At 36.6% G+C, this 72,089-nt stretch overlaps 3 protein-coding genes and 2 pseudogenes across 3 annotated transcripts; 1 reads left to right on the plus strand and 4 right to left on the minus strand.

Moving 5' to 3' along the window:
• The first annotated feature begins 2,638 nt into the window (after nt 1-2,638).
• Nucleotides 2,639-12,413, plus strand: LOC122728750 (annotated as a pseudogene).
• Nucleotides 12,414-14,587: 2,174 nt separating this feature from the next.
• Nucleotides 14,588-15,471, minus strand: LOC122729704 (annotated as a pseudogene).
• Nucleotides 15,472-24,072: 8,601 nt separating this feature from the next.
• On the minus strand, nt 24,073-25,041 carry LOC122729244 (olfactory receptor 2A5-like). The gene has a single exon (XM_043967990.1). The coding sequence runs from the start codon at nt 25,039-25,041 to the stop codon at nt 24,073-24,075; it is 969 nt and encodes a 322-aa protein (XP_043823925.1).
• A 23,533-nt stretch (nt 25,042-48,574) lies between these two features.
• LOC122729229 (olfactory receptor 13-like) lies at nt 48,575-58,264 on the minus strand. Its single transcript, XM_043967968.1, has 2 exons — nt 58,245-58,264; nt 48,575-49,529 (listed from the first exon to the last, which is right to left on the minus strand). The coding sequence occupies exon 2, from the start codon at nt 49,505-49,507 to the stop codon at nt 48,575-48,577; it is 933 nt and encodes a 310-aa protein (XP_043823903.1). The 5' UTR covers nt 49,508-49,529; nt 58,245-58,264.
• An 11,588-nt stretch (nt 58,265-69,852) lies between these two features.
• On the minus strand, nt 69,853-70,815 carry LOC122729239 (olfactory receptor 2A12-like). The gene has a single exon (XM_043967984.1). The coding sequence runs from the start codon at nt 70,792-70,794 to the stop codon at nt 69,853-69,855; it is 942 nt and encodes a 313-aa protein (XP_043823919.1). The 5' UTR covers nt 70,795-70,815.
• Nucleotides 70,816-72,089: the final 1,274 nt, after the last annotated feature.

The following is a 72,089-nucleotide window of genomic DNA, read 5'->3' on the forward strand; positions in this document are numbered from 1 at the left end:
GAGTCATTTTGCTTAGTTTCTAGGCCTCAAGAAGTTAATAGCTAACACATTACATACAGTTTGTAGGTAAAAGCTTTTCCAACCAATACAGATTTGCTCCAGGACTAATCCTAGATTATATACTTCCTTTCTAACACTAAAAATGTGATTGAAAAGAGAACTATGATTTTTAGGGTCTTTGTCCAAGTTAATCCACATCTAAACAAGAAACCAGGAAAAACTTCTGGAACAAAGGAACATTATGGTATAGCTGGCCTTCATCAGTAAATGAAAAAATGCATGTTGAGTGAAATTAAATAAAAAAAACCCTTTTACAATAATATTCAAAGTTTTATGAAGCTGTTGGCATAGGTTCATTTGATAAATCTGTGGTAAAAGCTCTTATATTTTAGTTTAGAGTGACTAAAACAAAGATTAGAATTATCCAGAGCAATTCTTGGCTTTGCAATATTAATTAGACAAGAAAAAATGCCCCCTCTTATTCCCACAGAACTCAGTTATATTGAGTTTCAGGGTATTGAACACTATGTGATGAAGCTCAGAGCATATTGACAATACAGGAACATGGATAATCTTAATTATTAATTAAATGCATGTATATTTTACCCAATTTTCTTACTGTATGGCTCCTCAGAACACAATGTCCCACTTAAAGAGGAGAGATTTTTTAGTGTACTGGCATCATGACTGCTTTGAAGAGCAGTCACTAGCTGCCTTTGGCTGTGCCACAGCTGACCCAAGGTTTTTCCAAATCCTGAAAATCAGCACAATGAAAAACCAAATCTATGAATGCAGGGTGAAATCATGGCCAACCCATCACAGGTGTTTGGTGTGAAATAAATCTCCAACAGTCCTGGAAGATACAGTTTCACATCCCTGCCCTTCCCCCACCCCCCTCTACCACCCACCCCTCATTACATACACAGATTTCAATTTACTTCCCTCTGCAGATAAAAAACAAAAACAAAAGCAAACCTCCTATATATGCATATAAAATAGTGAATTGAGCTACTAGGTTTGCATTTATTTAAAGTTTTTTTTAAATGCTAGTCAGCATTTTTCTACATTTAATACACCTGGGTGTGGGCATATTCTAAAACATTTTGATTTTGCACTTGATAAGACTCCTCAACAAGAAAACTGCTTTGAATTATTGGGGTTATGTCACAGAGGAGACTTTTTATAGTTGTGTTTTAAATTATTATTAAAATCTTTTGAGGAATATTTTAGTTTCTTATTTTAGAGAAGCAATGCGGATAAATTTTAATTACTTACATGACTCTTCATCTCTGAACATGATGGAATTGGGTCATATTTGTTTGGGCAAGTGATAAACCAGTGGCTCTGGTGACTGTGGAAAAGATAATTTTCATAATCATAATCTGCTACGAATGGTGATTTATGCATTCATGGGAGTCTGGAAGATGCATCTTAAACATTAATTATAAACAGATAAAGAACATCAGAGGAATGTGATTTGATCTCAAAGCAGATCAGATTTTCATCATTTCCACAGTGATGCAACTGCGAGAACTATTGGCATGGAGAGAGACATAAACATCTATCCAAACACATAAAGTTAAGATTAAACAAGCCTGGAAGATTACGATCATGGAGTCTCTTAATCAAGACATTGTCAAGACCAAACTTGAAAACTTCATTTTGACAGATGGATAAACAACTGAGTTCCAGGATAAGTAAAGATGACAGTAACATCTTGTTTTAACCCAAATTGTGCTCAATAAACCTGATATTACAATGTGACTTTGCACTGTAAAATATTACCAATTTACCTGAACATCTGTACTAGATGTTAGGCTAAGGAGGTCAGCAAAACTAAAGACTAAGTGTCATACAGTCCTGGTGACTACATCAGTTTCTCTTTCTTTCAGCCTGTCTTGAGGTTGCCTGTTAGAACTCTAAGGAAGCTCTCAGTGTTTCAGAATTGACCATGCATGTGCCACTAACATTGGAGAAAGAATTTTGAGAGGGTAGAGTAAGGAGTAGGAGCCAGGTAAGACTCATATCATAATATAGAGTGGAAGGGGCAGGAATCGGAGAGGAATTAGGGAGGGTAGCTAACTAGGAAGTGGATGTAGCACAGACACAAACAGACACACACGTGCGCGCGCACACACACAGAGTGCCCAACCTGGAGGGCCTGCCCAGTCTTGTTACTTCTTCCTTCTCAAATTGAGTACTTTGATCCAGTCAATCACTGTTACATAGATGCTGGGGGCTATGGTTGATGCAAATGCTTTGTTTTTCCCTTTCATTCCTCTACTCTGCCCTAGGTCTTCTCTGTTCTCAGATAGTAAAGATTTAGGCAGGACAGTGTGTTTGGTAAAATGAGCAATACTGAATACTTCATTATATTAGGGTGCTATGGAAGAAAAGAAAAATCAGATCTTCTTGGCTCCACCTACCTACTGAGATCTTTGGGGCCCACTGAGTCATTTCTCTCACTTGTTTTTCTCACCAATAAAATATGATTTCCAAAAGGTCAAGGAGATGACTTTGAACCAAATAAAGAGATGATGTTTTGTTTCATTCCTAGGGTCTGCTGGAAGGTTGGGGCTCTTTCTATATCACTAAATTGAACCTTTGCATCTCTGTAGTAGGTGAAAGTGCCTCAATGATGACTCTGACTCAGGTGAATGGGCTGCAAATCTGGGACCTCCCCAGGGGTCCAGTCCCTTGTGAACTTCTGCTTGTTAGTGAATCTGCCTTTCCAGTGATGGTGAATAAGGGCCAAGTCCTCATTGCTGCCTCCTATTGTGGCCAAGGCTACATGATGGTCTTCTCTCATGAAGACTACCTAGAGCACTCTGGGTTGGCTCTTTTTCTCTATGGTGAGATGGCTTCATTACTCCAAAGGGGGTGCCATTGGGGTGCACAAATCTGTAGAAGCTTTGGCTAATATCCTTTGTGATTATGAAGTGGAGGTACAGATCATGGATGGCCTTAAAGTTTCCTTGGGAGCATACTGCATCAATGCATGAAGGCCAAGCTTGGTATTGGGCAAGTAAACCTGGCCATGACAAAGTTTTAACTAACTTCCACAGGAACCAGGTGACCAGTGTGGCTATTGTGTATTTCACTGGAAACGGTGCAGATACAGATTTCCTCAAGGTCATTAAGGTACCTCAAATCCCACTTACAGTCATGTGAGTATTACCTTTCTGCTATGGGTCTCTGTACCAGGTATCAATTAGTTGTACAGCAGTGACATCACTAAGGAGCAGACATAAACCCTACCATCAAGGATCTTTTCATCTAATTGAGGAGCAAGGCATGAAACAAATATACTTCAAATGTATCCTCATAACAGTGTTCTGAGGGAAGCATATTGCCAAAGATCATTTTGCCAAGCTGGAAGAATAGATTGAGAGAGTCAAGGAAGGCTAACTGGAGAATTGTTTTATCTGTGATTTAAAAAAGGTGATAAATGAGCTTCATAACCTTGGATGGAGTCATCCTTTAATCTTCCTTCTCTTTAATCTTGCCATATCTGATTATTTGCCAAGGCTTATTGATTTGGCCTCCAAAACATCTCTCACAACTGCCCCCTTATTTTCATTCATATAGCTATTAACTTAGTTCTGACTTTCATTACCCATGACTGGATTATAGTAATAATGAAATGCAATCAATTAATAAATGAGTGAAAGAATACATTAATGAAAAAAGTATTTATTAAGTGCTTATTACATGCAAGGCTTATTACATCTAAGCCCTGGGATACAAATACAGAAGTGAAGCAATCCCTGCCCAAAAGGATCTTATATTTGAATAGAGGGATGTTGTCTGCCTGCCACCATTCTCTTCCCTGTCCAATTCAACTTTCACATTAGGGCCAAAATAATCATCATAAGGTATAAATCTGATTGTATTACTTAGCTCAAGAAGGTTTAGTAGTTCCCTATTGCAAAATACATACACTTTATGTTGGTATTTTATTTTTTGCACAATCTAGTTCTAGCTTGCCATTCCAGTCTTATTTCATACTTTTCTTCTTGCTCTTTATGTCCCAACCAAATGGGACAACTTACTATTCTCCAACTTTGACATTCTACATCCTGCCCGGATGAGTTTTTGTTGGATGACAGTAGCAAAGTATTAGAAGTGGGAGAATAGGGGCAGCTAGGTGGCGCAATGGATAAAGCACCGGCCCTGGATTCAGGAGTATCTGAGTTCAAATCCGACCTCAGACACTTGACACTTACTAGCTGTGTGACCCTGGGCAAGTCACTTAACTCCCATTGCCCCCCAAAAATAGAAAAAGAAAAAGAAGTGGGAGAATGAGTACTGGTTTGGGGGGTATTGAGAAGATCAGCTTGATAGGAATGTCAGGTGTGGTTAGAGTACAGGGAAGTTCTGAGGAGACAGAAGTGAATAACTGGGGAAGAGTTTGAAAAGCACAATTCCTGGGACATAGTAGACACTTAATAATTGTTTATTGAAACTGAAATGAAAAGGAGGAATGGGTGAATGGGTCCACAGGAGCTTGGAAAGATCATCCCTATTTATGGCAGCACCATGGAACCTCTACATTCCAAAATATCTGTGTGTCTTTACACATTCTCCCTCATCACCCCCCACCCTCCCCGACTCAAAGGAAAAAGTTCTCCAGCTTACAAGCAGTCATTTTTGATTCCTTGTGGCCCACACCCACAATTCAATTACTTGCCAAGTCCTGATGATTCTATTGCCAATATCTCTCAGACCCTTTTCCATCCCTTTATTTCATTCCCACTTGTCCTCACACTATGTAATTAAAATCCTCATTATATTTTCCTTGGAATATTGTAAGAGCTACATAGCAGGTTTCCCTGATGCAATCCAACTTACTGAGACTTACATTCTTTCTTAGACCCCAAAATGAAGAATCCAGCAGCATTTTTGGACTGAAATGAGAAAGGGGTATGGCTCAGGGACAAAACTGGAACCCAGATTTTTTCTGATTTCAAGGCTGGATTCAATAATGATTACAAGTTTATGAACCTCATTTCTCCCCTTATTTGAATCATAGTTAAAATAAATTTCTCTAGGTATGTTTCTTGGGTTCACCTAACTTATTCTTTCATTTGTTAAAATGATCATTGGCTCCTTTTTTCCCTCAGGGCACTCATAAAATATATAACAGAAGCATTTTGCTTTCACAGCTGTGTTCAATTCTTTCCTGTTATATACTAGAATCTCTGAGATGGTAAGGACTATGTTTGCTTTTTCAGGTAGGTGGGCTGATCAATGCTACCATTTCCTTCAGAAGTTCCTTTTAAGAGTCTTACTCCCTGGACCATCCTTGAATTAAAAGGCTCATTCCATGTGTTATGTTAACCTATGGGAGAGCTTCTTTCTAGAATCTATATTTAGAACTGGAAGGGATCTTGAATGTCATCTAACTCAACTCTGTCATTTTATTGCAATCTTGAACATGATTGTATCCCTGAATAACCCAATCACCAGTTATTGAATGATGTAGGTGTTCAGACCTTTTAAAAGACTGAGGTCAAGGACCTCTTCACCAACTGGCTCTCTTAGCCATCACTATCAATTTCACTTTCATTTTCCATACTGGCTATCATGAAAATCAGCAAAAATAGTATCCACAATTTTCAACATTACCCAAACCCAAAAGGTAATGGCCACTCTTATTGGTTTTAGGGAAAACATGTCTTTGCTATCACCAGTACCCTAACATGGTCCTGGAACTCATCAGGTATATAGGGATGAAGGGAAGAAAAGTGAAGTCTGCTCTTGCAATATGTTGTTGCCCAGAATCCATTATCCTTTCAATTCTATTAACAGCCCTCCAGACCCCAGAATTAGTTCCTCTAGCATGTAGTGAGGGTTTATTAAATGTTTGTTGAATGAAGGGATGAATAAGGATGAAGTCTGGTGAGTTGACCTAATTTGTAGAAGAATCACCTTCTAAAATTCACAAGCAGTACTCCTTGTCCAGAGAGATAACAGTAGGAATTTTTATGTTCCTCAAACAAATGCAAAATATATCACAATTTTTACAAAGAATTAATTAAACACTGGGTCTTAGAAAGAAGTTTTACAGACACTAGATTATGGCAAGGTTCATCAGGAGCTTTTTGGCATGAATTTCAAGCTGTAAATAATGAACACCAGAGTGCTTTGTATTTAGATCTGAAGTAGCAAGCACTGAAGGGAGTAAAATGCAATTAGTCTATCAAGTCTCGTGTGATATACAGGAAAGCTAATGTAATAATATGATCCTTTTTCTTTTTTTTTCATAGATATATAGATAAGAGGTACCAGAACTTGGATTCAAAATCACATATCTCTTGAATTTGCAAATATCTTTGCATTGCACCATAGTCCCCTTTTATCTAGGTTTGAGGATAAGTTTTCAGAAAGGACATTGATAGGTTGCATGACATTCAGAGAAGGTTGATGATCACTTGAAATAAAAAAGGATGATGTTTAAGTTAGAAAAGAGAAGACTAACTGGGAAGATGACAGCTGTTTCCCAATGGAAGAGGAATCAAATTTATTTGTTTGGCTTCAAAGGGAAGAACTAGGATGAATAGAAGGAAGTAGAGCCAGATTTCAATTCAATGCAAGGAAAAACTTCCTAATAACTGGCTCATTACAAAGATGGGATGGAATGGACTGCCTTTTAAGATAGTGAATTCTTAATCACTGGAGAACTTGCGAAAATTGTGCAACTATTCATTGGGAATGTTATATAGAAGATTTATACTTCTGCTGGGATTGGAATAGATGATCCTTGTGATACCTTTCTACTCTCAGGTTCTATGACTCAGTAGGAGTCTTTGCACACAGTGAGCTCAGTGAATAGAATTCCAGGTTAACTGACTGATCCCCTGAGTGTTATTTCTCACTTCTGCCCACTATCCCTTAGGCACTAAAAGGAAAAAAATGCCACTTTTTCAGGGAGGAAGGACCAGGAACAGCTTCTGAATGGAATCTCCCAGTTGGACGCTGTGATGAATGGAGTGCCCTCTAAACTACTGGTTCATGGAGCCTTGGCTTTTTTTTCTGGGACTTCATTCCTCCCTTGGCTTCTTTCTAATAGGCACTCACTAGTAGGCTAGGGCCAAGTGGTGCTTGCTACCCATGAGAATATGCTTTCTGCTCCCATGCTAGGCTCTTTTCTGAACAATGCAATTCAGTGGCTGCCTGGGGGCCAGACAAACAGGGTAGGAGTAGATTCTGATTTGAAAAATCTGTGTCCTCTGCTGGCAGGGAATTTAGCCCAGAAACTCAATTGACCTCTGACTTGGGTGTCTACTGCTGTAAAATCTATCATGACCTAGAAGCAAAACAGTTGCAGGGGTTTGTGGCAGAAGGTGAAGGGTTACTGATTGGGGGTCAGGCATGGTTCTGGGCCTTCTAGAATCCAAGCAAATCCATTGTGGCTAATTTTCCTGGCAATTACATGGTCAATCCCTTTGGCCAAAGTATCCCAGGCTATACCCTAGAAAATGGCTCTTTCCCTATCCCTAAACCCAGGACAAAGATCTATCACTTATAAAGGGCTCTGTCTCAATTTTATGATGAGTTAAAAGGGCAGGGAGGGAAGCAGGAAAATAGCTAGTGTGCAAAGCCAGGGCATGACTGTAGGGCCTTCTTGAAGATCCCTCCAGAGGGTGTCCCTCTTTATTCTTTTATGTATATATTTTTGTGGGAGGCACCAAGAGTTACTGGTGTTCCCCTTTTCAGCCAGAACCACCCTGTGGACAGGGACTCCGATGAAGCTATCCTGCTCTATGTGGCTACTGAGGTGGCCTACACGGAGACCAAATGCACATCACTGGACAGCAGACCTGGGGAAGGAATTTGCTCCTCTCAGTTGAACCCTCTTTCACCATGGAGGTCAATGGCATCAAATTATGTAAGGATGGGTAAGTCATTGTATCATGGGTGCTGGAGAAAGGATGGAATTAAATGACACTCACTAGAGTCCCAGGTGCTTTAGCAAGAACTCCCATCTCCCTAATCTTTTTGTACCTAAAATGTGATAGGGATTTGGAATTTATTAGTTAAGGTGTGACTAGGAAAAACATGGTGAGTTCTGAAGTTTAGAGCTCTGGGAAGACAAATGAAGGTTCAGGGAGGGAATGATGGCAGATGGGAAATCAGGGTGGAAGAATATCAGCCCTTATCATGGTCTCTCTGGGAGAGTACTGGACTCTACCTTCCTGAAGGTTGTATGATGAACATCATGATGCCATTGACAGCTGCCATTGCTGTTCTACAGGTAATTCCCTCAGTACATGCTGTCACCTCTTCCACAGGCTTCTGCTCCCCAACTTCCTTCCTAGGGGATATTTCCTTTCATAATCAATTTTTTTCTTTCTCTGAGTCTATTCTGCATATGGTTAATCTTTTATAGAAAAGTAATTTAGTCAATAAGCATTTATTAAGCACATACTATATCCTTGTCACTGTACTAAGTGTTAGAGATACAAAAAAGGCAAAAGATAGTTTCTGCTTTCAAGGAGCTCACAGTCTAATGGGAGAAACACCATATAAGCAAATATATACAAGACAAATTAGAAGTAATCAACAGAGGGAAGACAATAGAATTAAGAGAGATTAGGAAAGACTAATTGTAGAAGAATGGATTTTACTTATCACTTGGAGGGATCCAGGGAGGAAGAACATTTTAGGTATTGGGGACAGTCAGTGAAGATGCTTAGAGTCAGGAAACGGAATATCTTGTTTGAGACAAAGCAGGAAGAAGAAAAAATTTTTAAAAAATGAGGAACAGGGGCCAGCTAGGTGGTGCAGTGCATAAAGCACCGGCCCTGGATTCAGGAGTACCTGAGTTCAAATCTGGCCTCAGACACTTGACACTTACCAGCTGTGTGACCCTGGGCAAGTCACTTAACCCCCATTGCCCCACGGGGAAAAAAAAATGAGGAACAGCAAGGAGGCGAGTGTCACTTGATCTTGATTGCAGCGTATATAGGAATAAGATACAAGGAGACTGGAAATGTAGAAAGGGGGAGTGATGAAGGGGTTTAAAAGCTGAACACGGAATTTTATTTTTTATACTAGAGGTAATAGGGAGCCACTGGAGTTTATTGAATTGGAAGAGGGGAATGACATGGTCACACCTATGCTTTAAGAAGACCATTTTTATAACCAAGAAGAGAATTGACTAGGGTGGGGAAAGACTTGTAGCAGGGAGACCAACCTTTAGCCATATTGCATTAATTCAAGTGTGATGTGATAAGGGCTTAGATCAGGATGATGACAATGTCAGAGGAGAGAAGGGAGTATATAGAAGAGATGTTATGAAGGTAAAACTTATAGAACTTGGCAATAAATTCGATATGAGGGATGAATGAGAGTGAGGAGTTGAGGATGACACCTAAATTGTAAGGAGAGTATGTGGGACAATCCATCTTATCATAGGAGAGGACATGGGAAAGAGAGTAAGAAGGAACAAGGATTTATTTATTTAAAATCACTCTTTCTCTCTTGTTCTCCCCATGCAATGCTGCCTCCTGAAAAATACCTAAGGGAATAATTGTCAAACTGCATCTCTGTTCCAAGTAGCCCGGGGCTAGCTGCCTAATAGTGACTCCCCCCAGCAACCCTCTGGGAGTTCTTGATATCAACATCAAAAGTTAGGAGCACATTCCAAAACATTCCAGTTTCCCATAATACCTCCGCCACCTTTGAATTCTCAAAATCCCTGTTGAACCTATTTAAATATATTTTAACTTAGGTTCTTTGGGGTGATAAATCATTACCTATCTACTTATGGTGGTTATGCTGGTTATACATTTTGGTCACTGATACTCTTGCTTGTCCTTCCCTATGGTATCACCTTAATGCTATCCCTTCCCCACCCCCAGGTACAAATTGGCTGCCACTCAGATGACCTGACTGGGGCCCCAAAGCTGTATAGAGAACCCATGGTCATTTGAAGAAAACTGGCAAATAAAACCAAGTGTTGATCTCCTCCCTGGAGGAGTGGGGCTGGAGCTAATCTATGCAATTGTGCCCAAGGGGCAAGGTAGTTATGTTGATGGGAAGATGGATTCACTATTTTAAATTAGTCTTCATAGTTTGCAGAACTCCAAGATTTGGTTTTTAAGTTATATGGTAATGGTAACTTGATAGCTCACTAAGAGTGATCAGTCCTTAAGAACAACAAATAGACCAGAGCATCCATGTTGGCTAGATGCTCTGTCCTCTTCTCCGTAGGGTAAATTGCCTAAGAAACACATTGGTGGCTGCACTGATTGAATAACTGGTTGAATAATCAGAGAAAAAGAAAATGGAGGTTTTTAAGGAAAGATTATTATTATTTAAAATACTAATAAACATTTTTATTTAAAATTTTGTTTCAAATTCTATTACTCCTTCCCTCCCTTTCTTCCCCCTTCCCCGAGGTGGTAAACAATCATATATAAATTACACATGTGCAATTATGTGAAACATTAACATATTATTCATTTTGTATAATAAAAGTTGAATAAAAATGAAAGAAAGAGAAAAATAGCATGCTTCAGTCTGTGTTCAATCAATATCAGTTCTTTCTGTGGAGGTGGATAGTATGCTTCATCATTAGCCCTTTGGGATTGTCTTGGATCCATTGTGTTGCTGGGAATAGTTGTCATTTACAGTTCATCAAATAATATTGCTGTCACTGTGCACAACATTCCCTTGGTTCTGCTCACTTCACTATACATCAATTCATATGTCTTTCCAGCCCTTTCTGAAATCATCCTGCTTGTTATTTCTTATACCACAACAATATTCCATCACAATCATATACCACAGCTTGTTTAGCCATTCCCCAACTGATGGGCATTCCTTTGATTTCCAATTCTTAGCCACTACAAAAAAGAGCTCCTAGGAATATTTTTTGTACAAATAAGTCTTTTTTCTGTTTTTTTGGGATATCATTGGGATATAAACCTAGCAGTGGTATTACTGGATCAAAGGGTATGTATAGTTTTATAGCCCTTTAGGCATAAGGAATTATTATCATCAACAACTTCCAACTCCTGACCATTGAGACATGAGGGTAGATTGGAGGGAATGGGAAGGAAGTCCTATTCCTGTTTTAGGAAGAGTGATCTCACCCAAATTATCTATGTGGCTGGCTTTGTTCCCTGTAATCTCTCTCAGGGGTGTCTCTGGCTAAGACTTCCTTGAGAAGTACCCAGGCATTACTCTCTGGCATGGTACCATCAAGCAACCTAGTCCCTTGAATTTTTAACTGTTCTGCTTAGTGAAACAATTTTACTAACATTTCTTTACTCTCACATTTCTGGATGCTTTATCTCAATCCCCGTTTCTCTGGAATACAAGGTCTAGGTGGAAAATACAGGGGCATATTGTGGAAAGAGCAAGTTTGCCTTGATGTTACATTTGTGTCTTCCAAATGTGCCATATATTCAAGATGTCAGGTCAGGAATATTTTTCCCATTAGAGTAGGGGTTTTTAACTTTTTTTTGTGTCACCTACCCCTTTGGCAATCTGGTAGAACCTATGAATCCCTTCTAAGAATAATACTTTAAAATACATATGAAAAAACACACAGGATTGAAGAGGAACCTAATTATGTTGGAATACAGTTATCAAAATTTTAAAAACAAGTTCTTGGACACCAGTGCAAGAATTCCAGTATTTGATAATCCTGTATCTATCTATCTATATCTATATCTATATCTATATCTATATCTATATCTATATCTATATCTATATCTATATCTATATCTATATCTATATCTATATCTATACCTATACCTATACCTATACCTATACCTATACCTATACCTATATCTATATCTATATCTATATCTATATCTATATCTATATCTATATCTATATCTATATCTATATCTATATCTATATCTATATCTATATCTATATCTATATCTATATCTATATCTATATCTATATATCTCCTTCCAGAGTCATCTTTTTAAGAAGTCCAAGATCATCCCTCAAATCTTTTACCTATGTTATTTTTCCCTCCTATATTTACTACAGCTTTACAGTTAGAAACTCCTTTTTCCCCATAAGAGGAAGGTACTAATCAGTTGTGGTGATGATATTCAAGATACTGGTATTCAAAAGTTAGTGTGTTTCTATACTGTAAGGTAAACTCATCAATGTGCATATGTTGGGCTGCATCCAAGTCTCTCCCTCACCTTTCTCTTCTCATTTCTCTCCTGTTAGCTACAGGAGTCCTTTGGCTGGGAGCCTTATATTTAAGTCTTCAAGGAGTCCCAGACATTATCTTCAATGTCCGGGGACAAAACTGTCAAGATGAATCTATGGTTGAAGAAATCCTCTCAACAAGTCCAGAGAAATCTGGCTCCTTTTTTCCAGTTGTGGGGCTGTCCTTTTCAAAAGGAAGTAGCTGCTTCCTTGGCTTCTTTTCCTGAATGGCAGGAAAATCTTATGAATGTGTATATATATATATATATATATATCTATATATATATATATCTATCTATATATATCTATAGATATATATAGATAGATAAGGAATTAGGGAAAATCAAAAAGGGTTGGGGAGTGTCTATGGGGAAGACTTACCTCCTAAGCTTCTTTCTAGGGCATTTTAGCCACTTTTAAAATGCCAAAGATGCATTGGTTAGGGACATTTATTGTCAATTTGTGTTTAGGAAGAGGCTTCAGGAGCTAGTACACAGTGATACCAAGTTATCTATATATGAGAAACTATATTGGGCTTCAAATTCTTTCCTCATGCGTAAGGAAAACAAAACAAAATAAAAATCTCTTTATTATGATTGGGGACCATCAGGCTTTTTTCACTTCTAGGGGTCATTTTCAGAAAGGTTTTCAGAGATCCAACAGCAATATATCTGGGCTTTTCCATAACTTCAACACAGATTTTCTTTTTGTTTTGTTTTGTTGTTGTTGTTGTTGTTGTTTTTTTTTTGCATTTCACTAGCTTTATTGAAAGGTCACTTTTTTTTTGATGAGGCAATTGGGGTTAAGTGACTTATCCAGGGTCACACAGCTAGTAAGTGTCAAGGGTCTGAGGCCGGATTTGAACTCAGATTCTCCTGAATCCAGGGCCAGTGCTTTATCCCCTTTCTTAGTACCAGAACATAATGGTACTTTGTTAGGTTACTTCAGCTAACTTAAGTTTGCATTGATGAATTAGAAAGGAAATTCTTCAGTGAATCAGGTGTTTAGGTATAACTGAAGAATGGATCTGCAAAACACTTTACAAAATGAAGCATAAGACATATGAGACATACGGTGGTTCTTTGGTTTATCTTTAAAGGGAAGTTTTTTCCCCCCTTACAACATGATATCAAAGGGAAATTTAAACTAATTATAGCTATTGTGGAAGTTAAGCTATATAATGCACTGATTAACTATATGATTTCCCAACACAATATGTCAGTTTAGACTCATTAACCTACATCTAGCCTTGAGTGCTCCAACTACCACATAATTAGTCAGTTAAATTGCTGCTTACTTGAATCTGGATAGATAACTCACTTTAGTCCAAGTAGAATTGTTACAGGACCATTATGACATTAGCATATCCCATATGTATTGCTTTTAAATACAAAGCTTTATACTAACAGTCCAGTTTCATACCAACAGTAATCCTCATTTAAAAGCTCTGTTGTTAGCATTAACATATATTGCTTTAGAAGGGCAAAGCTGAGGTTTCACATTGGCAGACTATGAGTTACTTAATACAATAGAAATTAATTTTTCCTAAGGGGCTAGATATTGAAATAAAAATTATTCTGTATAAAATTTAGTATACCATATCACTTCTTCCCCAGGATAATGTGGAAGATCACTTAAACTTAACATGTTTGTTTACAACTTTAGTAGAATTTTTTTGTTTTGCTTTTGGTTTTGGGGTTTTTTTGCAGGGCAATGGGGGTTAAGTGACTTGCCCAGGGTCACACAGCTAGCAAGTGTCAAGTGTCTGAGGTCAGATTTGAACTTAAGTCCTCCTGAATCCAGGGCCAGTGCTTTATCCACTTCGCCACCTAGCCACCCCCATTAATAGAATTTTATAATCAAATTTGAATGAAAAATATACCAAACAAAAATAAATCTTTAGAATTATTGGATTACTTAGTTGTATAAGGCTTTAATAAGGTTGTCTATATTGCCTTAAAGACTAGTAACCCTGATTATACTAAAGTGTATCATACCATTTTCAGAAGTTGATCTGATGAGAACTTGTATCACAATTCAAATAACATCAATTAAAGTCAATCACACCTTGCCATCAATACTACCTATAATCAGTAACTGTCAATTCACAGTATAGTCTCCCATCCTTATTCTACATTAGGGTTTCACATTTGAGTTTTAGTTTTTATAAACATGCTTCAAAGAGGATCATAATTTAATCCTGAACACACTTCCAACTGCATCACACGTAATTGATTTCCAACTATAGAGCCTCTTTTCCCCTCACATCTGAAGACATCAGTGCTAACCTAGTTGCTGTGTTTCAGATTTCACAGTTTAAATCCATTCTAATATTGGAGTCCACGGTTCTGATGTGAAATAAGCCTTCAAAATAGTTGAACTTCTTCACCATAGAATCCTATTAAGACCCAGTTTCAGGGACTGTTGAAAGATGAGTGATTTTGTAATAACTGTGCTTCCACTGTTGTGCAGTATGCCCAGACACAATCCACTTCAACTTCTGAACATTTGGTTTAGAACACTTGTTTGAAGAGTATTCAGTTAGGCACTTTGCAAAAGTTCCTGCCAGAAGGTCAGATCTCTGTAATTTATCTTGGAATGTTTCTGAAGACATTCTACTCCTTCTGTCAATTCTATAAATTTCTGTGCTTAAATCTCCAGTGCAATTATAGACAATGCCAATACAGAAGGCTTTGCTTTAGAAAACATAATTCTACAGTGGCATGCCTTAAGCTGAGCTTCCAGTCTTTCAAAACTCAGGTTCTTTTCTCCTTTCAAATGGTAAGTTTTCATGAATGAGTGAATAATAGAGCTGTAGAAGCTGAAAGGCAGTAGTAGCTTTGACTTTCCAACACACTTTCACCAATACAATCTTTTTCATTCTCATCAGGTCAGAAGCTGAATTTATATTGGCTTATTCGGATCAAATCAGTAGCTAATGGGATATTTCTCTCTTCTGTTGATTTCACAGCCAGATAGAAGCAACTTAATCCCACACATCCAAAATGTTTGGGCTGTACCTTCATTTTGGATAGAAATCTTATCCAGTTAATTCACAGCTAGAGAGAAAGTCTCTATGTCAAAACCAAAGAACTGAGTTAAGCTAAGAAGGTCTTTCACTTCAAAATCCCTCAGGCTTGCAGTCATCCGAAGGCCATTATCATGAGCAGATTCAATTAGTCTCAAGCCACAGACCTTTGGCTGACATCTGGACTCCTGTTCCAACAGAACATTCAGCTGGTGCAGTAGTTTCTGAGCTTCAGTTGTTACCAGTTCCTCTATCATTTTGAGCTCCTCCCGGCGGCTCTTCTTCCGTAACAAGCCTCAACCCCTCCTCCCCTACCTCCAACCCCCTGTCTCCCCCCGGGCCTGTCTTCTCCTCACCCCGAAAAGTTAGTCCAAACGTCCCGGACGACGCGGGAACTAGATGGAGGAGAGGAGAGGAGAGGGAGCCAGGGGTGGGGGGTGCGGGAGATGATGGAGGAGTTTTCTGGGACCCCGGCTCCAGTGAGTTGAAAATGATACCAGTCCCAGGTCGCCGAGCGCTGAGCACTTCAACACAGTTTCAAGGGTTTTCCTATTATCCCAAACAAAAACTATTACAAGAATCAGGAGGTCGTAGGAAGAATTTCATCTCCCACTTTGTTTTAGGTGGTTCTTACTCAAATTCTAATTTTAAAATTTTTTGATTTTTCACTCCATTCCTGAATATATAACCGCAGACAATACAAAATGACACAACATAATAACTCTTGACTAAATTTCTCAGAAATTGTTGTTCTTCATCCTTCATTCTTGAAGAGATCTGAATTTCCACAGAATTAGCTATAAAAGATTCTCACTCATTTAATTGGGTATGTTCTTACATTTGAAAGGAAAGACAGGAATATTTTTTAAAATAAAATTTTATTTATATTTTTTGTTTTTATGTCACCTAAATTTGCTGCTCTGTTCATCCATCCCCTTTGCCTCTTCCCAGAGAGTCATCCTTTATAACAGAATTTTTTGAAGAGAAAAACCCATCAAAATTGACTAATACATTGAAAAAAAAAACGATAGTTGATACAATGTTCTATACACACATACTCCCTACTTCTGCAAAACAGTGAGGGGTAGGTGGTGAAGATGTCTTCTTATATCTCTTCTTTAGGACCATATTTTCAGAGATATTTCTTAATTTGAAATTAAGAAATTCAATTTATTGAATTTGTGAATTCACAACCTGTCTTTGATTATCAAAGCTATTTGAGATTTATTCTCTTTATTGAGTTGCATCTACCAATATTCTTTGAATAAATCAGAGGTATAGATAAGATAGCCTAAATTATTGTCCTTAGTATGAGATAGATGAAAAAAGAAGAAAAAATGACTCCATACTTTATTTTTCATTTTTACTGTTGTAATTTGCTTCAAATCCTCCCTCTTCTCCATCTTTGTAGGCTCCTTTAAAATTCTACTACTAAATAAAATGTTATTTTTAAATGGAAAAACACATATCCTTCTTTGCTTTAAACTTCTTTGGCAAATTATTGTACTCTGCCAGCTCAGATCTGAATTTCTAAGGATCTCTATGCTTTCTATGACTAAATATCTTTTCTTTCTCTGTTTCCCTTCTTTCTCCATCTGTTCCAGTTGAGAATTTCTCCTTTTTAAATACATGCTTCAACATGAGGACTTTTGTGATCTCTCCGGATGCTATGTTCCCAGTACTGAGAAACAGAGACAGAGAGACAACTTGTGTGTGTGTGTGTGTGTGTGTGTGTAGTTGTTTATCCTTTGTTCTCCAAGAGGACCATGATATCAGGATGGTGATGTCTTAACTTGCAAATGAGTTGGATTTAAGTGAGGCAGGACTGTGCAAAATTACTAGCTTTACACTCTCCTGTAGAACCATCTGGGTCCAGTGGCACGATAAAGATCAGGATGACTTGAGATGGCCCCAATGCAGTGGGAGATCTTGGCCTTCTTAAGCTAAGGTCTTTCCCAGCAGTTTGTCTGAGGCAATACCCATTCAGTGATTAAGGTTAGGTAAGAAATGAAGCAAACAATGGCCTCTTTTACCTACTAAAAAAATCAGTCTAGGAGGGGAAAACGTCAGGGTTTCTAGCCAGAACAGAAAAAAATGCTATTAACACTCACTAGGAGCCAACAAAACCCAATGGCCAACAAAACCCAATGACCAACTGAGGTTTGGGTTGGGACCTATTATTGGCCAATCAGTGAGAGCCAGAGTGATTTGGGTTTAAGGTGTAGTCAAGTAAAGCTCAATTAATCCATCCTCACTTCCTATCTTGGATAAGAAGGTATGCAGTGTTTGATTGTTTTTCAGGCATAGTATAATAAGAATAATTTTCAAAGCAATATCCAATAATGGGCCATATCTTTGTCATCTTATACTTAACTGAAAAAATTATAGACTATAAGATGCTATTATGCACCACCGCCACCATCCCCCCATCACTAATAGCAACAAATAGTATGTATGTATATATATGTATATATATATATATATATATATATATATATATATATATAATACAAATCATTTTGCAAATTTACCTCATTTTATTCTCTCAATCCTGAGAGCTAGGTGCTATTATATAAATAATCTTGCTAAATGACCCTTTAATAGTAAACATCAGGGGGCAGCTAGGTGGCACAGTGGATAGAGCATGGACCCTGGAGTCAGGAAGACCTGAGTTTAAATCTGGCCTCAGACACTTGACACTTACTAGTTATATGACCCTGGGCAAGTCACTTAACCCTAATTGCCTCACCAAAAAAATAGTAAACATCAGGTGAAACATAAAACAATGAGATGTGTGTTCACCAAAGGTGACAGATGAGAGAGAGAGAGAGAGAGAGGGCAGAATCTATGTCCAAAAAGGATTCTCTGAGAAAATTTCCAAGTTGGTCCTGTTTTTGGATGACATTGAGTTGACTGCATCAAGTCCCATGACATTGCAGAGTCTTCTAGTAGAACTCAATAATCAATCAAAGGAATTTGGTAAGTTTATCCACATAGGAGAGAACAAGTGGTTGAAGTATGGTTATTTTCCATAGTCCAACACGAATTTGGATGGAAACTCTAAAGAGCCTGTCTGACAGTATGCATATCTGTGCCAGACAATATAGATGGACTGGGTCCAGAATTGAAAAAAGAAGAGGAATTGAAAAACTGGATTGCGTTTACAACATTTCAAATATATCTTTTACAGACTGCCAGCTTCCCTTGAAAGCAAAGACCCAACTTTTTAATACTATCATTTTACTGGTATTGTTATATGCCAATAAGACATAGAATATACAGTATACTAGATAAAATAAAGAGGAGTATACTACTGATGGCAATGAAGAGGCACATAATCAGTGTGAACAGGCTATAATACAGAACCAATGAAGAATTCTGAAGGAGAAGAGAAATAAATAATAACATCAAGGAATTGTATGAGAAGAAGAGAAAATGGACTGCTTTTGTGATAGGAGTGAAGGATGACGGATGGACAACTAGGATTCTCCACTGATATTCTTGTATTGTCAGGAGACATTGAGGAAAGCCTCCAATATGTTGGGTTGACCCAACTATGCTGATTTTTTTTAAGTCCAGGGGATGGATAGGCATGGATGGATCATGTTCTGCATCTCTGGGAGAAACTAACTTCTGAATAAATGCAATCACAGATCCACTTGAGTGTTGTTGTATAAAGAAAGAGAATGTTTGCTCTCAGATGATGAGATTTTTATCAGAGACTATTAATTTTCAATAAATAGGCATATGGGTGGTTAGAGCATGAGTTTGGAGTTTAAATCTAGCCTCAGACATCAATTAACTTTGTGATCCTGGGCAAGTCACTTAACCCCTATTTGCCTCAGTTCCTCATCTGTAAAAAATAGGGACACACTGAAGAAGGAAACTGCAAACTGTTCCAGTATCTTTGCTAAGAAAATACCATGGATTTTTGTCCATGTGGTCACATAAAATCAGATACAACTGAACAGCAGCAACAATTTGTGTTCAAAGAAATCTTAAAGATCATCTAGTTCAATCCCTTCATTTTACAGAGATCAAGAGGTGAATGATTTTCCCAAGGTCACACAGCAAGTTAATGGCAGAGCCTGGATGAGAATCCAGCTCTCTTGAGATTTTTTTTTTGCCTTATAGTACCACTCACTCCTAGAGCAATTTCCCATCTTTTAAATTTCAGTGTAGTAACTTGCACAGTCCTTTTTTCCTTTGGGGTACCATTTTAGCACTTTATAAGTGACACCACCTGTTCCCTCCCCACACACCACTACCATATTACCCACTGTTTATTCTATGCTAATTTTAGTCTGTTGCCTAGGAGAGAAAGAAAAAGCAAAATTCTTTCTCCTTTCTCAGACACCCTAGTGTGCTTGGTTGTAGTATTACAGCAGTACAGAAGGCTATGAACTTTGGAAAGAAGAAATGGACATTTCCTGAGTGCCCCAAGCTATGGAACTCTCTCCTATGGCTCACACTTTAGTAATATAACTCTTCCCACCTCCACATTCTGTTCCTCTACTCATAGCATATTATTATTATGACAGTAACATGCATGTTCAGGTCATTCTTTATTATAACTGAAACTACAGGGAATATTAATTCTATAAATATTGAACATAACCATGATCTCTATGCAGTCTATTTCATTGAAGCTTTGTGTGTGTGTGATTTTAAGATTTCCACAGAAGAAAAAAAACAACAAATTAGGCTAAAAGCAAGACATAAATTTGTTATATTTTAAATCAAGCAAGTAAAAGATTTCTAGCTTAACTTGAGATCCCCTTTGGAGTGGGGGAGTAGCTGGGGAAGAGATGCAAATCACTCACTAGACAAGGATATGACCAAAGTCTCCAGAGGGCCAGGAAACAACTATACATCTTCCTTTGGAGGAAATAAGGACCTTGAATGAGATGGTTTTGATGTCACTAGAGGGAGGAGGAAAGGCATTGAAAAATATATCATCCTACCCTGCAGATTTAGTGCCCAGGATTTGGCAGGTTCTAGTGGCTCTTCTCAGTTTATTGTGGGCACATCAGAGTCGGTCCACATAACAAGGTTACTTTTCCATAGAGAGGGGAGTCACATGTTTTATAAGGAGTTTTCCACCTGTGGTGTCACATAGAAGTAGGCACCAATAGCCTAGGATCTGGAAGTTCTCATTAAGGAAGAGAATGTACAAGTCCAAACATGGAGGCTGAGAAGACAAGGCAGCTCATTTTTTCTCCTCCTTTGTAGAAATGTCCCTTTTCTTCTACCCCATTATTTAAGTCTAATGCATACAGTTTCAGATAACAATTAACATTTGTTTCAAGTTGAGGGCATTTTGAGAAAAAGTCATGTATAGTTGAACAACTATGTTACTCATCTACTTGGGCATAGGTTTAAAGCATCAAACAGCCCTTGGAGGCGTGTTTAATCTTAATTAGAAAAAAAAATCTCTAGGACCTTTCTTTGGACTCTGAACATTAACATTTAGTTTGTAATTCTCAGCATTTACAAACACATATTATATAATTGGAAGAATTTTAACTTTCTCATTGTCAATGCTAACTCATTTTTAATGCCTATTTTAAATGCTATTGTTAACAAGATTGTTCCATTAGGAATGGCAAGAGTTGGCAGCTTTGGGCAGGTTTTAATGCTTGTTTGTTTTTAGTGAAATTACTTCTAGTCTTTATCCACTTTATAAAGATATATATATATATATATATATATATATATATATATATACTATGACTTGAAATATTTACTTTTCCCAATGTTATAGAAATATCTATTGTCACATGTTTAATGTTTTAAAAGTGATGTATTTTCCAAATGTTTTCTCAATAAAAAATGGAATAATCATACAGCCTTTATTTTTTTCTTCTGTTCATATGATTTACTGTATTAATTATTTTCCTGGAATTAAACATTCCCATATAGTTAAACATCCTACTTGGAGATTAAGCATAAATTTTGTATATACCATGATATTTTAATTGCTAGTTGTTAATTTTATATTTCTGCATTGATATTTATTAATATGTTCTATAATCTTTTTTTTGGTTTTGTCCAGTTTTGGAATCAAATTTTTATATACATTATAGAAGGACTTGAGTAGCTGACCAACTTTCTTATGCTTTGAAATGGGTAGGAGGAAAGTAATTTGTTCTTGAGTAGTTTGGTAGAATTCCATTTGTGCCTAGTGTCATTTTTATTAGGATGCTTTTTAATGGTGTCTCTTATTTCTCCTTTTGAGATCCATCTACTTAGGTAATCAACTTCTTGCTTTGTTAAAACTAGTCTTTTATATTTTTTAATGTTAATCATTCTTTTTTAAGTATTGTTTTTCTTAACATAGTGTGGTACACACAACTGATATATCTATCTATATATCTCCATCCCTTGAAATGATCTCTTCTTTCTTATTTCTAATTTTGGGGATATGGGTTTGTCCTTTTTAAAAATTAGATTTGCAAATGATTTATCTATTTTTTTACTCCTGAATTTATCATTTCAACTTTTTTGGGGGGTAGGAGGTTAACTTTTATTTGCATTGCTTGCTTCGGTCTTATTTTCCCATTACTGTTTGGCTTGTTGATTTTTTTTTTAATTGTTCAAGGGGAGACTCAATTAATTAATGACTCTCACTTTTTGAAATAGACATTCAGCAGTATAACTTTATCTCTAGTTGCTCCTTTAGGTGAATATTATAGTTTTAAAAAATATGTAGTACCATTTGTTATTTTAAAAAATAATTTACTTATTAATAATTCATTATAGTTTACATATAGATCTATAATTTTGATTCATATTATTGTCATCCTACATATTATGTATATAATATATTTTTTATTATATTTGCTTATGTAGTCTTTGTGGCCCAGCTCATGATTAATTTTTTTTTGGTAAGTCACACTAACCTTGAAAAATACATATATTCTTTGATTTTTCCATTAAGTTTTCTGTATTATATCTATTGGGTATAATATTTTTAATATTGTCTTTAGAAATCTAATTTCTTTTTTTCTAGTGTATTTCATCTTATCCTAAAATGTTATCCTCCTTATTATTGTGGTTTTTTAAAATGTTATTTCTACCTGAATAACAGTAAAGTTTTTATTTTTGAATGTTATGGAAGAATCATTAGATGCTTCATGCATATCTAAATCACTAAACTTTCCTTTTTTTTTTTTTTTTTGGTGAGGCAATTGGGGTTAAGTGACTTGCCCAGGGTCACACAGCTAGTAAGTGTTAAGTGTCTGAGGCCGGATTTGAACCCAGGTACTCCTGACTCCAGGGCCAGTGCTCTATCCACTGTGCCACCTAGCTGCCCCTAAACTTTCCTTTTTCCCATTCCATTTCAATAGGACACATTTGCAAAATGTATTATTGTTGGTTATCTTTTGGAATATTTTCTTAATTTAATTCTACTTTGATGTCTATCTAATTACTCTAGATTTTTGTGAGGAGCAATATCATAGTAAATTTTGACACTTTTTCATTTGGAATAAATTAAATATTTCTAGAAATATTTCCTACATATTTTTTGGAATTGAAATATATTGTTGAATTGAAATATATTCTGTACAAATTTTATTAAAAAAGTTTAGGTCGTAAATATATTGGTATAGAAAAGCATATATTTTAAAATACTATATAAATATGAATTGGTATAATTATCATTATTACTCTGGCTTGGAGCTCATGCTAGATTCAGTTATCCAAATAGTCTCTATTATTGCATTTACTATATGCATCATAGTGTTCTTAGATGGTGGAAATTAAAAAATAACAATTAAGACACCATTTTGGAGTTTATACTCTAATAGGCAAATTAATTAATGATTATTTATTATATAATTTCCAGGTGACAGACATTGTGCAAGCTAATAGGAATATAGATATAAAAGTGATATTATCTTTTGGCTTTAAGGGGCCTTATAGTCTACAAAAATATAAATATGGGCAACTAATCTATAATATCATATATTATTGCATTAAAGAAGTTGTAGAACAAATAACTTTTGATGTTTCAGACAATAGATTTTTAACCAACCTCCAAGGTTTCCTCCAACAATAACATAATTATATGATGCAATAATTCATCCAGGGTTCATACAATGGAAGTATTCTTACATAGGATAGGAGGTTGGATGAAGTGACTTTTAAGGGCTCTGAATTTCACATCCACCCTTTTGAGGGAGGGTAATGCTTTGTAAGCGCGCGCGCGCGCGTGTGTGTATAGGGGTGCCATAGAAGACTAATTTAAGGAGATTTTTAAGGAGTTTAAAGGAGATTTAGAGAAGAGGTAGCTACATGCTATCAGAAGGTATGAGGGATACTTTTCGGTCAGGTGACTTAGCCAGATGGGTAATTGGGTGATTAATAAATTATGGGACCAACAGCCTATGAAGTCCCATGAGGGCTGGATAGTAGACTAGATACAGGCTTGTAACAAAGTCCTTTGGTAATGGAAGAAAAGCACAAAAATAAAAAAGGAAATCCAAATCTGGGATCAAGATGAATAAATGAGATCAAGACCAAGGAATTTATGGCTCATAGGCTCTCTATATAGTTTGGGACATTACAAAAAATTTTCTCTGACCCCCTAGAAGCAAATATTTATTACTGGGCATAAGGCATAAGCCCAATATAAACTTTACATTTTGAATCTGTCCTTAGGAAACCTTATCAAATTTACTGTAGTAAAATAGGGAGAATATTATGAAAATTAAACTTCATGAGATCAACAGGAAGTACAGAGTCACTGAAATTATCTTAACAGAGATACAGAGAAAGCAGACAACTTTGATTTATACTCAGATAGATGAAAGAGCACCAAGGATACCAATGAATAGGAAATGGTTATGCTCATGTCACATATTTTGGGAATGGTTTTCCTTCCCCAACACTCTCCTCAGAGCACCCTTCACCTCTGCATTCCTCAGGCTATAGATCAAAGGATTCAACATAGGGTTAAAAAGGCTATAAAACAGAGAGAGGATTTTCTGTTGCTCTTCAGGATGGCTGGAGTTAGGGGTCATGTACATTATGATAGCACTGCCAAAGAAGAGTCCAACTACACAGAGGTGGGAGGAGCAGGTAGAGAATGCTTTCTTTCTTCCTTCTCCAGATTGGATCCTCAGGATGGCACAGAGGATGCGCATGTAGGAGATCAAGACTAAGCAGAGAGGGCCAACTAATATGAATACACAGGCTGTAAAGATAACAATCTGGTTAAGTCCAGTATCAGCACAGGCAAGCTTGAGCACAGACAGGATCTCACAGAAGAAGTGGTTGATTTCCCTGGGTCCACAGAAGGGCAGTCTCAAAATGAGAACCACATGGACCAGGGCAAGGAGGAAGCTGAATGCCCAGGAAACAATGGTCAGAGTAGTACACAATCTCCAGCTCATGATGACAGTATATCGGAGGGGATGGCAGATTGCTACGTAACGATCATAGGACATCACCACCAAGATGAGACACTCCACATGGGCAAAGGCCAAATACAAAAATATTTGTATTATGCAGGGAGCAAAGGAAATGGCTCTGTCCTTGTTCAGTAGGTTTGCAAGCATCTTCGGTACATTATTTGAGGCATAGGACATGTCAACAATGGCCAGATGTGAGAGGAAGAAGTACATGGGAATATGGAGATGAGAGTCCAGGCAGATGAGTCCCAGGATGATGCCATTCCCCAGAAGAGTGACAGCATAGAACAAGGAGAAGAGTACAAAAAGGAATATCTGTATCTCTGGCCTGATGGGAAATCCCAGAAGGATAAATTCTATGATCAGTGTTTGATTTTTCCACATCCTCCTGTGACAGAGATAGTCAATCATGACAGAAAGCCCACAGCTAAGTAATAAAAATTTGAATCATGGTTATTTACTGAATTAAATGATAGTGTTTAGGCACTATTCCTTACGTTCTCTAGTTCTTAAAACACTCAGTGTTAGAGAAATTAGGGTTAATTTTTGGGACCCAAGATAAAAGAAGAAAATGTAATATAAGATAGAGTTCATATAGGTACAGGATGATAATTGCTGCTGGCAAATAGCAAAAGTAGCATGGCACAGGGGAACAAGTTCTGGCTCTGGAATCAGAGGATTAGATTCAAGTCCTGACTCTGATCCTCATTGCCTGTGTGACCTTGGGCAAGTCTCTTTACCTTCTTGGGCTTTGGTTTACTAAAATGTAAATTGATGAAATCCAATTCAATAAACATTTATTAAATGCCTAATATGTGCTAGGCACTGGGCTAAGTTATGGGGATATAAAAGAGTCAAAAGACAGTCCTTGCCTCAAGGAGCTCATAATCAAATGAGAGCAACAACGTGTAAACAAATATGTACAAATAAGGTATACACAGAAAAAGAGTAAATACTTAGTAGAGGGAAGATACTATAATTAACAGGGATTGGAGGTTTCCTATAAAAAGTGGGATTTTAGTTGGGACTTAAAGGAAGCTAGGGAAATGAGTAGCTGGAGGAGAGGAAGGAGTGCATTCCAGGCATGGGGGATGGCCAGAGAGAATGCTCAGAGCCCAGAGATGGAATATCTTGTTTATTGAATAGCCAGGAGGCCACTACATGGATAGAAGAGCCTGTGTTGGGGAGGAAGGATAAGAAGACTATAAAGGCAGGAGGAGGGAAGGATATGAAGGACCCTGAACATAAGACAGAGGATTTTATCTTTGCTCCTGGAGGCAATAGGAAGCCACTGGAGTTTATAGGGTAAGGGTATGGGGGGGTGACAGGATCAGACCTGAACTTTAGGAAAATAAGTTCAATGATTGAATGGAGGATAGATTGGAATGGGAAGAGACTTGAGGCAGGTTACTGCAGTATTCAAGGTGAGATGATGAGGTCCTGCACCAGAGTGGTGGCAGTGTCAGAGAAGACAAGGGGGCATATGTGAGAGAGATTGCAAAGACAAAATCGGCAGACCTTGGCAACAGCTTGGATATGGGGGTGTGTGTGGGGGTGAAAGATAGTGAGGAATCCAGGATGACTTCTAGGCTGTGAGCCTGAGGGACTGGGAGGATGGTGTTGCCCTCAATAGTAATAAGGATAATAGGAGTATTTAGGGAAAGATATAATGAGTTTTGTTTTGTACACAATGCATTTAAGATGATCACTGGACATCCAGTGAGACAGCAAATCAAATATATTTTTCTTAAACATCAGAAATATAACTATCATTTTCTTCACATGTGGCAAGTTTCAAAAAGTATGAGCAGATAAACCAGCATACAGTAGCAAAGGCATTCTCAAATAAATAGTCTTTAAGATAAATTCAGTTTTTAGGAGGCAGTAATGATTTCAGGACACCAGGCCCCAGAATACAGTAAAGCTATTTTGGGTGTCTTTAGTTGTTGTTTTTCAGTTGTGTCTGACTCCTTGTGACCTTATTTGGAGTTTTCTTGGCAAAGCTACTGGAATGGTCTGTCATTTCTTTCTCCAGATCATTTTACAGATGAGGAAACGAAGGCAAACAGAACTAAGTGACTTGCCCAGACCCGCACAGCAAATAAGTGTCTGAGGCCAGATTTGAACTTAGGAAGAGCAGTCTTCCTGACTCCAGGCTTGGTTCTCTATCCTCCGTGCCACCTAGCTGTCCATTTTTGGTGGTTAGGGGAGCTTAACTGCATTGTGGCATGTGGGGAAGGGTCATAGGACATCTGAGATTTTTCAAATAATAATTTAAAAAACTTTTAAAATTAATTGTTATTGTTAACTGATTCAGATAGGTCAGTGTTTCTGAAGGAGTGTTGGGGCAGCTAGACGGCAGAATGGATAGAACATCAGGCTTGAAGTCAGGACAACCTGAGTTCAAATCCAGCCTCAAAAACTGTGCCACCTTGGGCAAATCACAATTGTTTGCCTCTTTTTTCATCTGTAAAATGAGCTGAAGAAGGAAACGGCAGAAATATCTCTGCCAAGGAAACCCCAAATAGGGTAACCAAGAGTAGGACAAGACTGCAACAATTGAACAACACCAAGAAGGAATAAAATTCCTGCTCCATCTCCTCTGAATTTGTCACGCTGGGGCAAAGGCACCATTTCCATACTGTATTTACAGTTATTTCAATCACTCTCCTTAAAGAGGATAGAAGTTGAAACTTTTCTCATTAATCCTTCACTGAAGTAATTCAGTCCTTTATCCTTCAGGGCTTCAGAGAATTTCAAATGTTTACTGCCTTTTCTTACCTATTTGCTTCAGTGTTAAAACCTTTCAATTTATACACGAGCCTCAACTTTTGTATTTTCACTTAAAATAAAAACCCTTGAACCTTTTCTATTTTGACAATTTGTATAACAGACTTTGCAGAGTCTTTTAACTTTCCAATCCAAGTGAAGGCTTTCATTCCATAGTTAGTGTACCTTTCTCCTGCTCTTCTGCTCTAGGATCTATTCCATTATTCTATAAATAGCAGGAACAGAAAGATGTGTAGCACATTGATGCCACAAAACCTGAAATAGGACTTGGTTTCTTCAAATTGTGTAAGACTTCTTACTCAGTTTGACCCTGTTATAATCAGAACCTGTGTGATCTAGGACAACGGATAAATTGGTACTCATTAAAGAGCCTACTGTGCGCCAGGTACTTTGCTAGATGCTAGGAATAAAACACCAAAAGGCAACAGTTTCAAGGAGCTGCTCTCAGGGAGCTTACCTTTGATAAGGGGAGACAACATATACAAATAAAAATATAGGAAAGATAAATATACATATATGTATATATACATATATGTAAGCATATATGCACATATGCAAATTAATACAAATAAATCCAAATATATACAAGGTAGCAAAGGAAGACATTTCTCATTTGGAGGAGGGAATAATCAGAAGGAAAGAAAGAGAGCCATGGAAGAAACTTTGTTTGGAGGCCAGTGGGAGTGACTCTATCAAATCTGAAATCAGCCTGGGATCAATCCCATCTTGGCAGAAACTACTGAGAGCAAGACTCAACTTAGTAGGAACAATCTCAGAGTTGGCTAGATTTATCCAGAAAGATAAAGAAATCGAAAATACAGAATTAACAAAATGTTGGAGAATTTAGAGCTAAAAGATTTATTTCTCCTTCTTAAAGAGACCACCAAATATATACATATTTCTCATCACCATCTGGCTCTTTACAAAAATAGTCTATGTGTTAACACATAGAACATTTGCAAATAAGTGTAAAAGGAGAGAAATACAAAGCACATCTTTTTAGGTCACAACACAAAAGAAATAATAATCAATTCAGGGAGCACAAACAAAAGGCACAAACCTCCACAAATGGAGACTTAATAATGGCATCATAAATAATGAGGTCAATGAACAAATATTAGAAGCAATGCAATTATTTGAAAGAATGATAGTGAAGAGATAGCACATCCAAGTTTCTGGGATAGAGTTAACATAATACTCAGAGATTAAAACAAACAAGCAAACCACCAAAGAACCAAAACCCTAAAAGCTTATATATATATAAAAAGAAAAGAAGATTAATAAAATGAATATGCATTGAAAAAAACAAAAAAGTCAACAAATAAACAAACCCAATATAACAAAAGGGGAAAACAAAAGAAGAAATAAATTGGAAACGAGAAAGGCTACAGAACATATAAACAGAAAGTTGATTCTTTGAAAAGGCTAATAATTGATAAGTATTTATTTAGCCCAATTAAAAGTAAGAGGGTAGAAAATGAGATAAACAAAATAAAAACAGAAAAAGCTGAAATCACAACAAAACTAGAAGAGAAGAGAATTTGAAAAACCTTCTATGCATGATTAAATAACAATATACCTGAAATACAAATGAAGTAAAATATCACCTTTTGAAAAATAAAATATCCACACTAATGGAATATCAAATAATCCATTGTCAGAAAAGGATAAAATAGTTATAAAGGAATTAACAAAGGAGGAAAAAAATTTCCTAGTTCAGATCAATTTATATGAGAATTCTACCAAACTTTTAATGAACAGCAAATGCCTATACTACACAAAATATTCTCCAACATTGAGAAAGAAACCATTTTACCAAACTTTTTTTACTGGGCTAAGGTATTCCTAATACCTTAGCCCAGGAAATTTGGTAAAGCAAAGAAAAGGAATTATAGATCAATTTTTAAAAAATTTAATTAATTTTTTTTTTAGTGAGGCAATTGGGGTTAAGTGACTTTCCCAGGGTCACACAGCTAGTAAGTGTTAAGTGCCTGAGGCCAGATTTGAACTCAGGTACTCCTGACTCCAGGGCTGGTGTTCTATCCACTGCACCATCTAGCTGCACCCAAAATAGAATTTTAAATAAATAAACACCCTGAAAAATAAAGTCCTGGCAAAAAAACCATGACAACCTAAAATAAAAAAAAGAAATCTATCATTATGACCAAATTGTACTTATACCAGGGATGCAAAGAGTTTAATATTAGGAAAACAATCAACATAATTAATCATATTCAAACAGAAAAATAAAAAAAATTGATTATCTTAAAAGGTTCAGGAAAACTCTTTAGTAAAGTACATTTCTCATTTATGGAAAAAAAGAATACCACAAAATATGAAAAAGAATAAGCATACAGGTCTCTTCTTAAAAGTATGATAAAAAATATCTGCAATGAAAAGTAAGCATTATATATAATATGGATATACTAGGAGCTTTTAAAAATATATACAGGAGTAAAGCAAGGATGCCTCTCTTCATCAAAATTTGGTATTAATCATAGAAAAGCTACCAATAGCAAGAAGACAAAAGAGAGAAATTATAGACTTAAAGATAGAGAATGGGGGGGATCCCTATCTCATGATATGTTTTATTGAAAAAGTCTTGAGGAATCAGTTGAGATTTCTAATAGCTTCAGCAAAAGTTTCAGAATACAAAACAAAACAAAACAAAAGCAATGGTATTTCTGTCAACTAATATCAAAATTTAGAGGGCAAAAAGTCCACTGAAAAATAATTCAAAAATTCATAAGATATATTGGAGTCAATCTATTAATGTATATTTAATACTTTTATGTGTTCAATTATAAATTTTCCTTAAAGAAATAAAGAACAACTTAATTTGGAGAATAGTCCATGGTCATGGCTTGGCTGCTCCACTATAATAAAAATGACAATACTACTAAAGGTAATTTGCATATTAAGTACTATTTCTATCATGCATGTCACCAAAGGTATATTTTAAGGAGCCAGATTAAATAACAAAAATAATTTGGAGGAACAAAAGATCAAGGATATGAAGGGATTTTTTAAAAAAAGACAGGAATGTGGGGTTGGGGAATCTCTTCCATATCTCAAATCATAGTATAATATAGTAATTATTGAAACAATTTGCTACTGATTACAAATGAAGAAAAAAGTAGATCAATGGAACATATTAGGGAAACAAGAATAAGAAAACAAAAAGACAATATACTTAGAAAATAACTCCTTATTTGCTAAGAATTGCTGAGAAAACTGAAAATCAGCCTGCTGGAAATTAGGTTTAGAACAACATATTACACCATATTCTGTACTAAATTCAAAATGAATATGTGACCTTAATAATAAAGGTCATACTATAAAATTATGAGAAACAAAACATATAACTTTCATAACTACATGTGGGAGATGAAAACAAGGGATACCTCTATCGATAAGATGATAGGGAAATTAAGAAGCTATTGCCCAAACCAAATGAACAAATTTAGGATCGCAAAGGGAACAGTTGACTGAGGGAAAAAAAAATCTTTGTAAGTAAAATTTATGATAAGAGCTATAAATAACCAACATGTATACCAGACCAAAAGCCATTTCCCAATATAACAAATCATCAAAAGATATGAACAAATAGTTCTCAAAAGTAGAATTATACACTATTAACAACCATATGAAAGAATATTCCAAATCACTAATAATAAAACAAATGCGAATAAAAACAACCCAGACATTTCACTTCACACCCAGCAAACTGGAGAGAAGAATCACTGTCAAAGGGATTGTGGAAATATAAGTACATTAATACATTGTTGGAGGAGCTGTGAAAAAAATACCATTCTAGAAAGCAATTTGGAATTATACAAGAGGCTCAAAAGCCCATAAGTAAGAGATTCTACTAGTAAGTATATATTCCAAGGGGGGTCATTGACAAAAAGGAAAAGCTCCATATTCACAAAAGAATATTTATAGATATATTTGTTATGTGTATGGTAGCAAAGTACTAGTAATGAAGTAGATATAAATCATTTTTTGTTGTTGTTAAGTTGTTTTAGTCATGTTTGAAACTTTGTGATTCCATCTTGGCAAAGATCCTGAAGTGGTTTGCCATTTCCTTCCCCAGCTCATTTTATAGATGAGGAAATGGAGGCAAACAGGGTTAAATGATTTGTCCAGAGTTACATGGCTGCTAAGTGTCTGAGGTCAGATTTGAACTCGGGAAGATGAATCTTTCTGAGTCCAGGCCCAGTACTCTACCCACTCACTGTATCACCAAGGTGCCCTAAATTGAGGAATGGTTAAACAAATTGTGATACATGACTGTAATGGAATATTATTGTGTTGTAAGACACAATTGAAGTGATTAATACAGAGAAGCATGAAAAGGCTTATATTAATTGATGCAAATAAAGTATGAAGGACCAGGAAAACAATATTAACATTGACCAAAACAATGTAAATGGAAATAACAATAATAAAACAATTAAACTGAATAATTTGAAATTATAATGGTTAAGTTTTGATCCAAAAAAGAGCTGAAGATACTTTCCTCTACTCCTTTGCAGAGGTATAAGCCCACAAATATAGAGTATTGAATATATAAAGTCAGATTATTTTCAATATATTAATTAGTTTTGCTGCTTTTTAAAAAAATTGTTTTAAGGGACAACTCTCTGAGAGGGATAGGGGAAGGATATAAGGGAAATGTAAGCTATGTGAAAAAGATATCTATAAAATCTATTCTTTTTTTAAAAAGTGATTTTAGATTAGAGAACTCACCGTTGACACTGACTACTTCTTTTTTTTATTTTTTGAGGCAATTGGGGTTAAGTGACTTGTCCAGGGTCACACAGCTAGTAAGTGTCAAGTGTCTGAAGCCAAATTTGAACTCAGGTCCTCCTGACTCTAGGGCCAGTGCTCTGTCCATTGAGCCACCTAGCTGCCCCTTGACACTAATTTCTGACATGACCCTTTCAAGAGTGAATAACATTCAAGGGGCAGCTAGGTGGTACAGTGGATAAAGCACCGGCCCTGGATTCAGGAGGACCTGAGTTCAAATCTGGCCTCAGACACTTGACACTTACTAGCTGTGTGACCCTGGACAAGTCACTTAACCCTCATTGCCCCGCCCACCCCCCAAAAAAAGAAAGAAAGAAAGAAAAAAGAGTGAATAGCATTCCATCTCTGATTCTGATTCCATTTATGTATACTTATTATAGTACTTGAAGTGTCACTTATTAAGATAGATATCTACTATCAGAGAAGACAGTACAAAGCAAGAAATTATCTAGAATTACTTTTTTTTTTGGAATACAATATAAGACACAAATTGTTTCTGAGATGTTCAGTCTACCATTTATGCCCTTAGATAGATAACCTTGTTCTTGCCTGCACCTAATCCTTTTGATTATTTATTTTTTTTTGGAATGAGAATTTGGTGCTACAGATAATGCCCTAATAAGTAATTGATAGTTGTTTTTACTGGTGATGACAAACAATTTATGAGTGAAAACAAGGATTTATTAAGCAACTTCTGTGTGCCAGGCACAGTCGTAAGTGTTTTACAAATATTATTTCATTTGATCCTCACAACAGTCCTAGGAGGGGGGTATTATCATCTCCATTTCATACATAAGGAAACAGAAGCTGATAGAAGTTAAATGACTTGCCCAGGGTCACCTAGTGAGATTTAAGCTTAGGTATGCCTGACTCCACCTAGCACTCTATCCACTGTATCACTTAACTGCCTAGAAATAGAAGTAAGCAAAGCAAGCATTATCCTAGAATTCAATATTCAGGAAAGTTAGTGGGTGAGGTACAAGAAAGGTCACTTGTACTTAAAAAAAAATACATGCATTTTAATACCAGAAACACTTTCCATTGACACTGAAGTCTTTTTTCTGTTACAAATTAAAGCCCATATGTTATCTTTTCTTTTTCTTTCCTTTTTTTTTCAGGGCAATGAGGGTTAAGTGACTTGCCCAAAGTCACACAGCTAGTAAGTGTCAAGTGTCTGAGGCCAGATTTGAACTCAAGTCCTCCTGAATCCAGGGCCAGTGCTTTATCCACTGCACCACCTAGCTGCCCCCAAGCCCAGATGTTATCGATGAAAGTCTGAAGTCTCAGGTAGACAATGACACAGAGGCATGCAACTTTCAAACCTTGTCTAGCGCACATAAATGTCTTGACCTGGCTCTATTTTTTATTTCAGAGATACACATCAAAGAACATTAAAAGTGGGAGGCACCAAAGAGGTCATTTAATACAACCCCTTTGTTTTACAAGTGAGGAAAGTGATATCCAAAAAGGTGAGGTGATTTATCTAAAATCACATAGTTTGTTAATAACAACAATTTGTATTGCCTCTTTATTCTTAGGCCATAGCCCCCTCACACTACACCACATTTTATCTCTTGGCTAAGGGAGAATAGAGTTTACCTCTATCCATAAAATGAGACAGACATGGAATAGAGTGGGGCAGATGGACCCTTATCAGATCCACTGAGGTTGGTTAGCCTCCCTCCACCAAAGCAGATGATACCTGAGCTGAGCTTATAGTCCCTCTAGGACCACAGCCTCTTTTCAAGATGTTTTATGGATAGAAGCAGGGAAGAAGAAGAGAGAGAGGAAATGAAATATAATTACAAAGGCTTTTGACTGAGCATTTTCATAGGATCATGGATAGGACTTGGAACTGCAAGGGTCAATCTAGAGAATGTACAAAACCCATCTTGGGTTCAGAAATGAAGGTCCAAAGGGATATGACTTGCCTGAAGAACTGAGATTTTAATTCGTTTTTCTGATTCCATATTCTAGGCTTTTCTCTGAATGATATACTTACTCCCCAGTGTGAGCTGTTTTGAAGAATTGAAAAATGATACCAAACGTTTTCTCTTCCTAATATAATCTCTAACTCTCCATCAGTACAAAATTCAAGATTAGGCCTTGTAATATTGCTTGACATGGTAGGGAGGTACTGAGTTTCTTCCCATACATATGTTACAATCAGATAATTTTCTTCCTTCTGCTCTATGACCTAGTTTTCATTAGATTCATCAAAATAAAAGGTCAACATGAAAAGAATTTCCAAATTATTTCATTTTATATGTATAAGAATAAGGAAAGTTAAAATGCAAATAACTTGGGAAATATTATTTACAAATTCAAAGACTTAAACAAAATAAGAAAAAGATTCATTGACCCAGTTTCTTGCTCAGTTTGGACTGTATAAGAATGAATAGAAGAATAAAAAAGGATAATCTTTAGGTATATTGGTAACTTTTCCAGTTTTGCAGACCAGTAACCACCACACAATTCCACTGTGCATCATTCATGAAAACAGGAATTCATAGCATTATAATGAAAACAGAAATACATCGTAATTTTAATCAACCAGTCAGTAAACATTTATTAAGTACCAACTGTATGCCAGGCACTATGCTAAGCTTTAGAAATTTAGACCTGGAATGCATTTTAAAAGTTATCTAGTACAACTCCTTTACTTAACAAATGAGGCAGGTGAGTGGCAGAGAGCCAAGGTCCATTCTAACTCTAAATCCATGATACTGAGAACTAAGAAAAGGTTTTGGTGTATGGATCTGTAAGAAGATGAATGCCACTTGTCTTTTCAGTTAGAGCAAGACACCGCTAATAGTAACCTTTAAGAGTGTAATCTCTGAATATGAACACTCATGATAGAGAGAAGGAAGTAACCTGACATAGCCCATTTGCAGGTAGGAACCTCTCTAGTTCCAATGATAGAATTACACCGATCATTGAAAACTTACCTTTGAGTCCCTGCATCTTTTTGTGTTATTTCTAAGGTTCAATTAACAAGAAATATTTTGGGTCTTGACCTCTATTTTGTTTTTCGACAGTAAGTAAAAGATGAATGTGTAAATAGTGAATAACTTGTAAATAGCAGCAGCCCTAGATTATGGAGAGGGGAATATTGTGGTCACTGATGCTTGGATCCACCTTAGAAAAGGGAGTGAGAATCAGAAGAGAGGCATATTCAGTATAGTCATAGTCTAAATTGAACTATTCGGCCAAACTTGAATACACATTTGCTCATTTGCTCACACTGTCACCTTTACCTTTACTGCTATCCCTTCTTTAGCCTGTGTCCCCCATCTCATTCTCTTCATGTTTAGACCTTTTGTAGCAAGTTGTCTCTCCTAGCAATATATGCTGAACTATAATTGTTTCTCTATATCTTTGATCTCCCCATTCAGATTACAAATCAATTGAGGACACAGACTTTTACTAAATCTCAGTGCTTAGTTCAATGTTTTGTATGTGTTTTTTTTTAGAAAGTCTAAACTTATGGCTTCATTACTGCAGGAACCTTGGGTATTGAAGATCCCTCCACTTAGGTAGATAAGCAACTTTTCTTAATTTAATGTGCGATACACAGTATGGCTCAGAGGCATGTTTTCCTGCTTTCAAAGGCAGCCCACTCACTACCCTACACAACCTTTCACTTTGAACATAACCGTCAGTTTATGGTGAGAGAATGAATGAATAAATGAATCTAATTCTGAACTAAGGCAAATTGAACACACAACCCAATAAACCTGGTATTTTAAGGAAATGTTTCTTATGCTGGGGAGACTTTACCAGATTTCTTCAAAGGCCCACAGCTACTCCAAAGTCACACTGTATATCTATCTGACTTATTCTCATGGCCTGACAGGTTTGTTTTTGTCTGGAGTTCTGGCTGTTTCTGTTGAATGCTTATAGCATAGCAAGTGTTGTAGTGTTTATCAGAAAAGAACTATGAATGAACTTATTGGCTTTCCTTACACAGCAAGAGACTAAAATGAGAGTCCTTCCCACAGCAGACAGAAACTTTTCACTGCCTTTTAAACTTTTACAGGGCACAGTATCCATCCTCTCTGACCAAGGTGACCAAAGGACACTCAGAAGGGAATCTCTCTAGTCTGATCACCCACTTCAAAGATTATTTCCAGGATATGTATGTTTCAGAGACAGCGAAAGGATCAGAGTCCCTTTAGGCACATCACTTCCATGTCCTCTTTAAATGTGGCTTGGTAGCTACATGTTGCACTGTTTCCAGGTGCAACCTGTATAGATCATGCTCAAATTGTGTCATAGTACTTTAACTCCCCTTTAGATCCATATCAGGGACACAGTTTACCAAGTCCCTCAGTCGAAAAGACCCACCATTCTCCCCAAAGTGGGATCTGAGTGGAATCAGACAACTGTCTATAGGGTATGATTGTTGAAAGTTATTCCTCACAATGGTACACTACTTTTCTTCTTGGAATCTCGATTCATTGCTAAGAATATGCCCTGTCCTGAGGGAATATCTGCTTTTCCTTCCCAATGCTGGTGATTCCTGATCTCACCACCCATCTCTCATGTCTAGGTCATTTCCCAGAGTAAATGAACCACTTAAACTTAGCATGGCACAAGCACTGGTGTTTACCTGGAAATTAACCTGAGAAGAAGTCTCCAAGTTCTACACACAGGAGCTCTCAGTGTCCTTCCTAACAGGGATTCAGGCAACTCTGGGTGTTGCTTGGAAATGAAGGCTTTTCCTCCCCATGTGATCAGTGCAAATCAGTCCCTTCCCCAGACACTCATGAGGATTCAGTGTAAGAGAAGGGTCCGTGGGACATCACTCCCAAATATCTCTTCCATGTAAAAAAACCTAGGGACTGCTTGTCTCTCTCTGTTACTCTCTCTTGAGAATCCAGGAGGAGAGTTGAGGAATAAATACAGAGGATATTTTCATAACCACACTGGAAACTCAAGAAATAGCAAGTTACATCCCTTGAGGCTACATAACCAATAATAGTCCTCAAAGACCTGGACTTGCTTCAAATCCTGAAGCCTCCAAATGGAATATAAGATAGAGGTTGTGATCAGGAAAATCTCTATTAAATGAGCCCCCTTGGAACCTATTATGGTTTAGTTTCCTGGGAATAGATTCTCCCAAGGGGTAGACATATATTTTTCTCCTAAATGTTGTGACTGGGGAAGAAATGATTATGAAATATTTTCACTTAAAAAGATTCTCAAGATCATAGGCTTTTTTACCCCTGAGCAATGAGGGTTAAGTGACTTGCCCAAGGTTACACAGCTAATAAGTGTCAAGTGTCTGAGACTGGATTTGAACTCAGGTCCTCCTGAATCCAGGGCTGGTGGTTTATCCACTATGCCACCTAGCTTACCCCAATCATAGGCTTTCAAGCTGGAGAGGACCCTAGATATAATATGATCAAATATTTCCCGGATGAAGACATAGAGGACCAGAGAGAGAAAGTACCTTATTCATGGTTATATAGATATTAAGAAAATAAAGATTTGAATCCTAGTCCTCTGATTTCACCATTTTACTTCAACTTAGTGAGATTAAGTTTATTTCAAATTGCTCTCTCACTTTCTAGGACTTTCCAGTTTCAATAGAGTTGTAAAAATCTCAGAGTTGGAAAGTCATCTATTTTCACTTGAACCCCAACCCTTATTAAATCTTATCTATACTTATGGAGTCAGAAACCTGCTTAAGGCCCTCATCCCCTCCTAGAACCTGGAATATGGCAACATAATTCTAATTTTGTGGTTGCTGTTTCAGCTTCTCTATCCAACTAATTTACCAGCTTCCATTCCAAGACACTGGCCTGATGACATAACTCCTCTGCTCAAAAATCTTTGGAAGCTCCCTATTTCTACTGAAATATACTTCAAAGTTCTCAGCCTTGAATTTAAAGCTCTCCACAATTTGACTGCCACCAATCTGTGAAGAGATAGCATACTGTAATCATAAGAATACTGGATCCAGAATCAGAGGATCTGCTGGGTTCAAGACCTATCTCTGCTACTCACTACATGAATGAACTTAGGCCACTTCCCCACTGTGAACCTCAATGCATTCATGTGTATATAATCCTCAAAGCCTTTTAGATGCTTTGGGCTTACTGTACCATTAGGCTCAAGATTCTATAGTTAGGTACCACAATTCAGCTGGTGACAGTTACTGGAAATGTGGACCTAGGCCCTAGGAGAAAAATAAACAAGCATTTAGTCTTGATTTTTTTCATATTTTCTTTTTAATTATGACCTTAACAATTATCAAGAGACATGAAGACTTTAGTGTGCAAATACAAGAACTGAATGACTGAGTAAAACAATCATTATCCTTGTAATGATTGGAATAACGCCACCTGCTGGATACTTACTGTAGAAGAGTTCTGCCCATGAAGGGAAGGTCTTTGAGGGCAAGACCAGGAGTCTTTTCTTCAGGAGTCAGGAAGTGACGCGGACTAGTGGGAGGAGGAAGGAAGAGACTGGCGCTCAGTCTCGGTCTCTTTCCTGAGGACGCTGGCGGAGAAGGGAGCTAGAAATGTGCTCTCCCTTTAATAGATAGGAATCTAGGCCTTTCTCTCTCTCTTTACCAAATTCTTATTCTCCTTAATAAATGCTTAAAAGTCTAACTCTTGCTAAAGCTTATAATTTATTGGCGACCACTCATTAGATATTTTAGACAGTTTAGCTAGAATTTTACCCCTTAACATCCTGCTGCCCCTAAAATAAGTGATAAGAGGTTCAATCATCCCAATAGTCTCAACCATAGGCTTTTAATTGTGTTAAAGGTCTTTGCATGAAGTGCAATGACTTCAGCAGAAGTCTGATGTCATTGGCTGAGGAATTTTGTCATGCCATTTTATTTAAAAGGGAAGTGAGTAAGAGAATCAGCATTTTTAAAGCACCTACCATGTTCAAGGCACTGTGCTCATCACTACCAATGTTATCTTATTTTTCTTATTTGAGCTTCACAAGGACCCTGTAAGGGAGATGATAATTATAATTAGTTACTGTATGTCCTTTAAAAAATTAAGTGCCACCAGTACATTAAAGATGATTTTACTTGCACATAGCTTTTCAGTTATACCTATGCTCACACTAACCTCAAACATACTGTCCCTTTGGACTCTGTATACAATTGTGGGAGAATGAATTATGGACATCTGTGGGAATATTTTTGTACTGATTCTTCTTGCTGTACCACCTTAGTAAATTTCTCCTTTCTAACAACTATTTAATGCAGCGTGACTGAAATGATACTCACCTGATTAATCTTACAGGAAGCACACTGATGGGGATTCAAGCCAATAGAGTTAGAAAATCTCCTCTGCCTCATAGGGGCATGCTTAATCTATCACTACTAGCCACCTACCTTGTCACTCAAATCTCAACACAGAAGGGATGAGGTAGTTACCAGCCAGTACAAATGTTGTATAAGAGTAAAAATGTGTATAGTAAGATTCCTAACAAATGATAAATAGTTCATAAGTGTTTTTCTAGGTCTACAGGTAGAAAAGCCACATGAGAGAGGAGAAGAGTATCAATAAAATGATGAAAAAGTTCCATTGTCTTTACCCTTTAGCCTGAACCTGGATTGAGAACTGGACCAGGGTCTGGTCAGGAATCTGTGGCTCTCTGGTCCTACCCTTACCAGAACCTAATATTTCTGTTCTTAGGAAGAGAGAGGTCATGTTAGATGTTGTTATTTTCTCCTTAAAGTAATAAGGAAGTCACTGGATAAGGGTCAGGTGGGGAGGGGTGGATATGGGAGTCATATGGAGAGAAAACAGAGTTTGAAATAACTTCCATGGAGAGTAAGAGAGGATAGGAATTAAAGAGGGATGAAAGGACTGCCTTGCTGCAGTGCAGTCTCAATTAAGGTGGCTAACATGAATGTGCAATCTATCTAGTCAACATGGTTATAAGACTTCCTCCATCTTCATTGAATGAATCATGAGTAGGAGAGGAGGAGTATAATAGAGGCTAAGAAGATAGGAATAATCCACAGCTGAATTTTCTCAAGAAATGAGAGGTGTTAGGACAGTTGGCAAGGGATTTGAGAACAGGAAAGTGTGGAGTTTGAAGTGGCTAATTACTGGGTCTCGATTATTTTAAGCTTCCTTTCCTGGTTATTCACAGAGGCCAGAAGTGACCTCGTGTTTACGCTTGGTCCTTAAGAATTTGAATGTTCTATTCCTATTTTTATTTTTATTCTTACTTTTCTTTGTGTTATAGTGAGTAAATTTTCGGATTACAGGAAGGGGATTCACAATAGTACATACCACATAATTTGGGGTTCCCCCCCTTGAGAAAATAATCGCAGCATGGGACTCTTATAAGCTACAGATTCAGCCGGGTATGACAAAAACAAGGCTTATCAAACTGTGTTTTATATGGGATAAAAAATGTTCTAGCTTACTGGAAAACAAATGGTTAGAGAATGGATCTTTTGACCACTTAACACTGAAAACTCTACAAATGACCCTTCACTTGGTGTCCCCCAAAGATTTTACTTATTGGAACCTCTGGAATGAAGCAAGTAAGGAACTGACCAAAAAGGGAGAAAAAGAGGACTCTGAGCCTGAACTTGAATGTAAGCCTGTCTTTCAGGCTGAAACATCAACCAAGGAAATAAAAAAGGAAAAAAGAGAAAATTCATGTGTAGAGGAGACAGAGAGGATATAAATCCTTCCCCTTCAAGAGAGCCCCACCCAAGATAAAAGGGGTGTTGTAGTGAAGCTCAGGTGCTATATACCTACCTTTTGGTCCCAAAGATTTAGGTTTATGGGAACAAGAAATTCCTAAATTTGATGAGGATCCCACAGCAGCTATCAGCCATTTTAGGGCAATTTTCAGAGCATATCAGCCCACTTGGAATGATGTTAATGATCTCATGGAAACGATATTATGCCCAGGGGAAAAAGCTGATATAATAGCTGCAGCAAGTGCCCCAGAAGCAACAGGAAAAGTTGATATTGGATGGCCTGTTCAAGATCCTGACTGGGACCCCAATATCCATAGGCCTTTTGATATGTTGAAAGATACAAGGGAAACATTGTTGAAGGCAATGGAATCCTGTGGTAGGAAGACTGATAACTGGCAAAAATTTATAGATACAGTGCAGGGACCTGATGAGAGACCTAATAGATTCTATGACAGGTTGTGTAAGCATGCCATGCAATATTCTAGACTAGACTCATTAGACGCTAGAGATGCCCATGTTATCCATTCTCATTTTATATACCGGTCCTTACTAGAAATTTGGAAATATTTTGAAAGGCAGTGTCCAGGCTGGAGTACTTTGATTCCTGACAGACTTAAAGAAATAGCAACATATATTTATGAAGGAAATGAGAGGGAGGAAAGAAACAGACAAGGCATTTTAGCTCCAGTACAGGAAATAATGAGGTAGTGAGACTGGGCAGTTGAGAATCACTATCAACTCCAGAATCATTATCAACCCCAGAGGACATCTCAAGAATCATCTGAGAAAAGACTTCCAAAGACTTAAATGGACATTTTCCTGTTTTCCTTTTCCACATTGTATACACTGTTTATAATGTCCACTTACTAAAGCAGAGTACCCCCTTTAGTTTTTCTGTTTGTAATGTCTACCTACTAATAGGGGAGTGCTCCCTTTAGCCTTTGTTAATGCATCGCTCAATTTCTTTTTCTCTCTTTTCATTCCCTTTACTTTGTTAGTCATAAGTATCTATATTGTTATTGCTTCACGTGAGGAAACAATGTTTCTTCTCATGGAGCACAGGGGGGACTGTGAGAATTGGAGCACTACCCCTGCTGAGAAAGACATTTCTCAGCCCCTGAGGAGAAAGCATGTGACTTAGTGTCCATAAGGTCAGATTGGCATCCAGAAGTTACTGCCTGTTAGTTGTTTCAATCAATGCTACCAACCAATTAGCTTGGACCTGTGTGTGAGGATGGTCTGGCTTCTGTTGTCAGAAGGGGCTTCTGGGAGAAACCGCTGAGAAGGGTGTCCTTTTGGTTCTGGACTTTGGCGTGGTGGCCGAATTTCATGTGGGCTGTTCATCTGGCTATACTGAATAGATCCAAACTGGGGTTTTCCTCTCTCGCTCTCTTTACTAACTCCTAATACACTTTAACAAATACTTAAAAGGCTAAACTCTTGCTAAAGCTCCCAATTTAAGGTGACCACTCATTAGATTTTTAGACATCACAGCTAGAATTTTAGACCTTATAATTAGTAAGGGAGAAATATGAAGTCATAAAAAGTGTAATGATTTGATCATGTACTGAGGAGCCTTGGGATTAGAGGTTTTGATTGGGGTAAAGAGAAGGTTTAGGAAAGATTAGGCACAAGGATAGTTGGAGTGATAGGAGGTTATGGCTAGATAGAGCAATGTCACATTTTTTAAATAAAGATGTAGAGCACTTGTGAGTAATGGTGAGAGCTAGAGTGTTCTCATCCATTTGAACTGAGGTGGAATGAATGAGCTTTGCATTCTGGGACATGATGAGTCTTAACTAATAAAATGTGTGTAAATTTACATTTTTTTGCTGTAGGCCAAATATAATTTTAACTATATGCAACTTATGTGAATTTTACATATACTTTATAGGGACCATGCATTTTTTCTTACTCAAAAGAAATTAAAATAAGGACTACAAATCTTTCTCTTTCTGGTGAGTAATAATGTCAGGAGGTTCATGAACTCCCTCTCTTTTCTTCCAGATGTTTCAGCAAGCAGTCTCCAATAATAAAGATAATCATGGATATTGGTGGAGTAAGAGGCAAATGCAGTGGTATTTAGGGTATACTTTTGAGCCTGTAGAACTACAGGAATCAAAAGTTAGGATGAAACAAAGTTTGGGATCATATAAAAATTTGCAATGCTGGCATGCACTATCAATAATTTAAAGTTGTATTTATTCCAATTTGTGATTGTATACTTGAGCCTTACTTTGTCATTTTGTGTGTTTTGGTACCATGATCTTTATTTCTGATGGTTATGTCCTCATGATGGCATCTGTCTGGTTCATTTGGTAAAGGTACTTTGCAAATTTTAAAGTGTTATTACAATGTCACTTACTAATATCGGCAAGTTCATAATCATTGCCTAATATAATGAGGGCAGCATCCTGGAATTATGGATTCTTTGATGCTAAAATGGTGATAATTGGGCTAGTAACAGTAATGTGGTTGAGGAATTTTGCTCACACATAATCAAATTTAAAATGTCATGCTTGGATTTCTTATTTCAAATATCACCCTCATTTAGTATCTAAAAGCAATTTGTTGTTGCAAGTACCAATAAAGTGGCAATCTATGTTCTAGAAATATCCTTCCATGACACACAAAAAGTTAAGAATCTTTGCTTTAAAGAGATCATAAGCTATTTCTTGACCACATGAAAGAATGAAGTGTGAACATTTGAATAAATTCCAAATACCCAATATGTCTCTTTTTCTCCTAAATACATCCAAACAGAATCAGATGATTAAACATTAAGATATTTTTCTAGTAGTCACAGTATCATAAATCTCTACATCTTTTTTTTACTACCTTGTATAGAAGAAAAGAAGCAGAAAGAAAAAAAAATCATAATATACATTTAGGTCCTAGCCTGGAATGCTGTGAGGTCTTTTTTCTTCAGATAGAGAGGAGTTTCAAAATGGCATGACAAACTTTTTCATTTTAACACTTTCCCTTTAGATGCTATAGTTCAGCACAGTTTGGGCTGAATGGCTGTCTCTCCAAATAGCAACTCACAAGGAAGGTAAAAGGGAAGTACTTCCCAATTTAATATCTGTTGAATGACAGAAAAATTGATGACTAGGAAATCAGTTTACCTAAATGTCCAGCATTTTCTTCCTCTTCCTCTTGAAATATTCCATAAATGTATTTTTCCAAAACATTTGGTTTTATTTATTTATTTAGACAGGCAGAGAAACAAAATTGCTTTTTATGAGCAAATTTCTTTCCCCAGGCAAAGGGGAAAGAAAAACCCAGTAATATAATCTGAATTTCTCTTATATTTGTACAATCCAAAAGATCTGAGAAAAATCTTCAAAAGTTGTACTCCAGGGGCAGCTAGGTGGTGCAGTGGATAAAGAACCACCCCTGGATTAAGGAGGACCTGAATTCAAATCTGGCATCAGACACTTGACCCTTACTAGCTGTGTGACCCTGGGCAAGTCACCTAACCCTCATTACCCAGCAAAAACAAAAACAAAAGTTGTATTCCATGCAGCCTGTGGATAATATTCTATCATTACCTCTTTTTATATTTTTGGGTAGGAAATCCTGATTTTCTCAATGTTGCATGTGTTCCGGTTCCCCTCAATTTCATGATGGGGGGTACCTTTGACTTCAATGGGCATGTAAAGAAAACTGTACAAATCACCTTCTTTTTGGTATTTGCCAAGAACCAGGCTATATTAGAAATAAAATAAATGTTAACATTGAGATAATGGGTGCAGTTGATATTAGTGAAGGGGAGAAATATTTTTTAAATTATATTTTAATTTATTTTGTTCAATATTCCCCAATTACATGTAAAACAATTAACATTTATTTAAAAAAATTGAGTTCCAATTTCTCTCACACCAGTCCACCCCATCCCATTCTTGAGAAGGCAAACAACCTGATATTAATTATACATGTGACATTATGTAAAATATTTCCACATTAGTCATATAGCAAAAGAAATCAGATTAAAAGGGCAAATAGAGAAAATTTTAAAAAAGTATGCTTCAATCTGCATTCAGAGTCCGCCAGTTCTCTCTCTGGAGGTGGATAGCAATCTTCATCATGGGTCCTTTGGAACTATTTTGGATTAATATCTTGATTAGAGTAGTTAAGTCATTCATAATATTATTGTTACTGTGCATAATGTTCTCCTGGTTCTGCTCATTTTATTTTGCATGAATTCACATAAATCTTCCCAGGTTTTTCTGAAACTATCCTGCTCATCATTTCTTATAGCTCAATAGTATTTAATCATAATCATATGTCACAAATTGTTCCCCAATTGGTGGGAATTCCCTCACTTTCCAATTCCTACCACCACAAAAAGAATTGCTATAGACATTTTTTGTACAAATTAGTCATTTTCCTTTTTCTTTTATCTCTTTGGAATACAGACTCAGTAGTGATATCACTGGGTCAAAGAGTATATGCAGTTTTATAGCCTTTTGGGTATAGTTCTGGGAGAAAATAATTTTGCCAGTCAAGGCTTATTCAACTTAGGCAACAGTTCTTATGAAATATCCAGAGGCTACTGAGATGAAGAATGAAGGATGGTTGCCATGCAGTGTGGAGAGGATGTATTACTAGACTGGAGGATGGAGAGATTAAGATGAAAACTAATGGACAGAAGATTCTGAATTGTAAGATATTATTCATAGAATCTCAGGGTTGGGACATACCTCAGAAGGCATTTATTCTAACCTAGATGTGAATGAATCATCACCTTGTCTTTGCTTAAAGATCCCCATTAGAGATCAATCCATCATCTGCTGGTCTAGTCCATACCATATTTGTACATCTCTAATGATTGAAAAGGTTAAGTTAGGTGGCACAGTGGATAGAAGACAGGGCCTGGAGCCAGGAATACCTGAATTCAAATCCAGCCTTAGAGACTTACTGTGTGACCCTGGGCAAGTCAGTCAACCGTGTTTGGCTCAGTTTAAACTTGTGTAAAATAAACTGAAGAAGGAAATGGTGAACCACTTTAGGATCTTTGCCAAAAAAACCTCAAATGGGGTCATGAAGGGTCAAACATGACTGAAACAATTAATAATTTCTGTCTCCAAATACAGTTTCCTCATTTGCAAAATGAGTTGGAGAAAGAAATGGGAAATCAGTACATTATCTTTGCCAATAAAACCCCAAATGGGGTCACTAAGAGTCAGACATGACTGAAATGACTCAACAACAATAACTACAATGATTAAGATGATTTTCCTAACATTAAGCATAAATTTACCTCTTTGCAACTTCTATCATTGCTCCTAGTTATTTCTTCTGGAGCTAAGCAGAACAACTCAAATTTTCCTTCAATATGTATATGAGTATGTTTAAAGTTTGTGCTACATGTTAAACCTTGTGCTAGGTTCTGAGTATAGAATGATAAGAGCATAACAGTACCTGGTGTCAATAAACTTCTTTTAATGGGGAGTATGGTACTATAACAACAGGCATACATATAAATAAATACAAAATAACAGGGTGATTTGGGGGATGGCTAGCAGCTAATAGGAAGAAGTCAGAAAAGACCTCATGCAGGAGGTAACTTTGAATTGAACTTTGTTTTTTTGGGGTTTTTTTTTTTGGGGTTTTTTTGCAGGGCAATGAAGGTTAAGTGACTTGCCCAGGGTCACACAGCTAGTAAGTATCAAATGTCTGAGGCTGGATTTGAACTCAGGTCCTCCTGAATCCAGGGCCAGTGCTTTATCCACTGCACCACCTAGCTGTTCCCTTGAATTGAGCTTTGATCTAAACAAGGATTTTGAGGCAAAGTTGAGAAGGGATTAGATGCTAAGCATGGGGATTGCCTGTGTAAAGGTGTAGAGATGGGAAATAGGATGTCATGTCAAGTTGTGAAGAACTACAAGTAGGTAACTTTGTCTAGAACATAGACTATATGAAGGGGAGTAATATACAATGATGCTGAAAAGGTAAGCTGGAACCAGATTATGAAGGGTTTTGAGTTCCAAATAGAGGAGTTGGTATTTTACTCAATAGCTACTAAGGAATTACAGGACATTTTTGAGCAAGGAGGTGACATTGTCAGACTTGTGCTTTAAGATCATCATTTTAGCTTTTATTGTGTAGAGGATAAGTTGGAGAAGGGAGAAACCTGAAGCAGGGAGATAATATGAGTTCTTCCACATGACAGCTCGTCAGATACTGCAATACAGCTGTCCTGCCCCCCTGCCCCTTGAGTCTCTTTTTCTTCAATTCCTTCAACTAATTCTCAAAAAGAATTAACTCCAGGCCCTTCACTGTCCTGGTGCTCTCCTTTAGCTGCTCTCAAGTTCATCAGTGTCCTTCTTCTATTTCAGCAAAGATGTGCATCTTTAGCCCTATCCTGAAACAATTTGCAGCCTATATGTCTCCATTCAAAGACCAGTTGTGATACTGATATCTTGTTCTTGCTACTAATCAGATCTTATTGTACTTACCTTCTTGTCCACTCTTGCTCCTAATCAGGTCAAACTAAGCATCCATCTATCTCTCTACAAAGAAATTGTTCAGAGGTGTTAATATCTTTTGTTTTCTCCTACCACATCTCAATCTCTCTTTTATTTTTTTAACCTTTTTATCCTGACAGGTTTTTGAACGTAATGGGCCACGTGATCTTTGAGTAATATAAACCCAGTGAAATCCTGGAAGAGATACTAATTTTGATTTCAATTCTAGCTCTATTGTCTTTTTATGATTGTGGTTACGTGTGTGAGAGAATCTTTAGAATTATTCTGTTTAAAAAGTGATTAAATCTTGTAGCAGTCATTATTGAAGTTTCAAGTTTATATTGAGCTTAAAATTTCTTATAAAGTCTATAGCAGTTTTTTTTCAATGCTCTCTCTCTCTCTCTCTCTCATATTATTAATTGGGATTTCCACAATGTCTTTGTGCCATAGTAGTCATAATCTTGGGATTTGCTATAAGGGTAGAGAGTGAAATACGGACAGCTAGGTGATGAGACAAATAAAGCTCTGGGTCTTGCGTTAGGAAGACTTGACTACAAAACTTAGACCGAGACCTTTAGTAGCTGTGTGACCTTGAGCAAGTTACTTAACCCTCCTTGCCTCAGGTTCCTCATCTGTAAAATGAGCTGGAGAAGGGATTGGCAAACTGACCCAGTATCTTTGCCCTGAAAACCCCAAACACGGATATGAAGAGTCATACACAATTGAAAAGTCTGAAAAGCAACAACAACAAAAGGGAATCCAATATATCCTGTAATCATTTCCCAGATACTTTTTAAAAAGATCATAAGTTTGTTATTTAACACCCCCAAACAAAAAAAAAGTCTGCCCCAAATAGAATATGCTTGGATATTGATTATAAACATATAAGTAGAAGAAGTATTTCATCTTTCCTTTGGCCCGATTTTAAATTGAAATTTTTCACAGATTAATCAAACATACATACAGTTGAAGATCTATAGACTCATAGAGTTGGAGTTAGAAGGGAACTCAGAGGCTATCTAGTGCATATTTCTCATATTAAAGGGGAGGAAAGAGATTCTACTATATTTTCCAATTAAGCAGTATGAAATAAGGTTTCAAATTGCTGTTACAACTTTTGTCATCATATCATCATAAATAATTAATTCTACTACAAGCTAATATTCTGTTAAATCTTTTAGGATTGTCTTCCTTTCCCTAGCACTCTCTTTAGGGCACCCTTTACTTCATTGTTCCTCAGACTATAAATAAGGGGGTTGAGCATGGGGTTAAATAGGCTATGGAATAAGAGGAGATATTTCTTCTGACCCTTGGGGTTCCCATGCTTGGGCCCAATGTACATAATGATGGCAGTGCCATAGAACAGTCCTACCACACAGAGATGGGAGGAGCAGGTAGAAAAGGCTTTCTGTCTCCCCTCTTTTGACTGGATACGCAGGACTGCATGGATGATTCGTATGTAGGAGATCACTATTAAGGAAAAGGGTCCAATCAGCACAGAAATAGCCCCAGCCAAGACCAAGATCTCATTGATATGAGTATCAGCACAGGCAAGTTTGAGAATAGCTAAGATTTCACAAAAAAAGTGGTTGATTTTCTGGAGACTACAAAAAGGTAATGGGAGTAATAAAATTAGATGGGCCAAGGCCAGAAGGAATCCAAGGGCCCAGGAGGTCAATGATAGAGTGATACACAACTTCCAGTTCATGATGACAGAGTATCTGAGAGGGTGGCAGATTGCCACATAGCGATCATAAGACATCACTACCAAGAGAAGACATTCTGTGAGGGCAAAAGTCAAAAAGAGAAAAGTCTGAGTTATGCACCCTGCATATGAGATGGGTTTGACTGGGTCCAGGAGGTTTGCTAGCATCTGGGGCACAGTGTTACAGGCATAGGAAATATCAACAATGGCCAAGTGTGAGAGGAAGAAGTACATGGGAGTGTGGAGTCGGGCCTCCAGACAAATGAGTCCCAAAATTACTCCATTCCCCATTAGGGTGAAGGCATAGAGCAGAGAGAAGAGCCCAAGGAGGAACATTCGCATTTCAGGGCCAACAGGAAATCCCATCAGAATGAATTCTTTAACCAGTGTGTGATTGTTCATCATACTTCTATGACAGAGACAAAGAGATCATTTAGCAATGTATTTCACAGAAAGCTATTATCCACTCTTTTGTACATATAAAAAATGCTTGAGTATGACACCCTTCCAATGACCTTATATTAACATACTTTTAGAGATCTTATTTTGATTAAAATAACACAATGTTATTCTCAATTCATTTTCAAACAAATATGGAATTCCCAGTGAGGAATGTCCTCTATCTTCTTCCTTTAATGAAGCTAATCTCTGCAATTGATAGCCTTTGAGAATGCTATGATGGGCACTGAGAGATTAAATGACTTGCCCACAGTCATGTTGCCATTATATATCAGAGGCAGGATGTGAATCAAGGTCTCCCTGACTCTGTGGCTTTCTGTCCATTACATTGTATTGCCTCTCTTCCCAAAGATAAAATTTTAAAGGCATACCTGGTCTCCGTTGGTGAGGATCCTCCTTCTTCCTATGTATATGACAACCCCTCTGGGATATATTTTGTAACCTTTATAACTTTCTATAAATTAAAAAAAATTCTATTAACTCATGGTCAACCTTATACTTTCAAACCTTTACAATCTTGCTTTTCCTGATCTTTGGATAATAGGGCATCCTCTATAGTGAATGTTTATATTTTCTCTTTCCTTTAATTCAAAAAAGTAAGCAATAAATTATTGATCCCTTACTATATATAGCAAAGTATTTTAGGCACTAAAGGAAATTTTCTTTTCAAAAACTGATATCTCTCACAGAATTCACATTTTAGCAGAAGGATTTTATATCTACATAGATATATACTTAAAAAAAAATCACTTTTGTTTTCTGTCATGTGCAGTGATATGTCAAGATAGAAGCAAGGAAATTAATGTGGGGGAGACTTCCCAGAAGAATCAGTTGGCAGAGGAAGAGGAATGAGTTCCAAGCTCGTCATTTCTCTTTGCTGTTTATATACCCAGGAAGTTTAAAAAGGAGTGAAATTCAAAGATCAAAGATAGGTCCTCTGGAGTGCTTGCTAGAGAGAGAACTGTTACTCAGTGAAGGTCACTGAGTATAAACAGACTTGAAGTTCTCTGGATCCATTCTTTCACTTTTATACTTCTTCCTTTTGAGGGGCCAAATCTGTATTATTAAAATAGATTATTATCAAGTTATTAATAACATAATTTAAACTAGTTTCCATAATGTTTAGTTACCTGATCAACATAGCAAGAAGCATTTATTAACCCCCTACTCTGCTAGACATAGTGGGGGAGGTTTTCTTCCAATAGCCATGCATTTAAAGATTATTTTCCACTTGTAATTTGGGTCCTTAATTTACAGGGCCCCATTCTATTTTTTTTTTTTTTTTGCCTTCTTATGATAGTGTCTGTCACTTGATGGATTTATGTTTCCTGATTCAACTGTAAGGAGTTTTATTACTGATGAGAAATTACCTATTATTTTTGGTGAGGCAATTGGGGTTAAGTGACTTGCCCAGGGTCACACAGCTAGTAAGTATTAAGTGTCTGAGGCCGGATTTGAACTCAGGTCCTCCTGACTCCAGGGCCAGTGCTCTATCCACTGCACCACCTAGCTGGCCCAAGAAATTATCTATTTTGTAGTGACAATAGGAAAAGAATAACAAGAATCTTTACCCTGACAGTCTCCTGGCATTTCATTGCTTAGTCCATCCCATATGGGTTGTTGTAACTCTCTTCTGAGTGTCTGTGGAAGGGAAACCAAGAGTAGCTCACTAACCAGGCCACTGTCTTAAGAAATTACCTGTAGATTGTACTGGATGGAGGCAAGAATCACTGTTGATAGCAGAAAGATAAGCCTCAGGGAGCACTGATTCCCTGAGCCTGAATCTGGCTTCAGAGTAGCATAATCAAACAGTCCTGATAGTAGTTCTCATAAGCCATGTTCTGGTCAGGTGGACCCTTTTGTCCCCTTTGGCTCCTGATGGACATTGTTGTGCCATGTGTAACTTCTGCCACCAACTACTCTCTGTGGTGATCACAAGAAGGGGAAGTTGAGATGAAACAGAGGCCCCAGGGTTCATAAAATGGTTGTCAACATTTTCTAAGCAAAGCTAATGTACCCAATCAAGCTGTTGCCTTCCAGGGATTGTCCTGATCATTAGTGTCTTGAACTGGTGATTTCTCTTGTTCTGAATCATCACCTAAACCTTCTAAGAGTGCTAAGTTTGGGTGCAGAAGACATGATCTCCAGTTCCAGCTCTACTTACTAACTATATGATCTTGGTCAGTCAGTCATTTCATAATCATTTAGTATGTGCCAGGCACTATGGTTACTGCTGTGGCCATAAAGAAGGGAAATGATAGAGAAACTCACATAGTAATGGGGAAACAACATACAAATGAGCATGAACAAACACAATATATTCAGGATAAATTGGAGATAATCAACAAAATTAAGGCATTACCATGAAGAGGTATAGGCGAGGGTTTGTATGAGAAGGTGGGGTTTTAGTTGATTTTTAAAAGAAGCCCAGGAAGCCAGGTGGTGTGAGGAGGAAGAGACTAGCAAGCATGGTGGATAGCCAGTGAAAATGCAGGGAATAATGTGATGAAATTTGTGTGAGAAAGAGTAGGGAGACTGAGTCACTGGACAACAGATTACCTGGAGAGGAGTAAATAGTAAGACTAGAAAATCAAGAATATACTTAACTTCTCTGAGTCTCAGTTTCCTCAGCTGAAACATAAGAAGACAGTACTAGATGACTTCCAAGATCTCTTCCAGCTCCTATCTGTGGTCATACATTTCTATTACCTCTGGGCTCCTTTCCCTTTTGAAATCTATAATTTAAATGCATTATCTCATGATGCTAGTGCAAAAGCCCTACTCTTTAGCTCATTGTTAGGCATAAACTGAAAGGAAGCATCACGAAAACAGAGGACTGGGACTCACCTTTGATTTTGCCTAGAAGCTCCCATCCTCGCCAGCAACTACTCTGGGAGATGTTTTAGGTACTAAAATCTCACTATCCACCTGGTTTTTAGCTGAGATATTATTTGACACAGTCATCATTATTATACGTAAAAGGGAATTTTTATTCCCTATGACCTAAATAAAATCTTTCATCTCAGTAATCACAAAATTCAATGAAGGAAGAAGGTCCATAGGGTATCATACCCATCCAGGGATAATAAGATCTTAATCATCAATCAACAAACATTCACCCATCTACCTATTCCCTATAGAGGGAAACAATAACTGTTTTTGTCTTTAAGGCCCCTGGGGGAAGAGTACAAGGGAAAAGCCATGAGCACATACTTTCAATACAGAGAAATATCTATACATAGGAAATTCTAGACAGTGATTATATTCCTAGGTATCTATTACATAAAATTGTTGTTATCATTCAGTCATTCAGTGGTGTCTGATTCTTCATGACTCTTTATGGGATTTTCTTGGCAAAGATACTAGTCTGGTTTGCCATTTCCTCCTCCAGTGGATTAAAGCAAAGAGAGGTCAAGTGATTTGCCTAGTGTCATATGGTTAGTGAGTGTCAGAGGCTGAAGTTGGACTCATGTCTTCCTGACTCCAGACCCAGCATTCTATCCCCTGAGCCATCTAGCTACCTCTTTCCATTATTATCTAATATCTATTGGATAGTACCTTCCCCTAAATATGTGGTTTTGTTTTTTGTTCCTGAATACAAATTTGTTTCAGGTCTAGAACCTCTTTGAAAGATAAGTCTGGGACTGGGAGAAGCTAAGATTATTCCTGGGTGATAATGTGCTAGTTCCTGGCTCATATTCCTATAGTTCATACTTTCTTATACTCTTTCTTTAAAAGAGGCTGTATTACTTCTTTTCTTATGATACTCCCTCCTCTTTTCCCCATAGACCACATACATACATACACACATTTATATATATATGTATATATACACATACATACATATATACATACATACATACACACACACACACATATTCACCAGAGATGATGAGAGAATGAAGTTTAATCCAAGGTCTCTTTACCAGTACATCATTCTGTGTTATGCAGATTTGAGGCAATAACTAAGTATTTGATGTGGTCAAACTAGAGTAATTTGTGGGACTTAGGGGGTCAAGAAAAGATCCATGCTATCCTAATGGAATGCATTAGATTCTAATTCTCATAGCATCTATTTTGGACAGAAATCTCTGAGAAAATTTCTTTTTGCAATCATCCTCAATTCTATTGATACTTCATCCTTTTTCTCAGGGGAGTGTGGAATTCTCCAAAGCCCATGCCCTCCCAGATCAGTGATTTTCTGTCCTTTTATCACTATCATCCCCATAGCTGTGAAATTCAAGTGATCTCTCCATGAGATACAGCTCAGAAATATCACGGATGAGGTAAATTTCATAGCTTTCAGCCTCCTTGACTTTATTTAAAAGAAACAAAAACAAAACTTTTTTTTATTCTTGAACCTAACTGTGACAAAATGTTATTTTATTAATCAAATAAACAAATAAATCTAAAATCTGATGGATAAATCAATAAATTCTTAAGAATTCCTCACTGCTTTGCTCTAGATACTTGGAACGTGCCTGTAGATAATTAATTAGGCATAGTAGCCTGGGTATTTTGACATTGTTATTTTTGACAGGTTACAACTCAGTCAACTAGTTGATAATTTAGTAAGAGAGTTCAAGAGCAATCATATCCCCATTTACTGGAAAGAGCCTGATTCTTTCACCTCTCAATTTCTCTTTCTAACTCTTTTCTTTGCTTCTACAAAGCATTATTACTGATCTAGATTTTCTATCTGTTTCACCAAGACTCCTTTCCATCTTGATTCTTCTTTCCCTCCATTATCTCAGTAGAAGCTGCCAATATAGCCTTTTTGCCTTATCTCACCCCTCAAGATTTCCTGGTCACCCCAGCAATTAAGTGTTCATATGTTTGTCTTGTTCCCCAAATCACATGAGTGAGGCAATGGTTCTTGGTCACTTATTCTTTGCCTCTACCTCCAAATGAATATAAATAGGTACCTTATCCTACAGTCATGTATTTAATGCACATCAGTTCCTAAATGCTTTTGCTGACATTGAACTCCAATGCAGTCACACACCAATAACCACCTAAAGAACATCTTTGAAAAACACTTCCAGATCACCATTGTTTTTTTTGTGGGGCAATGGGGGTTAAGTGACTTGCCCAGGGTCACACAGCTAGTAAGTATCAAGTATCTGAGGCCGGATTTGAACTCAGGTACTCCTGAATCTAGGGCTGGTGCTTTATCCACTGAGCCACCTAGCTGCCCCTGGATCACCATTTTAATAAAATATTTTCAAACCATAGAATCATGTGCAGTTATCATGACATTACCATTACCTTCTGGCCAAAATACTGGAGAAGATGTCCTACTACCCAAAAGAATCTAAGAGTTTGATGGAACCTTATAATCATCCAGTCTACTTCCCATTTATAATGTGATTTCCCAGGACACATAATGTTGTAGATGATATTTTCATAATACCTTAAGATTTGTAAAGTGCTTTACGTACTTTTTGTCTCCTGATCCTCATGAAAACCCTGTGAGATAAGTGTTATTCTTCTTATTTTATAAATGAGGAAACTGAGGCTCAGAGGCAACATACTTACCTAACATCATACATCTAGAAAGTGTCAGAGGTGGGATTGGAAGGATTATTTTTATGAGTCCAAGTCCAAGGCTCCATTCACTATTCCCCGCAAACTGTATCTCCCATAATTCCTGACACGTGGTCATCTGATAATTCTTGAAGAATTTCAATGATAGCAACTCATTTCAATTTCAAAATTCAAATTGTTCTGTATCCATGCATCATGCTATTTCCCTATTTCTTAAGATTATATTTGGGCAGGTATGTGGCATAGCAGAGAGAGCACTGGCCCTGAAGTTGAGGGAATCTGAGTTCAAATTTCATCTCAGACACTTATAAGCTATGTGACCCTGGGAAAGTCACTTAACCTCAATTGCCTTAAAATATCCAGAGTCATCTCTAATCATTCTGATATATATTTTGCCAATGGACCCAGATGGCTCTAGGGGAGAAAGTGAGGTTGGTGACTTTGCACAGTCCTTCCTCTCTTGAATCTAATTCAGTTAAAGTCATGACATCACCCTGATGTTGTGTTCCTCTTCAAGAATGATGGACAAACAACAAGACTATACTTATTAAAAGGGTGCAGTTTCCATACAGGACAATCCCGTTCAATTTTTTGGCTAACATATTACAATCTTGGCTCACATTGAGTTTATAGTCAACAAATACTCAATTTTTTTTTCACATAAACTTCATCTATTCACTCCCTATTCCTTCTATGGTCAAACAGATTCTTCATTTGGCATTTAAAGTCTTTCACAACTTGGCCCCAAGTTACCTTTTCAGGCCTTATTAAACTTACTCTTCTTCACACACTCTGGTGTCTAGGCAAATTGGCTTTTTTACTATTCTGCATATATGGCATACTCTCCTATCTCCATATATTTGCACTCATTTTCCCCAATTCTTGGATCATAGTATAATTTTGGAGCTAAAAGGTAAATTAGAAGCTATTGAGTCCAAGAGAGACTATGTCAAATGTTCTATCTAAATCCAGTTGTAATACCAGCTTCAATCATGTTTTCCATAGACACTAGAGACCAGGGTTTCTTAACCTGAGGTCTATGTGTCCATCAATAGATTTCAGGTGTTGGATAAATTTGGATAGAAAAAATAAATTTTTATTTCAATATAATTGATTTTCTTTGTAATCCCATGTCCCTTGTTTCATTTATTTGAAACATTTTATTAAGGGGTCTAGAAGTTTTACCAGAATTCTAAAGGTGACTTTGACATAAAAAAGGTCAAGAACTAATGCTAGAGGTGATTTTGTTGTATCTTTAAGAAGCAATATCATCTTGAGAGACTAGTGGTTCAACTGCCATCTTAGAATGTTTATTAACTGTGATGGATGGAGAAAGACTAAGAGTAAAAACTTATTAGCTGAGATAACAGTTTTCTTGTGAAGAAACATTACAAAAATCCTTGAGAAGAGTCTTTAATGGTGTAATTGAATGGTGGTGTATTTCAAGAATTTAGGAGGTCAGGGGCAGCTATGTTGTACAGTGGATAAAGCACTGCCCCTCTAGTCAGCAGGACCTGAATTCAAATCCAACCTCACAGCTTTAATACCTGTGTAACCCTGGGCAAGTCACTTAACCTGAGTTTCTAAAAAAGAAAGAAAGAAAACTTAGAAGAGATCTGTAGTTACAGTGATGGTTAGAATTTACTCTGGATGGGATCTTTCCCAGGGCTGATAAAGTATAAATTGCTATTTATATTTTTATTTTATTGCTTGTTATACTGCTAAGCCTATGGCATGAAGGGTTAGGAGCAGAGGAGAGGTTGATAAAAAGAGATCTGCAAAAACTCATGGTAAAACCATACCTTGAGTCTATGAAATAAATAACAGGAACTTTTTATGGGAGCCCAGATATAATTGATTAATTAATGAGAGATATTATAATATTAGAGATTTATAAAGACTATAAAAACACTCACCTTGATTGCCTTAGGAAGAAAAATGGTCTAGCAAAGTGCAAAATAGAGTAATGATAACCTCATGTAGGCTATACTTATGTCCATGTATTAACCTAAACCCATGTTACCCAGATACCCTATTGCTAGTTTGAATTACACAGAAACTATGAAAGGAGACCTATATTACTTGGGCATATTAGAATTATAGAGCCATAGAATATATTAGAATTAGATTTGATCTGGATGATGGAGATTGTGGAGAAAAGGCAATGACTCACCTGAACTCTCCCCAATACTCCCTGTTTTGGGCAGGCCAATAGGTATTAAGTGACTTGCCTAGGGTCACACAGTAAGTATGAAGTGTCTGAGGCTGAATTTGAACTCAGGTCCTCCTGAATCCAGGGCCAGTGCTTTATCTACTGTGCCACCTAGCTGCCTCCCCATACCCTTTGAACATCTTTGGATCAAAACAAATTCTGAAGTGGCAGAACCCACAAAAGGATAGGGTGAAACAATTTTCCAGCCAAAGACAACTTAGGAGGTTTGACAGAAAAGGTCTTTTGCATATGGGAGAGAGTGTAACACAGTTCAGTACAGCCATAGACTGGGCTCCAGCAATCCAGAAGCAGGTCTTAGGAGTGACTAAATCCACGCTGGAAACATCTGTTTTCAGATCTCTCAACCCACATTCAGTAAGGAGATTGAAAAATTGGTCAGAAGGAGATTATAGGGATCTCTTTGCTGATACTGGGGGTAGGACTCTGTTCCTTTGCCCATACTCTGACCTGGGTTGCAATTCTTGGTGGCAGTTCCAGGACAAGGAGGACTGGTAGTAGCACACCAGAGTTTGTGGCTAAAATGGAACGGGCACCCTCTTCACAGTTACAGAGCCCAAAACAAGAGAGTAGTAAAAACATCTTTCCTTAGATCATACTACCTTGAAAGAATTGAAAACTTACAGGTCCCTCGGGGGCAGCTAGGTGGCACAGTGGATAAAGCATCAGCCTGGGACTCGGGAGGACCTGGTTTCAAATTTGACCTCAGACATTTGACACTTATTAGCTGTGTGACCCCAGGTAAGTCACTTAACCCTCATTGCCCTGCAAAAACAAAAAAACAAAAACCAAAAAACCAAAAACAACAAAAAAAGCCTTACAGGTCCCCAGAATTACCTTGAAAAACAGCTGCACAAAACCCCTGAATCTTGGGACAGTGTGCCTTCTATCCTGGAAATAGAGCCCCACTTTAGCAAAGAGTTAAAATTTAAGAAATATGCTGGAAAGTGAACAAACAACAGAAAAAAATATGATTATAGAAAGTTACTATGGTAACAAGAAAGGTCAAAACACACTCAGAAGAAAACAAAATCAAAACTCCTACATCCAAAGCCTCAAAGAAAAAATATGGATTCATCTAGGGCCATGGAAGAGCTCCAAAAGGATTTTTAAAAATCAAGTAAGAGGGATCATGTAGGTGGCACAGTGGATAAAGCACTGGCCCTGGATTCAGGAGGACGTGAGTTCAAATCTGGCCTCAGACTCAGACACTTGACACTTACTAACTGTGTGACCCTTGGCAAGCCACTTAACCCTAATTGCCCTGTCCTCCCTCCAATAAATAATAAATAAATAAATAAATAAAATTAAAAAATAAAAATCAAGTAAGATAGGTAGAGGAAAAAATTAATTGAGAAAAGAAATGAGAGTGATACAAGAAAATATGAATAAAAAAAGAGATTCAACACCTTTGTAAAGGAGGCACAAAAAATTTGTAAAGAAAATAACAGCTTAAACATAAAACAGGCCAAATGGTGAAAAACATATAAAAACCCAATGAAGAGAAGAATGCCTTGAAAAGCAGAATTACCCAAATAGAGAAAGAGGAACAAAAATTAGAAAAAGAATTCCTTAAAAATTAGAATTGGCTAAATGGGAAAGGAGGTACAAAAGTTTAATGATGAAAATAATACCTTAAAACTTAGAATAGAGCAAGGGGAAGCTAATAACTTTATGATACATCAAGAAACAATAAAACAAAACTAAAAGAATGAAAAAATAAAACAATGTGAAATATTTCATAGGAAAAAAACAACTGACTTGCAAATAGATCCAGGAGAGATAATTTAAATATTATTGGACTACGTGAAAACCATTATCAAAAAAAGAGCTTAGATATGCTCTTTCAAGCTTCCCTGATATCTTGGAACTTGAGAGTAAAATAGAAATATTTTTGGTGTTATTTATTTATATTTTAAATTTTTAAATTTTATTTTTAATTTATGGAATAAATAATCATTTCAATGATAGTACAATAAAAAATATTGTATATGAAACCACAAATCTACCATGCACAACTTACTATTCCTTTCAAATATATGACAAAATTATCACATAAATTTGAAAAAAATATTCTTCCCTCCCCCCTCTACTCCAAAGATGGATATCATTAGAGACAAATAGGTGCGTGCCTGTGTGTGTGTGTGTGTGTGTGTGTGTACACATACATATAAACAATACAGGATATATATATATATATGTATATGTATATGTATATATATACATATATATATTCACACTGTGAGAATCAGTGCCGCCACCCTGCTGAGAAAGACATTGTGAGAACCAAGGCAGCTCCACCCTGAGGAGAAAACATGTGACTTGGCACCCAGAAGTTGCTTGGCATCTGGAAGTTATGTCTTTTCATAGACCACCTGTAAGCCATGTCAATCAATGGACCAGCCAATTAGCTTAGAATTGTGTGTGGGGACTGTCCCTCTTCTGGTCCCGCAGGGAACTTCCACTGGAAGCCGTGGAGGATCAGCCTTTTCATTTGGGAACCAGCTGTTGGAGGCAGGGGCAGCCAGAGTAGACAGAGTAGACGGATTTCTTTCTTTCTCCACATGTTTCTCTTTACTAACCCCTAATATATCTCAATAAATACTTAATGACCAAAGACTGGTGCTATAAGTTTCTAATTTAAGGCAACCACACATTAGATTTTAAACATCATGGTTAGATTTTTTAAGCTTTACAACACACAATATACTATACACACACACACACACTCAAATAGGCATGTATAAATATAATATATAAACATATAGCTATCTGTATGTGTATGTATATATATACATATATACACACACACATGTATACACATACTTACATATATATATATATATATATATATATATATATATATATATATATATATATATGAAAAACATTTCTACAGGCTTCTATTGATCAGTTATTCCTATGGAAAATACAAATTGAAAGAATCACCAATTACCTCCTGAAAGAGATTCCAAAATGAAAATTTCCAGGAATATTAGAGCCAAATTCCAGGACAACGAGGTCAAGGAGAAAATATTGAAAGCAGCCAAAAAGAAACAATTCAAATATCATGGAGCCACAGTCAGAATAACACAAGATTGAATAGTTTCTACGTAAAAGGATCAGAGGGCTTGGATTAGGATATTCCAGAAGGCAAAGGAACTAGGATTACAACCAAGAGATGCCTACACAGCAAAACTGATCATAATGCTTCAGGGGAAAATGGACATTCAATGAAACAGAGGACTTTTTAAGCACTCTTCTTGAAAAGGCCAGAGGTAATAGAAAAATCTGACTTTCAAATACAATACTCAAGAGAAGGATAAAAAGGGAAACATGAAAGGGAAATCATAATGAGTTACACTGTTCACACTCCTACATGGAAAGATGATACTTGTAACTCATAAGAACTTTCTCATTATGAAGGCAGTTAGAAGGAATATGTGTATGTATGTATATATGTGTAAATATACATATGTATGTATATATATAGACAGAAGGCACAAGTATGAGTTGAATATGATGGGATGATATCTAAAAATAAAATTAAGGGGTGAGGAAGAGGAATACACTAGGAGAAAGGGAAAGGTAAGAGAAAGGGAGAAGTAGAATGGGATAAATTATCTCACATAAAAGAGAAAAGTAAAAGCTTTTATAGTGAAGGGGAAGTTGGGAAAGATGAATGAATGGAGGAGCACTTGAACCTTACTTTCTTTGGAATTGCCTCAAAGAGGGAATAACACACACTCAATTGGGTATAGAAATCTTACTATACAAAAAAGTAGGAGAAAGGGATAAAAGAAGAGGGGAGTGCTGATAGAAAGCATCATAGATTAGGGGAGGTGGTAGAAGTAAAACACTTTTGAGGAAGGACAGATCAAAAGGAGAGAAAGAATAGAATAAACAGAAAGGAAATACAATTAGAAATCATAACTGAAGGGGGAAGCTAGGTAGTACAGTACATAAAGCACTGGCCCTGCATTCAGGAGGATGTAAGTTCAAATCTGGCCTCAGACACTTGACACTTAACTAGCTGTGTGACCTTGGGCAAGTCACTTAACCCTCATTGCCCCACCAAAAAACAAACAAAAAAAGAAATCATAACTGAAAAAATTTTTGAAGCAAGTTCTCTGATAAAGGCCTCATTTCTCACATATACAGAACAGTCAAATTCATAAAAATAAGCCATTTGCCAATTGATAAATTATGAAAAATATGAACAGTGAGTTTTCAGATGAAGCAGTTAAAGCTATCTATAGCCCTATCAAAGATGCTTTAAAATAATTATTGATTGGAGAAATGCAAATTAAAACAAGTCTGAGCTATGCCATCACACCTAGTAGATTGGCTAATAGAACAACAACAAAAAAGAAAATGACAAAACTTGTATGAATTTGGGAAAATTGAGTCACTGCTTGTATTGTTGGTGGGCTTGTGAACTGATTCATCCATTATATAGTACAAGAACCATGTCCAAAGGGCTATAAAACCATCGATACCCTTTGACCTAGCAATACCTTTATCACAAAAGATGTAAAACACAAAAAGAAAGAAAGACCTATAGGTACAGAAATATAGCAGCCCTTTTCTGGTGGCAATTAATTGGAAATTGAGGGGATGCCTATTTATTGGGGAATGACTGAGCAAGTTGTGGTATAAAACTGTGATGGAATACTATTATGCTATAAGAAATGATGAACAGGATGCTCCCAGAAAAACCTGGAAAAGTCTACATGAACTGATACAAAGTGAAATGAGTAGAAGAAGGAGAACATTTTACATAGTAACAACAATATTGTAAGATGATCAACCATGACTTTATGAGACATCAGGAATGACAGCAATTCTCAGCAACATAATGTTCCAAGACAAATCTGAAGAATATATGCTATCCAACCCAGAGAAAGAAATAGGGGAGTCTGAATGCAGAACAAATCTTTTTTTCTTTATTTTTAGGGTTTTTGGGTCTATGTTTTCTTTCACAACATGACTAATATGGAAATATGTTTTGCATGATTACATATGTATAAACTATATCAAATTGTCTTCTCAATGAGGAGGGTTAGGAGGGAGGAAGAGAATTTGGAACTCAAATTTTTAAAAACAAATATTAAGAATTGTTTTCCATGTAATTGTGGAAAAACAAAACACTAAAGAAATCATTAAAAAAAGAATCGATTTGAGTTTTCAAGTAGTCCAATCCCTTCATTTTACATATAAGGAAAGTGAAATCTCAGAGGCAAAGTCAAGATAATTACAGAAGTGGGATTACAATGCTGTGTTTGATTCCTATTCTAGTGAGCATTTGAATATATGGCCTATCAATGTTATCCTTTAGGATACTTCATTGAAATCAGAACATCTCTTTCAAAATTTTTAGAAACATAAGTTTAATAAATTAGAATTTTTCTAGGAATCAATTAGCTTATAGCTTGAAGAATGCACCATCTCTCTTCTGAAAATTGAGGCAAAAGTCCAAGCTTCAGTTCCTTGGCACCTTTCCCCTTCTCCATTCTTCCTCAAATATTACTCCTAAAGGTTCATGCAGTTATAACATGCTAAACACTAAGGGAAACTTAGAAATTGTTTATCCTATCTCTTTCAAGCACATGTGTAAAATCTGTACTATAAAAGTTAGTTAATAGAAGCTATGAGACAAGAAATTAAAGACAGCTAAATGTCATATTTGTATCTCATCAATTTCCTCTTAACTACCCTTTCCAATTTGAAAGTCATTCCTTGATAGAGGAGAAAAACCAACAGAATAAGAGTTGAGTAGTTTCATTTTTAGTGCCATTATTTTTCCTTTCCCCCCATGAAAGCTTTTCTGTCTTTACCATTTGATGTCTTTTGCATTTACTGCAAACCTCAGTTGATTCTGAGTTTTAATTGCTGGCACATGCACAGAATGCATGCATCAATACATTTGCCTGATGCAAATTCCTCATATAGGAGAGGATGGAGAACCTGTTTTTGGAATAGTCACAATAATGTATAATAGAATTACATTGGAAAGACTACAAGGCATGCACTGTTTCTGGTTCACTAATTGGCCCAGCAGTGGCTAAAACAAAGAATAATCTGACAGTGATGATGACTTTGGACATGAACTTGATTGGGCCAGTGCTATGTAGAAACTAAATTAACGGGGCAGCTAGGTGGTGCAGCGGATAGAGCACCAGCTCTGGAGTCAGGAGTACCTGAGTTCAAATCTGGCCTCAGACACTTAACACTTACTAGCTGTGTGACCGTGGGAAAGTCACTTAACCCCAATTGACACACACACACACACACACACACACACACACACACACACACACACACACACAAAATCTAAATGTGGGTTCTAATCTACGCTCCCCACCCCAGTCTTGGGGGAAAGCTGGCTAAAACAAATTTCATTATTTTACACACACACACACACACACATACAAAATCTAAATGTGGGTTCTAATCTACGCTCCCCACCCCAGTCTTGGGGGAAAGCTGGCTAAAACAAATTTCATTATTTTATCACACATTTAAATACCATAGCAACTCCCCAGTAGGTAGCAACCTTAAACTTTATAGTTTTTGCTAGCATAAAAAAGAGTTGCTATAAATATCTCTGTACACAGGAGTCCTTTTCCTCTTTCCTTGATCTCCTTGGGGTATATGCCTAGTACTGATATTGCAAGGTCAAAGAGTCTAGTGACTGTGGGCATAATTCTTAGTTGTTTTCCAGAATAATTTAATCATTTCACTACTCCACCATATTAAATACCATAGCATGCTTGTTTTCCTATAGATCTTCCAGCATTTATTACTTTCCTCTTTTTTCACCTTCAAAAATTTGATAGGTATGTGGTAGAACCTCACAGTTACTTTAATTTGCATTTTTGTTTGTTTGTTTTTTGTGGGGCAATGAAGGTTAAGTGACTTGCCCAGGGTCACATAGCTAGTGAGTGTCAAGTGTCTGAGGCCAGATTTGAACTCAGGTCCTCTGAATTCTGGGCTGGTGCTTTATCCACTGCAGCCACCTAGCTGCCCCCAATTTTCATTTTCTAATAAAGATTTGGAATATTTTTTCATATTGTTGTTGACACCTTGGGCTTTTAAATTCTGAAAATGTATAGTTCACATGTTTTGACTTTTTTATTGGAGTATACTTCTTAGTCTTATAAATTTGAATGACTTCCTTGTATATTTGGAATATGAGACCTTTGTCAGAGACATTATAATTTTTTCCAGTTACCCATCTCTACTCTAATTTTTAGTTCTTTTTTTTTTTGGCTAAACCTTTTAAATTTTATATAGTCAAAGTTATCTATTTTGACTTTTATGATCCTTTTTATCTCTTGGTTGGCCATGAACTTTTCCCCTATATGAACAGTTCAAAAGTAATTTCTTCATTGCCCCTCACATTTGCCTATGTTATCAACTTCTATGGCTAAATCATATATCTATTTGGATTTTATCTTCATGTGTGTTGTGAATACATACATAATTTCTGATAGGCTGCTTTCTAGTTTTTCCTCAATTTTGGTTGAATAGTAAATTCTTACTTCAGTAGCTAGAGTCTTTGGATTTGCCAAACACTAGTGTACACTATTTGTTTCTTTCCTTTTGACCATAATTATGATATGCTAAGTTGTCTTTCACAGCTGAGAATTTAAAATATGTTAAAATATTGATGTTACTATATATAATGTTCGCTTAGTTCTGCTCACTTCACTTTGTACCAGTACATAAAAATCTTTCCAGGGTTTTTTGAAAGGAAACTATTGACAATTGATTATATCTATAACAAAACAAAAAATAATAGATGCAGAAAAAGGTTTTGATCAAATATAATGCTCATTTCTATTAAAAACACTTGAAAGTATAGGTATGAGTATATTTTCCCCTAAATCGATAAAAATATTTATCTAAAACTATCAGCAAACATTGTTTGTAATAGGAGTAGGATAGAAACCTTTCCAGCAATATCATGTGTGAAACAATGTCAGCAATATTATTCATGTTGTATTGGAAATCCTAGCAATAGCAATGAGAAGAAAAAGAAATAGAAGGAATCAGCATGTGGAAAGAGGTAATACAATTATCTCTTTTTCCAGATGATATGATGATATGCTTTGGAAAATCCTAAAGATTCAAATAAAACATTAGTTGAAACAATGATTTAACCAAAATAGGAGGATATAAAGTATATCCACATAAATAATCAGCATTCCTATATAATACCACAAACAAAACCCTGCAGGAAAAGAGAGTAAGAGATTCCCAATTTAAAATAACTCTAGACAGTCTAAAATAACTTGGACTGCACCTAAAACAAACCCAGGAACTGTATAAAATAAATTACAAAAACTTTTTTATACAAAAAAGTCAGATTTAAATAATTAGAGTAATATTAATTTTTCATGGGTAGACAGGGCCAATTTAATTAAAATGACAATTTTACCTAAACTAATTTATGCAATAATTTATGACTAAGAAATTAAAAGGTAGATCAATAGAAAAGAGTAGACATTTAATATAGTAGCAAATAAATAAAGTAACCTTTTATTTCACAAATGTAAGGAGTTAAGATTTTGTGATATGAATTCATTATGTGGTAAAAATTGTTGGGAAAATTGAAAAGTAGCATGGTAGAATTGTGCATAGAACAATATCTTTTTTTTTTTTTTTTTTTTTTTTTTTTTTAGTGAGGCAATTGGGGTTAAGTGACTTGCCCAGGGTCACACAGCTAGTAAGTGTTAAGTGTCTGAAGCCGGATTTGAACTCAGGTACTCCTGACTCCAGGGCTGGTGCTCTATCCACTGCGCCACCTAGCTGCCCCTAGACCAATATCTTAAACCATTTATCAATATAAGGTCAAAATGGATACAAGACCTAGAAATAAAGAGAGATATTACAAGAAAAATTTAAGAACATGGAATATATAACTTGTCAGACTTATTGATAAGCATTTTATAAATAAATAAGAAATAGAAGAATATGGTATAAAATGGATAATTTGATTACATTAAATGAAAAGGATTTTGTACAAATAAAATCAATGCAGCTAAGATCAAAAGGAAGGCAGAAAATTTTGGGGAAATTTATAGGTAGTTTTTCAGATGAATGTCTCCTATCTCAAATATGTGAAGAATTTTGTATATCTATAAGAATATTAGTCATTCCCTAAGTGATAAATGGTCAAAGGATATGAATGGCAGTTTTCCAATGAAGAAATCAAAATAATTTATAGTCATAAAAATGATCTAAATCATTATTGAGTAGAGAAATGCAAACTAAATCAACATTGAGATTTCATTTTAGACCTATCAGATTTGACTGATTGAAGGAGATGACAAATGTTGGAGGGGATGTGGAAAAATTTGGATACATCCATGGCTGGTGGAATTGTGAACTGCTCCAACCACTTTGGAGAGTGATCTGCAATCATCCCCAAAGAGTTATTAAACTGCCAAATCCTTTGACCCAGCAATATCACTATTAGGTCTATTTCCAAAGATAATTAGGAAAAAAAAAAGGACGTATGAGTTTTGACAAATTATAGTAGCTCTATTTGTAGTGGCAAAGAAATGAAAATTGCAGGGATGCCTGTCAATTGGTGAATGGCTGAACAAGTTGTGACATATGATGTTGATGGAATACTACCATGCTATAAGAAATGATAAGCTTGATGATCTTAGAAAAAACATGGATAGACTTTCAGGAAATAATGAAGAAAGAAATGAGCAGAACAAAGAGAATATTATGTATAGTAACAGAAATACGTTTTAAGTACAACTTTAAGCAAATAAATCACTTTGACTATTATAAATACCAAAAAGAACTACAAAGGACATATGAAAGAAGACACTATATGCAACCAGAAAAATAATTTATAAATAGAAGTATGTATAGAATGGTTCTATATAAACATACGTGTGTGTATATATGTAATATATAGTATATATGTATGTAGTATATGTATGTTTACATATACACGCATATGTATTTGTGTCTAATGGTAGCCATGAGAGAGGGGAAAAAAGGAAAAAAGAGAAAACTACTTGATAACTTTATTATATATTTAAAAGGAATAGCAAGTTGTACATAATAGATTTGCAGTTTCATGCACAACCATCATTGTTTGCCATTCTACTGTTATGGAAATGCTAGTTGGTTTTTTTCCTTGATAGACCCAATGTCTTATGTCTTCCCAGTCCAATTATTTCTTTTAGAAAGCTTGGATAATTTACAATGTAGCAATTGTTTGTTTTTTTTTCCTTTTTTCCTGTCTATCAAAATTGAATATATATTTTAATTTCTGTTGTAAACTCAAACAACAAAATCACACTAAATAGAGTTTCTCTTAGTAATAATACTTTTTTAAATTGGATTTCCCAGTTTTATGATCTTTGCTTTGGGGTTATCCTACTCTTGTTGATGCTTGACCTTTTTTTCTGTTGTTTTCTCTGGATCGTGCAAATTAATTATTATTGATTTTGTCAATACAATAAGTTGAGGGGTTTTTGGGTTTTGTGGACAAATGTCTTACCTTAATTTGAGAAGCTTGAAGTGGTGTATATGTACATATGTAAGTATATATATGTAATATTAGGAATATATTTAATATATTACATTACATATTATAATATAAAATAGAATACTATACTATATCTTATAATACTATGTACATGCAAATAAAATTTAATTTGATATTATATATTACTGTGAGGCTTGTTTTACATTCTTGATCAATTTTTTTGGTTGAATTATATCTCCTCTGCCATCTTTTTAAGTTTTTAGATTCTTGGATTTTGATGGAGTTAGTGGGTTCTCTCTCTTAGCAAAGGTTGGGTAGTTACTTAGTGGGGATATTGTATAAGTATTATTAGTAAAATAGAGGCTGACATGAGAATTCTTGAGGATTCTTCTGATTCTAAGATTCTGTGATTATTATTTGACAACTTTATAGATCTCTCTGTAAACTTTTCTAAATATGAGTGTTTCTCATATAGACATTCTTAGAATGCATATCGAAGTAGCTTTTTCTAGATAATTCTAAGTTTCTAGTTCATGTTTCTTAATTTGGCATATGTTCTATTTCAATTTTTTTAGTCTTATAGTGTCATCTTTGAAAAGATTTTTTTTATGATTAATTTTGGTAAGTGATTTCCCTACTTCTACTGGTAGCTTAATTTTCATCATTGTTTTAATGATGGACTCTAAGTTTAACTTAATTTCAAAGTAACATAGCTAGGAATGTACAATCTTTACTTTTTCCTCATTGGGTTTTTGTGGATTCTATATGCATTTCATTGATTAAAAAAAAATTCCAGGATATTTTGCTTAAGGATTTCTTGTAATATTGTACTCAGAATCTATATTTTTTCTGGAATATAATCTTGAGACTGTTATAATACTCTCTATCTTACAGGTATGTTACATTAATATTCATGATTTTTAGTCTGGACAGTTATATGTTTTTTAATCTAGAGCCCCAGTTTGATTTGAGTTATATTCAATTTTATTTTATGCTTTATTAAATATGCTGTTAGGTGTATCTATGTTATGTTTTCCATGACATTCTTTTGGTCACTTTCTTCATTATTTCCTTACTATCTTTTTGTTGTTGTTGTTCAGTTGTTTCAGTTGTATCTGATTCTTCATGACCCCATTTGGAATTTTCTTGGCAAAGATACTGTAATGGTTTGCCATTTTCTTTTCCAGTTCATTTACAGATGAGGAAATTGAGGCAAAAACAGATTTAAATGATTTTCCCAGGATAATATAGTTAGTCTGAGGCCATATTTGAATTCAGGTCTTCCTGACTCCATGCCTGGTGCTCTAGCCGCTGTGACATGATTTATTTCTAGAATGAATTTACCTTGAAATTTAAAAGAAAACTTTCTTCAAGTTCTTTTAAAAAGTCAACCTTGCTTAGCATGTTCCTAACAGTATTCCTTTTTGCTTCCTATCTTTATGTATGCATTAATCCATTTGGAGGTCTCTATCAGGATATCTTACATTATTTCTTTTCCTACCTATCTTGGTTCTGACAATTTAGTTGATTCATTTGTTTCTCTGGTCATCATTGTCCTTTCTTAAAAGTTCCCCTTCATTTTTTAACCTTCCAATCCTAAGCCAAACCTTTTCCTTCTTTTGTACCAAGGAAGAAAAAGACCTCTCTCCATGCTCTTTGGCACCATGTTGATTGTTCTTGTAACCATGTGAACATTAACTCTTCTACTGTCACCCTCAACTAGCTTATATTTTATTCTGGGAAGATAAAGTATTCAGTCTTCCAGAATACCAGTAAGAACAATTGTTATCTATTTGACAAATGTTTATAAAACATCTACTAGGTGAAAAGCACTGTCCTCAGTGTTAGGGCAAGGAAAAATAAAGTTTCTGGGAGCTAAACAGGGAACTACCTATAGAGTCTCTGAAATCAGAAAAATCAGACAACTTTGATTTATTCTAAGATGGATGAAACAGCAGCAAGGATACCAATGAATTGGAACTCGTTATGCTGAAGTCACATCTTTTGGGAATGTTTTTCTTTACCCAACACTCTGCTCAGAGCACCCTTCACTTCTGCATTCCTCAGGCTATAGATCAAAGGATTCAACATAGGGTTAAAAAGGCTATAAAACAGAGAGAGGATTTTCTGTTGCTCTTCAGGATGGCTGGAGTTAGGGGTCATGTACATTATGATAGCACTGCCAAAGAAGAGTCCAACTACACAGAGGTGGGAGGAGCAGGTAGAGAATGCTTTCTTTCTTCCTTCTCCAGATTGGATCCTCAGGATGGCACAGAAGATGTGCATGTAGGAGATCAATACTAAACAGAGAGGACCAACTAGGACAAACACACAGGTTATAAAGATAACACTCTGGTTAAGTCTAGTATCAGTACAGGCAAGCTTGAGCACAGACAGGATCTCACAGAAGAAGTGGTTGATTTCCCTGGGTCCACAGAAGGGCAGTCTCAAAATGAGAACCACATGGACCAAGGCAAGAAGGAAGCTGAATGCCCAGGAAACAATGGTCAGAGTAGTACACAATCTCCAGCTCATGATGACAGTATATCGGAGGGGATGGCAGATTGCTACGTAACGATCATAGGACATCACCACCAAGATGAGACACTCCACACCAGCAAAGGCCAGATACAAAAATATTTGTATTAAGCAGGGAGCAAAAGAAATGACTCTGTCCTTGTTCAGTAGGTTTGCAAGCATCTTGGGTACATTATTTGAGGCATAGGACATGTCAACAATGGCCAGATGTGAGAGGAAGAAGTACATGGGAATATGGAGATGAGAGTCCAGGCAGACGAGTCCCAGGATGATGCCATTCCCCAGAAGAGTGACAGCATAGAACAAGGAGAAGAGTATAAAAAGGAATATCTGTATCTCTGGCCTGATGGGAAATCCCAGAAGGATAAACTCTGTAATCAGTGTTTGATTTTCCCACATGCTCCTGTGACAGAGATAGTAAGAAATAAAGATTTTAAATCATGATTATTTACTGAATTAAATGATAGTGATTAGGCACTCTTCCTTATGGTTTTTAGTTCTTAAAACACTCAGTGTTAGAGATATTAGGGTTAATTTTTAGCACCCAAGATAAAAGAGGAAGAAAATGTAATGTAAGATAGAGCTCATATAGGCACAGGATGATAATTGTTGCTGGCAAATAGCAAAAGTAGCATGGAACAGGGGAACAAGTTCTGGCTCTGGAATCAGAGGACTGGATTCAAGTCCTGACTGTGATCCTCATTGCCTCTGTGACCTTGGGTAAGCCTCTTTATCTCCCTGGGCCTTGTTTTACTCAAATGAAACTTGATGCAATTAAATTCAATAAATATTTATTAAATGCCTGCTATGTGCCTGGCACTGTGCTAAGTGCTGGGGATACAAAAGAGGCAAAAGACAGTCTTTGCCTCAAGGAACTTACAATCTAACGAGAGCAACAATATGCAAACGAGTAAGTACAAACTATATACAGGAAAAATAGTCAATAATTAACAGAGAGAAGCCATTATAATTAAGAGGGTTTGGAGGAGACTTCCTATAAAATGTGGGATTTTGGTTGGGACTTAAAGAAAGGCAGGGAGACTAGTAGCTGGAGGAGAGGAAGGAGTGCATTCCAGGCATGGGGGATGGCCAGAGAGAATGCTCAGAGCCCAGAGATGGAATATCTTGTTTACAGAATAGCCAGGAGGCCACTACATGGATAGAAGAGCCTGTGTTGGGGAGGAAGGATAAGAAGACTATAAAGGCAGGAGGAGGGAAGGATATAAAGGACCCTGAACATAAGACAGAGGATTTTATCTTTGCTCCTGGAGGCAATAGGAAGCCACTGGAGTTTATAGCATAAGGGTGTGGGGGGGGTGACAGGATCAGACCTGAACTTTAGGAAAATAAGTTCAATGATTGAATGGAGGATAGATTGGAATGGGAAGAGACTTGAGGCAGGTTACTGCAGTATTCAAGGTGAGATGATGAGGTCCTGCACCAGAGTGGTGGCAGTGTCAGAGAAGACAAGGGGGCATATGTGAGAGAGATTGCAAAGACAAAATCGGCAGACCTTGGCAACAGCTTGGATATGGGTGTGTGGGGGGTGAAAGATAGTAAGGAATCCAGGATGACTTCTAGGCTGTGGGCCTGAGGGACTGGGAGGATGGTGTTGCCCTCAGTAGTATTAAGTATAATAGGAGTCTTTAGGGGAAGAGATAATGAGTTCTGTTTTGTACATAATGCGTTTAAGG

This window comes from Dromiciops gliroides, chromosome 5 (assembly GCF_019393635.1).
Source record: "Dromiciops gliroides isolate mDroGli1 chromosome 5, mDroGli1.pri, whole genome shotgun sequence".
NCBI classification, from domain to species: domain Eukaryota; kingdom Metazoa; phylum Chordata; class Mammalia; order Microbiotheria; family Microbiotheriidae; genus Dromiciops; species Dromiciops gliroides.

What these genes read in the sequence shown, in the direction of transcription:
- LOC122729244 (XM_043967990.1), bottom strand. Translation starts at nt 25,041, where the DNA reads ATGATTGACTATCTCTGTCACAGGAGGATGTGGAAAAATCAAACACTG.
- LOC122729229 (XM_043967968.1), bottom strand. Translation starts at nt 49,507, where the DNA reads ATGATGAACAATCACACACTGGTTAAAGAATTCATTCTGATGGGATTT.
- LOC122729239 (XM_043967984.1), bottom strand. Translation starts at nt 70,794, where the DNA reads ATGTGGGAAAATCAAACACTGATTACAGAGTTTATCCTTCTGGGATTT.